This window comes from Amblyomma mixtum, chromosome 1, assembly GCF_055824585.1.
Source record: "Amblyomma mixtum isolate Tamu chromosome 1, ASM5582458v1, whole genome shotgun sequence".
Classification (NCBI taxonomy): domain Eukaryota; kingdom Metazoa; phylum Arthropoda; class Arachnida; order Ixodida; family Ixodidae; genus Amblyomma; species Amblyomma mixtum.
In genome coordinates, this window is record NC_143012.1 from 91,117,263 (window position 1) to 91,189,119 (window position 71,857).

At 50.0% G+C, this 71,857-nt stretch overlaps 1 protein-coding gene and 1 pseudogene across 2 annotated transcripts; both read right to left on the minus strand.

Annotated features, from left to right (window-relative positions):
- Positions 1-4,778: 4,778 nt before the first annotated feature.
- On the minus strand, positions 4,779-16,553 carry LOC149367190 (membrane metallo-endopeptidase-like 1; annotated as a pseudogene). Its single transcript, XR_016289016.1, has 5 exons — positions 16,543-16,553; positions 15,358-15,581; positions 11,674-11,743; positions 6,249-7,928; positions 4,779-5,246 (listed from the first exon to the last, which is right to left on the minus strand). The product of XR_016289016.1 is annotated as a membrane metallo-endopeptidase-like 1 (transcript).
- Positions 16,554-50,093: 33,540 nt separating this feature from the next.
- On the minus strand, positions 50,094-70,194 carry LOC149367191 (endothelin-converting enzyme 2-like). Its single transcript, XM_089573114.1, has 4 exons — positions 70,055-70,194; positions 67,829-68,042; positions 54,045-55,730; positions 50,094-50,561 (listed from the first exon to the last, which is right to left on the minus strand). Exons 1-4 carry the CDS (start codon positions 70,192-70,194, stop codon positions 50,094-50,096), a joined length of 2,508 nt encoding a protein of 835 aa, XP_089429240.1.
- Between the last annotated feature and the right edge of the window lie 1,663 nt (positions 70,195-71,857).

The window sequence follows — 71,857 nt, forward strand, 5'->3', positions numbered from 1 at the left end:
GATGTGCTCGTTACTGACAAAGGAACAACATTCACGGCGGAACTGGCGCAAGCCATCCTACATTACAGCCAAACCAGCCTCCGGAAAACAACTGCATACCACCCGTAGATCAACAGACTGACCGAGCGCCTCAACAAAAGCATCGCCGATATGCTCGCCATGTATGTCGATGCGGAACACTAGACCTGGCACGTCATCCTGCCTTACGTAGTCTTCGACTACAACACCGCAGTGCAGGAGACCACTCAGATGACGCCTTTTAGGCTCGTCCATGGCAGAGAGGCCACGACCACGCTAGACGCCATGCTGCCCAACGTTACTGAGGAAAATAACGTCGACGTCGCCGCCTACCTCCAACGCGCAGAAGAAGCCCGAAGACTTGCCCGATTAAGGATCAAAAGACCAGCAGCGGACCGACGCCAGACGCTACAACCTACGAAGACTCAACGCGGAATACAAGCCAGGAGACCGAGTCTGGGTTTGGACGCCCGTTTGCAGCCGAGGATTTACTGAAAAGCTTTTGCGCCGCTATTTCGGCCCGTACAAGGTTCTTCGTCGGCTAAGTGAACTGGACTATGGAGTCGTCCCTGAGGAAATGAGTGCATCCCAGTGACGCCGCGTACGACCAGAAGTAGTCCATGTCGTACGCCTAAAAGCCCTATCATGCACGCTAGAGGACGCCGTGTTTCCACATTCGGTGTTTGTTTTTGCAGAATCCGTTTTTGATTGTTATAGCCGCATTATGATCTACAACATCGAGTCGATGCTTTTTTGAGAGGCGAGTAATGCCGCGAATTTTTGTAGCGTTTGTTTGCTATCAGCATTAAAAAGACCACGGCCGACAGCGGCGGGCATTCTGTTCGACGACCGCCGAGCATGCTTGTTGCTACGCCGCCGCCGAGTGATTCAGTTCTTTGCGGGCGCAAGTGAGCCCAAATAAAGAGTTCCGTTTCGAAGCGACTCTCGCTGTCTTCCTGTTCACCGGACTGCAGTCATCGCTACGTGACAATATGAGTGTTTCCTGGCGCACTGTTTGCCTTTTATTTATTTTTTTATTTGTGCCGTGTGTGAAGTCACTCGGTTTCGCCCATGCGCAGCTGTGGCTAATCTTGGCACCGACGGCTCGCGCGAAGCGCGGCTGTGGTGCGGGTAGCGAAGCTTTTGGTTTCAAAAGTGAAGGTGACAGGACCGATCCCCGAGGTACACCACTACTCTAAGAAAACGTTTCGGACGTAAAGAAACCATCAGAACAGAATAAACATCTATATCTCTTAGGAATTCCAGTACCCATGCAAGAATGTAAAGAGGCGGCCGAAACTCCTCAAACTTGTTGAATAGTACTGGGTGATCTGCGTTGTCATATGCTTTGGCGATATCCAAAGCGACTAAAGCCGCGACCACTTTTCAATTGTAGCCCGAATTGTGCTTTCAAAACCTAAGCAGTCGAGATCGAGCACCATCGACGAAACCCTATCTGAGAAGCACTGAAGGCTTGTAAGTTTTACAAAAGTAGACAAGGAAATCGGCCGAGTGTTATGGATTAAAAAACTCTTCGTAGTATGTTTGAGAGGTAAGAATATTTCCGCAATTCTCCATTCGGTAGGAAGCCAAGCTGTCTCAAAGGACACGTTAACAATATGTAAAATAACGGAGGTAGTCTTCTGCAAGCAACTTCAACATCCCGATAGTGACCTTGTCGCATCCAGCCGCAAAAATTGGCGTATAACCTGGGATCCGGATAGACGGGGCAGAGCGCAGCGTTCATCAACTTCTAGCTGCTCCGTCCGGCGACATTGGCCGCTCATCGTCGTCTTCTGCACAAATCCACGCTTTCGCCCGACTCGAATGTAGTAAACATTCTTTGTAGTTCCAACATTTGGCCCCTCCCAACTCCAAAATTTGGACCATAACCATTGTCCAACCATAACTGAGCGTGCTCGACACAATGGAGATCTCAGAGCTTGGCCCGGGCCCTTTAAAAAATGCTATCTTTATACTTTTGGATATAGCCGTGATTAAGCAATGTCTCACCTCTTGATGCGGACTACTTCCGCAGTTTTCACCGCGTTGCACGCTATGTATGAAGCAGAGTATACTGTTGCCAAATATGTATGCGTACCGTATTTTCCGGTGTATAAGACGCGGCTTTTTTTCAAAAATCTTGCTGGTGCGTCCTATACAAGGGTGCGTCTTATATGCGAATTTTTTTTTTTTTGCGAGTTCAGAAATTACTCAGGTTCATGTTGAAGATTTTTTCACCAAAAAAATATTACTAAAAATAACGCGGTTGTAACATGGTTAATACTTTTAACCATACGGGGACCGCCGTGCGCAACTTTTTTAGGTGAACTTTATCATGAAACGGCGGGGTTGACTACTTCCGGGATCTTAAACACGCGGCCGATTCGGAGGCCCCAAGCAAAGGTAATGTGAAATACCAAAAAATGGCGACAGTCGCGCTTCTCGCCATTGTCAAGACAAGCCAAGAAAAGCCGATGTTTTTTTTTTTTAGTCACCCTTTGCAAGTACGTAGTGCGAAGAGAATGCTTCAGCCGCGTTGCCTTTTCGATAGCGCATCCGAATATGAAGACTTTGAAGGTTTTATGTAAAAATAAATTGTTATGGACATAAAGAGAGTTCTTTCGCTTTTTTTTCTTTTGTGCTAAAACGTGGGCGGGTATGGCGTGAGTGTTGCCTTTTTCGATCACATAGCGTTGCTTAAGAACTTCTCACACGTACGGTGAATTTTGCGATGGTCGCATAAGCATGTTTAATTAAGCCTCACTTGCCTAACTGGGTAAATTGGGGTGCGTCTTATACACGGGTGCGTCTTATATACCAATTTTTTCAATGACAGCCTGCATATATGGCGGGTGCGTCTTATACAAGGGTGCGTCTTGTACACCGGAAAATACGGTACCTTAACACTTTGTATGACCTTAATGGCAAAGGCGAAAAACAAGACTGAAAGGTTTGCAAAAGAGTGGATTCTTAACACAGTACTTTAAAAAACATGTTCGGCACCTCACGTCTATTACTGACAGACTTTTTGTTCGTTTAAATAGAACGCTAGAAATGCAATCTACGCTAGGCAACATCTCAGTGGTCACAGCGTTCGGCTCTCTATTCTCGTGGTTTGTGCATATTTGTCCCTTTTGCACGCCTCAAACCTTTGCCTGCGTCTAGAAAGATTTCGATGATACAACAGAAACCGCTTCTAGAATTTCAAACAGCAACACACACGCTGTGCTATTAGAACCAAAACGCGCTTCAGTATAGAGAAAAAATAGCCACGACACAGCTCCAGTGACTGATTAGCGTGGTTCACACAGCAGATTCGTCCATTGCATTCATTTCAGAATGTTCACTGTAGGCAGCGCACTGTGTGAGTATATACAAGCAACGTAACAGCAAATGCAGTTGACTGGGCGGGGCAGCCTGACTAATACCTACAAACGCACACACTTTTCATGGCGCACTTATAAGGCAGGAATACAGATCAGGAATGCCCCCATGAGCGTTTACAGTATCTCTCGCTTGCAGGCACAGTCTGCTGTTCTTCGCAGAGATTCGCGCACTGAGGCTCTTCTGTCACGCCGATTAATCGAACACGAATCCATTTCTTTCCTTGAAACCATAGCTCTTATGGCGTTGCGTCGCACGAACACATCTCCAGCGGCAAAGAGCCGTAGGGAGCACTCTAACTTTTAACGGAGTAACACCGGGTCATAAAGCAACAAGTACAAAACATCGTAATCTGCATCCCCGGAAACGTGCTCTAGGAATGCACTATACTCTAATATCAGCAATGCGGCAAAACATGCGCAAGAGGCATGCCAACGAAACGGCTATGCACTGTGCTCAACCAGTGCCTATGAAGCTCAAAGCTACGTGCTCATAAATCTTCGTGTGAGAGCCTGCAGTTCGTTGAAGCAAGGATAGGAAAAATACGCTCGCGACGTTGTTACGATTGCATCGGGCTGATGACGGCCATCTGGATCATTGCACTGGGTGTGGTCCTAGGCATACGGCGCTAATACTGCAGCTTACTCCTGCCGAACTCCTCGAGAAAACAAACGAAAAAAAACTTTTTGACAAAGTACATCCGGGCTATTAGTGCCGCCAGCATCATTAAAAGAGATTGTCTGCAATAAGGAGCCCACCAAGCTCCCTTAGTTCCGTTTCTCTCTCTCCACAGCGAAAGAACAATCTCCGAAGCACGGAGGTTGCTGAGCATTACATCGGGAGGATAGGAGGAGATTCAAAAAGCTTCAAAAGTAATCAGTTCTGAATAAGCGGCTAGAGTGGTGCCTGGTTCCTCTCCACGCTTAACCTCCGAAATATTAGTAGCACTACCACAAAAACAGCAAGACGATCGCCTTAAAAACGGGGAAAACAAGAGATTCACCATTGAACTGCGACCAAGAGAAACTGCTCTGTACAGAGAGAGCGCCTGCACTGCCTACATAGAAGGCAGCACACGCTGCAGGATACGCTCCATAGCCATAAAAAAAACATTACGAAGAAATGCAGCGTTTCAAGCATGGTCCTAATGAGAAAGTATACCGGAAGTAGCGGTTTTGTCCTCGAATAACCTAGTATTACCGACGGGCACCCAAAATAGGATAAAAGAAACGTGGTAAAGTGACACAGGCGCCCCGAGGGGATAAATAGGGTATAACAGAAAAAAAAAATTTGGTGCACGAACAACACATCGCATAATAACCCTTAGTACAAATGTCAGTGATATGCCTCATGAGACATCAACAGCCCCGCCCTCACAGGAAAGCGCATTTGTGCTCCGGGTTCATGGGTGACCCCGCGGGGCAGCCGAAGGCCTTGGCGAATGGCTCGAAGTTGCTCATGGCTTCGCTGCATTCGGGCGACACGCGGCGGTAGTCGCTTCCCTCCCAGCAGGTCACGTGACAGGCCGTGAGGAAGAAGACCTGTTCGGCGCTGTACTCCTCCAGGCCCGGCAGACGCAGGTCCCGATCTTCGCTGCGGAAGCGGAGGTAGGCCGCGTACGCGATCTTCAGCGCCGGAAGCAGAGGAAAGAGCGCCGTCACGTTTCCGCCGGAAGTGACGTCAGCCGAGCACCGGCCCAGCTCCCACAGGGCTCGCCCGGGTGAGCCGATGTTGTGGGTGCTCCCTTCGCCAGGGTCGACGGCGGACGACGCCGGATTCCACGGTGTCTGTGTCATGTCCTCGCTGAGCAGAACCGTGAGCGCGTTGATGGTGCGCGCGAGCTGCGAGAGCCGATGAGGCGTTCACTTCACTTACTGAAGTGAACAAGAAGCGCTCACAACTTTAGGCGCCTCTATCATTTTGAGTCGAAATAGGAGGTACCAGCGGCCACATTTTTTCTACGATGCGTTCCTTTGCCTATCTGCCGTAGTGCAGTTCTGCAAAGGATAATGAATGCGGCAAATCAAACTGCCTCCTTTCTCTATGCTGTCACTTAACAAGCAGTATTTCACAGTGGAATACGGTGAAAACAAAAATATCCACAATATTATCGTTACAAAATGTAGCTCCAAAATACCTAAAAAGCCCTCCTTGACTAGTATATTCAAGAAGTTTGCAGACTTGTTTTTCTTTTGGCGGGGTCGTAAAGAAAATTGCTTCGTTTAGTAACCGTATTAACGAGACCACTGTCCGAGGAAAAAATGATTTAGATTGAAAGCTTCGCCTGCCGGATTCGCACCGTCCTTTGGTGGCAGAAACGTTTGCTTCCAAGTCACTTCGCACATGTCTGCAACTGGGACGGATACGAAGAGCGGTGAGGACGAAGTTAAGTCGTCCTGTCTACTCATACCATCTCATACCCAACAATTGTGAACAGTACCATTTCTCGTGAGAAACCGCTCATGAGCGCACTCTTTCATGCAATGTAAGATTTTTCTTTAGCAATCAATGTATCCGTACATAACCCGATAGCAGCTTTCCATTTTTTTCTATTGAGGTTTTTTCTGTCATCAAAAGCGTACCCCATTGCTTTTCTACGGCAGTCTTAACTGTTCGATGAGATCGATGGAAACGCTTTAGAAGATAAATTTTTCTACATATCAGAGGAATGGATCATTACCTTCAATATTTCTATAAAAATATCTTACAATTTTCAAACTTTCAAAAATTTTTCCGAGAATACTGGACATGAGGTTCCTTCCGCTGGCAGTTTTGTTTGCCCGCCTTATGTCAAAGACATGGTGTTTTCTCAGTGTAGATAATGGCGCAAGGACGTATTTTACCTGTATGGCGTACATGAATCCGAGGCCCCCGTAGGCCATGGCGTCCGTGCCTTCGTCAGTGTAGTACGGAGCGGCGAGCGCTGCCACGGCGACGGAAATCACATTTGTCACGGGGCTGTACGCAGCCAGGTGGGCGGACTGCAAGCGAAACAACCGCAGGCTCGCCTGGTACTCTTCACTGCCCAGCGACTTTTGCAGCTGCTCACGACTCATGCGCCAGTGGCCGAAGAAGCTCTGCTCCATTTTGTAGTTGCGACCGTACAGGATTTCGAGGCTGCGGTTTGTCATGTACTCTTCCGGGGTCCATATCACGGTGCTGGTGTTCTGCAGCCGCGTGCCGACAGCACGGACCGCTTTGGTGTCCAGGGTGGACCAGGAACCAACCTCCGTTAGCGCCATCTTGTGCACATTGGTCAAGAGACCAGAAACGATGAGCCTTTGAGCTTTGGTCATTAGGCTGTCATCGGCGCCTGAAAAAAGAACCGTGTACACGAGGGCAGCGTATATACCGCAACCCATCGGGTACACGTACTCGGACAGCGGGTGTTTCATGAAGAGGGCTCGCACCGAGCTACTAGTGGTAGGGGCGAGGAACTGGATGAACCACCACGCCGTATGGAAGGTCACCTCTCGGGCCGAGTAAGAAGCGAAGATGATCCACATAGCATTCAGCAGGTTTCCGTTTGTGGCGATGAGTGTATCCTCTTCATTCAGACGTGGTTTTGCGTTGAAGGCGGATTGTAGGGCCTCGACCCAGTCACAAGCTCGGAGTTTAGGCACCAGAGGCGGTAACTGACGAATCAACAGAAAAGCAGGCCTCGGGTGTGCGGCGTCGAAAAAGTGGGACAGGTTTCCGATGATCGAGCTCTGGATGTCATTGCTAGTCTTTGCGAATTCAACAAATGCCGGCAAGGCAGCTCTTTCTCCAAAAACGCTGGATAAGAACCAGCCGGCGACTGTTTCATAGAAGCCTCTGTATTTATCAACCTCCGCATTGATCGTTTCCAAAATGTACGCCACACCCGATGGGCTCATGGATATCGACCGCCGATGGGCGGTGCCATGCCATGGCTCTATGAAGTCAACAAAGAACCACAACGGCATTGCCCACAGGACGGACAGGTTCACCAGAGTCCGCAAGAGTACTGAATAATCGTCGATGTCTCCAAGCCGAGCATCCGTGGGGTCCAGCAGCCAGGGGAACAACTCTTTGCTCATGAATTCGATGAGGCTTTTCGAGTCGTCCATGTCGGCTGCGGGGCCTTCCCGGAAAGACAGGCGTCCATCATCACCCTCACCCTTTTCGTTAGGGGCCGACTAGGGTCCTCGCGAAGCTGTGCTTGTCCCTGCAGCCAGTGCGCCAAGCGAAAGACTGGCGCGGACACACTAGGCCTGGTGTCGTCGCGCAGCCATCCGGAGCACACAAGCTGGCCGAAATCTTCGCAGGCTTCCGAGCTCCTCCCTGGTTTCAGGCCCAGCGCCTGCGCGTGATCCAGGCAAGCCCGTGTGGTGCAAACCGTGTGTTCTATACGAGGCCTGGGCGTGGTGTTTATAAAATGGAGGACAACCGTGACGACGACGGCGGCTACGAAGAGCACAAATATGATAGTTGCCGTCTTTTTGAGGATTTCTTTTGTTCCATGCGATTCGGCGGGCGGTGATGAAAACGGAGACCCCGCGCTGGCCTGCGGAAGAACATTCCATGTGTGAACTCTGCAGTGCCAGTAATGGATAAGCTTGAAGATATGCAGACATTGCTCACAGGCGATGTCATGCAGCTGCGATTGCATATCGGCAAAAACTCATCATCATCAACTTTACTACGCCCACTGCAGGGCAAAAGCCTCTCCCATGTACTTCATTTCTTTTTTTGCACCTCATAGTGCCCTATGTTTTATTATCCCGGCACCTCTTTGACCTTTTTGCCCTTAGAGACTGTTCATGCTTTTCCGTGTACATCTTCCCTTCGTTTAGCCATATCCCGAGATATTTGTTTACGGCCACTCTGGGTATTTAATTTCCTTGCATTGTAAGCATCTGATCTGTAGTATCGTTGAGAATCATCACATCTGACCTAGTTGCACTAAAACTGTAACCTAGAGAGCCTCCGTCTCCACAACGATTAACCAGACTTTGCAACCATTCCTGCCTATCTGATTATAGTACATTATCGTCCGCATACATTAAACCGGGAGCCGTTGCTCAAAGATATTTCCGCCCAACTTGTGCGACAGGTTAAAATCTAGATTACTTCCTTGTAGCCTTCATTCCATATTTATCACGTAAAGCATGAACAGCACCGGTGATAGAAGACAACCTTGCCTTAATCCTTTGTGTACCGCCACAGTTGTGGTACTTTTTATCCCTTCTAATGTAATTTCAACTTTATTATCCCGGTAGATTTCGTGTAGAAAATCAGTTGCCTCATGACCGATACCTTCATCTTTTAATATGTTCCACAGGAGTTCCCTGTTCATGCTGTCATATGCACCGCTTATTTCCAGAATGGTTAAATATCAGAGGTCTGTTTTCCGCCTTAGCTATTTCTATGCATTCGGTAAGCATGGACCAGCTATAATCTCAGCGCCTACCCCTTCAGAACCCGTTCTGAAGTTCGAGTATTGTACTACTTTCTACCCATGACTGCATATTTAATTTCACCACCTGTATAGCCAGCCTGTATATAAAAGATATCATATTAATGGGTTGGTTGGTTTATGGGATTTAACGTCCCAAAGCGACTAAGGCTATGAGAGACGCCGTAGTGGAGGTCTCCGGAAATTTCGACCACCTGGGGTTCTTTAACGTGCACTGACATCGCACAGTACATGGGCCTCTAGAAGTTCTTCTCCAAAGAAATTCAACCGTCGCAGCCAGGATCGAACCCGCGTCTTTCGGGTCAGCAGCCGAGCACCATAACCATTGCGCCACCGCGGCGGCTCATCTTAATCGGTCGGAAGGATTTTATGTTCATCTTACCTGCTTTCCCTTTATCAATAAAAAACATTTTCATTTTTCTCCAGCTGTGTGGAATTCGCTTAATTGTTATGACTGTCTCCAATGCTTTTATCAGCGTTTCATTGCTTCTTGGGCCAAGTTCATTTATCAGCTTAAACGGAATTACGTCTATGCCTGCGGATGTGGATTTTGGAATATTTGCTTCCGCCTATTTCCAGTTAAGACTAGTCAGTTCTAAGCTGTTCTTTGTGCTGTCCAGTGTTGCTCCCTCACTTGGGGAGATTACCCTATCGTCATTCCTTAATCACGCAGCTATAACCGACGTAATCTAGTTGACAGCGTCGTCTCTCTAAGCTTTTTCTCACAGCATCTTTAATCTGTTCCTGCTTTCTTTGGTTCGTATCATCCAGCCAGGTTATATGGTTCCAGAATTTTCTTGCCCCCCTTTATTTGCATTGCGAACTTCAGCCAGCCATTGATCACAGGACTGCTTTATTCTAGCCTGGACGAGGACCTGAACTTGCTGTTCAAATGGCGCACTAGCGTCTACTACCAGCCTGCGTATATTAAAGCTGCAAGTTTAAATTATATAACGCGTGAAAAGCGTTCGGATGAAATAGCCTGTTTTGTTCGTTTTTGCCGCTCCTGTACGTCGCAAGTTTTACCACTTTACAGCCCACGCAATTCCAGCTTCACGTCTGCATAAACACTGCAGAGCAAAACTAACAGGGACCCGTAAGGAAGCCTTAAACCGCTAGAAAACGTTTCGACAAGAAGGACAAGTTCCCTTACCGAAACGCTGTCTGCTCCCTCTCCCTCACCCGTTGTTCATTGAGGGCTGCCCAGATTGCACCTTCCCTGCCCTTCCTCTGCCTTTTATGAACAGGTGAGACGTTCATTGTGCAGTTCTTACCCAGTAGATAATAACGTTTTTGTTAGGTTAAGGAGACTGAAAGCGTTACGTTCAAATTAGTAATTAGAATGCCGTGTTCCCGTGAAACGTGCCACTTAACGATATTGTAGCAGCTGCTAGCTGCGACGTACTTCTCTGATATCTGCACCAGTGGTCTGTATAAAATTGCGGAATATTTCGGTAGTTTTCCAACGCAACACACGCAGCTTTCCGTTTCTACATGAATGCCAACGCCGTCGGCTCATCGAGACTAGAGCGGGTCCCCGGAGCGTATTTAAGGCCCACGTTAAGCGTATCCACTGACCTTGAAGCTTTTCATTTTTGCATATCTTGGTGTTCCAAGTGGTACGGGAAGCTAACCCAAAGGCTACCAATTAACAAAAAGGGGTCGTATATTGAATTGACTTATTGCGAGAAATTTCTGAACGAACGGGACCGAGACAGTGCGTCAGAGATTATTCAGGGTTGCCACAGACCCTAGACAGACCATACAGATGTATTCAAGGTGTTTACGGCTATCGCTGTCACATTTCGTCAGCTGACTGTTTAGCGCTTGCTGTGCGGAAATCACGTTGTTTGCACGAAAGACTTCGCCGTCACGTGAAGACCAGGTCTCGCATTTGTATTTATGAAAGTCCACCACATGACCGGCAAGATAACCTATGGGCGTTAAAGGCAACGAACAAGACACTAAGAGAAGGCAACCTCAGCATGAGCGGCCCAAAGTTAGGAGGGCGTGTAAGCTTTTGAACTTTGATGGTTTGGTTTGATTTATGGAAGTTTAACGTCCCAAAGCAACTCAGGCTATGAGAGACGCCGTAGTGAAGGGCTCCGAAAATTTCCACCACCTGAGGTTCTTTAACGAGGACTGACATCGCACAGTACACGGGACTCTAGAGCTTCGCCTCCATCGAAATCCAACCGCCGCGGCCGAGATGGAACCCGCGTCTTTCGGGTCAGCAGCCGAGCACCATAACCACTGAGCCACCACGGCGGTCCCTTTCGAAGTTTGAGGTCATAAGGTGGCCGCAGCTGGCACTGGACAGAGTTAATTGGAGGAATATGGGAGAGGCTCTTGTCTTGCAGTGGGCGTAGTCAGAACAATCATGACAACATGATTTATTTAAACCGTTGAAGTAATGTCCTGCGACGCATTAATTGGGGAACAGCCACGTGCTCAAATGACCCACTTAGGCAATACCATGATCCCCTAAGGGCACACAATCGCTATGACCCCATTACTCGACGTGATCCTTCCTTGGAATCAATACGACCCCCGTGACCCAATAAACGCTAACCCGCAAAACAACTGACGATGAATCGAATATCATTACGTGAACGACCTTTGTAACTCTTTGGTTGATTAGACTGAACATTGCCGGGGCGCTGGAAGGTCCGACACTTCTTAGCAGCACGAGCCGCTGCAAGCTGCTTTGTAATTTTTTCAACAGTGCTGCTTGAAAGCGCTGAGTTTGGCAACAATGAACCACCGTACATAGAGCATTCTGTACACACGCAGCGAGAAGGCCAGGAGGGCTACAGAAATGAAAAAGCCGTACCATTTCCTGGAGTCTGTTGAGGGCTTCCGCCGCATCAGCTGTGCTCTGCTTCGCCTTGAGTGATCCTAGTGGAATACATTATGGCACAAGATGGAAACGCCGTAAATGTTTTTTTTTCATTAATTTTTTTCATTAGCGTTATTAAGGTGTTATAGATTTTTGTTATGCAAGGGTAAATATACTTCTTCTTTTTATTCAAAAGAATTATGGCTGTGCAAAAAGTGGTGCGCTGCATTTTGCTCCCCTTTGTTGCACATCTCATAGCGTGTATGAATGCGAGGACACCCGAAATAGCGAGAGTTCTCTCCCTTTTTCTCCGAAAGCACCACACCAGCCGTACCAACCCCGAGCAGGAATCTTGTCTTGGGCACGAGAGCACCCTGCTATTGCCGCAGTTGATCATGCATCGTGTTAGACTGCAAAACACTCTCGCGCTGTGCGTTGCACACCGTCGTCTTGATCAAGTTCAATCTGCGGCGGAAACAGGTCAGATCAGCTGAACCTCGATCAGTGCTTAACATGAGTCTAATATATATACATACTTTCCATTTATTTTTTATTTCCAGAAAAAATTCTGGTGGGACACCTGAACTAAAAGCTGCTTTTATCAGCTTGACGAGGCCAAGGTCCCAGCGTATTACAAAACAGGGCAAGTCATACAAATATTGAAAACAGAAAAATAAAGGAACATAAAAATATCAATACTTCAACACAGAGCACAGATAGACGTGTACAATGTGGTTACAAGGAGAACTTGTATTCAATTTTTCGGTAATGTAAAACTGAAAATGATCATGCATACAGATGATTGAAAACATATTCAAAATCAATATAAATAACATAAGTCCAACACGATGTAGAATAACGGCGCAAAAGAAAATAACAAAAAGTTTTAGAATGTGGTTAGAATGGTAGTGGGATGAAAAAGTATATAAAAATACTTGGAACAATGGAAAACAGTTATTCACCAGAACAATATTCTTCGCCCGATGTGCGGACGACCCACCAAAGCGTAGTCAACGGCCAATCGGGCTAAACACATGCCTTCGTACGTCTGCTCGGTTTAACTATATTAAAACCCTACCATTTTCCATGATTTTCACCTTCGGGTATCCTAACGTAATTTTTCTCTCTTACTTTAATGGGTTTTTCAGTTGAGGATATTATTGTTCAATTGGACCTTAAACAGTATTCTGCCCGTAAGTGCCCATGTCAATTCGGAACTCGATCATAAGTCAGGAGTGTCCCATAGAATTTTGTTCGGCTGGAGCGAATTTAGGGCGGTCGAAATTAACCCCGAGGCATTGTGAAACAACAGCGCAGATAAGGACGGTGACGTGTTATTGTTGCGTTATTCAACACAGCAGTCGTGTCGAGAGGTGGCGAAATCATTCCATATCGCAAAACACCGGGGCACGTGCATCGGAAAGCCAGAACAGTTTTTACAGATAATGAGCTCGCATTCCTGGACACGGGCTGAGGGCTCAGCGGATTGCATGTCGTTTCTTATGTGTGAATGTGTTCTTTCTTCTTTTTGCCTACACGCAATTTTTAATGCGAAAGCCTTTATGCCTCTTCGTTGTCGACAGAAGGTTGTCAGCAGAGGTATCACGCGTTTCGGTTGGTCGAAATGGTTATGACGTCAGAGTGAGCAGATTCGAAGTATTAAGTCCACCCACTAAAGTCACTCGAACTCTGAAAGTAACGCAGCTGTTTTTTCTTTACCGCCGCGCCACCTATTGGCCAGTTGCGATCACGTGATTAGGCGCCGCCGTAGATGGTCCACTCGCTCTAGGAGCCGACCGGGCGCAGTGCTTCCGAGGTGGTTGGACGGCGTGTTTTACGAAGTAGCACGTTCAGTATCGCGTCTGTGTGTGTGTTTGTCTGTCTGTGTGCGTGCGTGTGTATGTGTGCGTGTGCGTGTGCGCGCGAGTGTCCATGCCTCTATCTGAGCGTGTGTATGTGTGCGTGTGCGCGCGCGTGTCCATGCCTCTATCTGAGCGTGAGTATGTCTGCGTGCGTATGCGTGTCTCTGCGCGCGCCTGTCTCTGTGTACGCGCATGTGTGCTGTGCGCGCGCGTGTCTCTGTGCGTGCGTGTGTCTGTGTATGCGTGTGTCTGTGCATGCGTGTGTCTGCTTGCGTATCTGGGTGCGCGCGTGTCTTTGTGCACAGCGTGTGTCTGTGTGCGTGCGTTGGCGTGTGTCTGTGCGTCGTGGGTCTGTGTTTGTGTGAGTGTGAGAGCTATAAATGTCTTCGGAGACGTTGCTTTACGAGATTTATTTTCCAGGTTGGTCATCAATATTGGCTAAAGAGTCTCAAATAAAAAATAATAAAATAAAGAGTCTCAATTAAAAAATAATAAGTTATGAGGGGTGCCAAAGTGGAGTGCAGTTGGGGAATTAATGCCACCTGGAGTTATTTAACGCGTACTTACATCGCACTGCACACGGGAGTTTTTGTATTTCGCCTCCATCGAAATACATCCACAGCGTGTCCGCATGCTATCTGGCTATCTGGCCGCACAGCTAGAGCGTTGGCCACCTCGTCGACTTTGGGGTCGCCCAACTACCTCCCACAAGCCTCCGACCGGCGACTGACCACACGGAGGGAAGAACAGGCGGCAGGAAGCAGCAAGCGTAAAGGGAACTTTTTATACGCATCACACATCCAAGTGAACCCATTTAATAAACGTTTTGCTATATCCCGCCGGGATGTAGGCAGCCTGCTGGCTTTAAAGTTTTCCGGGTCCCGAAAACATGCATTTGTGAGCCTCTCACGGAAGCGATAGGAGAAGCCTGCTTCTTGCGTTGTTAGCGCACACCCGTGGGCTCAAGAATACGAGAGGCTGCGCAGATGTCGTGCGACGCTTTCAAGGTTTTCGAAACCCTCACCTCATCTAAGCTCTCAATCATGAATACTTTCATTGATTAATTTTTGCGCAAAGCCGATGAACAAGGCGGCCGCAAGGGAGACTTCGCCTAGCAGACGACGCGCTCGCCGCGCTGGACCACCTCTGGCAACAACACCCCAATGTTGCCCGCGCGCCGCCCGCTGGTTGCGTTACTTTCAGAGTTCCAGTGACTTTATCACCCACGCATGCCTATGCCCCCTTTTGGAACAGACGACAATTAATAAAATAGTTATCTTCCGCATCGAAAGGGGGCGGAAGGCGTCCGTGGTTGACCACATTACATACCTCATCACTGCGAACAGAGCCATGGATACAACCGAACCCATCGAAGCAGAGAGAGACTCGTACTAAAGAAGAGTCAAAGTCGGCAGTCAAAGTGTGTAGTTGTAATGTGTAGTCAGATAAAGCACTAGTACAGCACAGTCTCGCAGTCACTACAAAACATTGTGCCAGGAAAGGCTTTCGCCTTGCAGCACTTTAGAGAGCCAAAGTGCCCCCTGAATTTTTTTCAGCAGCTCATGGGGATATTAACTTTCATTTCAAGTCGAATAAAGTTACTTGAGGCTCAGCGCTCGTTGTGCCGTCTTTACTTTCGTACCCGCTCTTATTAGCGCTGTTGTTTCATTTTGGACCGATACCAACTTGCCCAACTCACTCTTGTTCTATCACCCCGAGGCCTTCCACGACGCCGCCTCTCCTAGGCCATGTAAATCTTGGGGATGTTATAAACCCCACATATACCCTGCATTATCCTGACCACCACTCACTGGGACTGACGTGACCTGGTGGTGACCGTGCCTTGATCTTCGTGGCAGCCGGGGAGGAAGCGAGCTGATCCGGCATTGGCGGCACGGTGACCGCGACCTGTGGTGCTGGCGATGGCGCAGGCGAGACGGCCTTGCTGGAAATGTCCAGAGGGAGGGCGTCGGTGTCGTGCTCCTCGCTTTTACGGGCACACGGCAAGGGGTGCGATGCGTCGCTGGTGGGTGACCTGCCGAGCAAGAAATAATGAACAGGGATTACACCCTGCTCCGGCGGCTCAGTGGTTAAGGCGCTGGACTACTGAGCCGTAGTACCCAGGTTAGAACCCTACCGCGGCGGTCGTACTTCGATGGAGGCGATATGCAAAAGGCACCCGGGTGCTATGCGATATAAGTGCTCGTTAAAGGTTCCCAAGTGGTCGAAATTATTCCGGAGACCTCCACTACGGCACCTCTTACTCTTTCTTCTTTCACTCCCACCGTTATCCCTTCCCTTAAGTTGCGGTTCCGGTGTCCACCAAGATATATGTGAGACAGCTACTGGTTATTTCCTTTCCTCGAAACAAATTTTCACGGTTTTTCCGACCAAGCACTGTACTGCTCTGGAATACGGGATTTTGGTGCCTTCTGCTATTGTATGTCCGGTCAAGATTTTGAAGCGATAGCTTCACCACGCCAGCCACTTCTCCACACGCGATCAGGAACCCGATTTTAATCCGGTGTATACATTCAAAGATATTACAACCTACTATCAAAAAGTCATCGCCTTTACCCTAGCCCATGTAAAGGCCTGAAGAAGGCGGATGAGCGGCTCCTTCTCCGTCTTCTCACCAATACATTGCTGTGCCCGGCAGCGCTAAAACATTTTGACCCCTCCTTTAGCGGCAGCTGCCCACACTGTAGTGCAGTGTCTTCTGACACCTATCACATGGTGTGGGCCTGCCCATCCAATCCCGCTTTTCCCCCGATCCTCAACCCTACCCGGGAGGACTGGCAGGCGACCCTGTTTGGCTGCCACGACTTGCAGGCCCAACAAGCCTTAGTCGGGTGCGCCCGGGCGGCGGCCACCGCCACTGGGGTCCCATATTAGGGACCTCCACCTAGTACTTGTAAAGATTGGTCCCTTACAGGCTGATCCAAACACACCTCCTGTTCCTTCTTAATAAATATTTTCACCACCACCACCACCACCTGGTTGGCATGGTCGCACCTCGGCCGTATGCCCGTGGCTGCAGTGGACACCCGTCATCCGTTTGTAGAAGGATGTAGGAAGTGGGAGTGAAAGAAGGAACAGAAAAAGGGGCCGTAATGAAGATAATGAATTTGAGGAAACGAAATTACGCAGTAACTGAATCCACGTCCAGGGACGAATACGAAGAAGGAATGCCCAGCGAAACGCAGCAGCAAAAGATTGACTTTGCATTATGACTCGGCAAGTTCCACTCGGCCAGCTGTAGCTATCGCGTCACTCCAGGTCTAACCAGAGCTAAACAACAGCCAATTTTTTTCGCCCCTGCTTATCAGGTTGCCGCAGCTTGGTTTGTGCAGACGCTGAACGCATGTTTAATAGAAGAACTACTATTCCGTAGCTGCGAGCCTTTTCATAGCACCTTGATTCCCGCCGTAGGTAGCTAAATGAATATCTTTTGAAAAATACTGCCTGCAATACGGATGAAACAGATCACAGTGGAAGCAACTTTTCTTAATCGTAATGCCGATTTCATGTGACCTCAAATATTGCTCTCGCAAGACCTCGAGTTGCACGCTAAGAACTTTGTGCTCGCAACCACAGGCAACACTTAAACTGTTCGCGCTCCAAATGGTCGACTTGGTTTCCAAAAAAAAAAAAATGAATTTTGGCTGGTACGTTTTGACCCTGTCGTCTACAGCACACAGCGTGTGCAGTTTAAGACGTCAGTTCACACGTGTCACAGGATAGAATATGGTCTCGATACGGTCATCACCAGTCACCTAGCTATGAGGCCCATACCTAACTTACCCAGTAAGCGCCCATTACATTTCTAGTATCGCCAAGAACACCAGGCCGGTGTACGTGGGCCAGGGATGGTTTGCTGTTATTCCCAGTGTCTTGATTATCAGTCTGATTCGATTTCCTTTTTGCTACGAAGTGCAACTCAGCTTATAAGCTGTTCTGTTGCCCGTCTTCGTTCTGACTTACGCGACGCGTCATAAAAAGATCGCCTGAGGCAAGACCGTGGTCTCCGCCACAGTAAAAATCTGGTCAATCAATCGCTTCAGTATGCGTAAACAGCTCAACGCTCCATCAGTTTCTGCTCGATGGCTGCCGACTCAGGTGTCACCTTATTTGGCAGAGGTTCGATACCGAATTCGTTTTGTACTGATGAGTGAACAAAATAACTGATTCGGCTTTGATCAGCTCTCGCTCTAGGGTCTCTAGGACAGCCCTCTTAGTGAAAATTCTACTGCAGCAAATTTTTGCCTCGGAAAATGGCTTCACTGGTCGTGTTGTTGCTGTGAAGGTGAAGGTTGCGCAAACACGGGGCAAACCATAAAAGAGATACACAGAGGCACACACAGGTTCTTCTTTTTGCGTGTCCTATCTTTCTTCTTCCATCATCCACGTATGACTGATCCACACCATCCATGCTACGTGCAAAAAAAGCGCCTGTGTGTGTGTCTGTGTCACTTCTTTGTAGTGCGTGCTAACTAGGCCCAACCGAAGTTTTATTGGTCGTGTTGTGCCAGAACCAAAACTCTGGATTTAACCTCTTGGAAAACAATAATTTCAGGCAGGTCACCAGAAAAGTGCACTCGCGAGTTTATGTAATAACGCTGCTGGCCAGTTTCGTACGCATTGAGATCATGTAGAGAACGTACGAGTGAACATGAGCACGCAAACACAAGAACGGAGTCCAGGGCTACTTTGCGTCAATGGCCTCTCTCTCTCTCTCTCTCTCTCTCTCTCTCTGTGTGTGCGTCCTCGCGTTCGCTCGTACCTTCTTCACTATTCGAGAGTAATCTGTTTGCAGGTCAAGTGGTTTCGGGCGGCGTGGCCGATATGGGATGGCCCGTGGCATGCAGCGGCCAATGTCACTACCTCAGAACGGTGGAATAAATTGTCAGGTGGCCGTGAAAGATGTTGCGGATTTGGGCACTGTAGCTGTGGACGGTTGATAAGGGGGTTACACGGATTTGTTTCCGAGAGGACTTTTTGTTCGCCTGGACCATCGAAGCATTCTTTGAATACGCTGTCTGTGTTCAGGTTATCTAGGGAAACATACGAACAGCTGAAAATGGTCAGATTGTCCTACAAACTCCCTGGGACTTCCCCTAGGCACTCGTGATAACATGTTGATGAGTAGTCATGCGATCGATTGCTGTCCCATGTCAGAACAGGAAGTTAATTAGAGGGTGGTATTATGGCGCTAGGTCAGACCATCGCACCTGTGATATATAAAAGGGGGAGCGGTAGACAGGAACACCTGTGCTTATCGCAAAGCACAGCACACAGTCGCAAAGCGCCTGTGTACAGGTTTGCTCAAAAGTTCCCAGGCCACATGGTCTGCTTTGCTTCTGTATATCCTGGCACTTAAAATGCCGATAGAGCTATCAAGATTGTCAGAGGTTAGAACTATACCTCTGTTGCCGAGTACAGATATTTCGAGCTTCACGGGTGTAATAACTGCCTTACTATACTGCTAAAAAGCAGACCGTGTGGCCTTGAAAATTTTGACCACTACTGTATCTGCGCAGACGAGAAATATCCTGAAACCGATCCGACGTCCCCTATGCAGGTTGGCGCCGTAAGATATAAGACGTTCCTCCCTCAGAGGTTCAAGGCGTTCGTTTCTGGGAGCGATTCACTGCGTAATCAACCGCTTTGTCACGTGCTTCAAGGTAAGAAGATAGGGTTGGCTTGAGCAGAGACGCGCTGCTCACTTAGCCATTGGAAGCGCTGCAAAACCCAAGTCTGCTCTCTCCGGGCACAGCGGCATGCCCAGCGGCTTAGTGCATACGACAGCTACGGCCTCTTTCGCGAAATGAGAAATATTCACCTTTGAGGTCCGGTTGGTGCCGTCGCGACCGGTGTCGTGGACGGCGTCGTGCCGCGGTCCTGGCCGGATGGCTGGGCCTTGGCCTTCGGCGACTAGGGGCGAATGTGGCCAGGACGGCTGCCCGGCGCTGGGGAAGACATGGCGGCTGGAGGAGCTATTCGCGTTGCGTTGTTGTTGTTGTTGTTGTTGCCTTGGTGGCATGGCACATACCCACGACGGGGGATTGGCCAGGGTTCAGTGAGGAGAGCCCAAAGAAGGCAAATTGGTACCAAGCTAATGGATAACCTTTTGGGGCCAAGCTAATGATTAATATTGGGTACGTATGGCGAGGAATTAAAGATGGAATTATGGATAAAAAGAAATTACGGGAAGAAATGAATGAAAAAAAAAAACCGGTGCAGCCGGCTCTCGGGGAGGTCTTCTTCTGCCTTCGCTGTCGCGCGCAGACCAACCCACGCGCACGGAAATGGGATGCTTTCCTCCTCTTTCTTTATTTTAACAGTTCTGGCACCATGTGCTTTACTTCCGAAGGAATCTCAGCCGGCGCTGGAGTCGTATTTTCTCACAGATGAAATCCCTTGTTTAATCTCTTCACACGAGAGCAGAGGTTCTAGTTGTCAGCGCTAATAAAAATACATTTCTCAAGCCATGGTGCCCCCATGTACGTATAGAAAAAATTCGAAGGGCTGTTGCAAACAACGACAGGTAGAGCGCTCCTGCAGAGGCTCGGATACCGCGAGCAGATGCGAGAAATGTCGAGGACGGCAACGATCCCCGACGAGCTTCGCAAGACCCTCAAGGTAGCGCCAATACCAAAAAACATGGATCCCAACCTCCATCGAGGCAGAAGAGAAGCGAGGGCCGAATTCATCGAGAAAACATACGCTCCTCAAGCCACGACCGTGTATACAGACGCGTCTTGGAGAGGAGGAGATACCAAAATCGCTGTAGCGGCGGTGGTCGATTCGTCTTTACGCGAAATGACCAGCGCGTCTCTCCGAGGCTGCACAGCTGCAGAGTCCGAGGAAGTAGCCGTTGCTCTAGCGGTGGCGGAGGGCTATAGAACCGGGCGGTCACTAACAATACTTACGGACTCTCAAACAGCCTGCCGAAATTACATGAATGGCAGGATAGGTCGTCACGCGCTCCGTATACTCCTCGCAGCGAGTGACAGAATTAAAAACCGGGAAGAACAAAACGACAAGATCCTACACAAAATTGTGTGGGTACCGGGGCACACGGGGGTTGCAGGGAACCGAGAGGCCGACAGGATAGCTCGAGGATACATTACTTTCCGAGCTTCCGCCGAGACCGCGGAACTCGCGCCAGCACCCAGGGAATACTCGGCCATACTACAAAACTATAGAGGCAGAAGAATGCGATATCCCCCACCGCACAAATCTCTCAGCAGAGAGGAAGCTGTCACTTGGAGACAATTACAAACAGGCTCTTTCCCAAACCTACATATACTAAACAAAATGCACCCTACGATATACACGGACAAATGTCCCTGGTGCGACGAAAAACCTACACTATACCACATCACATGGGCCTGCCAAAACATAGACGTGGTCCCCAAAATACAAAACCCGAGTGCGGAGCAGTGGGAGACTCTGCTGTCCAGCGACCGCTGCGAAGACCAACAAGGTCTGGTACAGCGAGCTCAACGGACGGCAGTGGCCAGCGGAGCCCTGGACTGAGGGCAACCGACCACTGGTTAGAGGCGCACGACTTCGACAGAGAAGGCTCCTGGGGGTAGAACCAAGACGTCTCTGAAGAAGCCCCCAAACCGCAGAAGAACCATTACTGTAAATAAAGTTTTCCCTTCCTTCGAAGGGCACTTTGTTGACCTAAAGTGTGGTGAGGCGAAAGCCTTAAGCGCGGTGAGCAATTGCTGCTTGTCTCACTGAAGCGTTGTTAAGATGTTAGACTTTGCCTCTACGGGGACGAAGCAGAGAGAGGGACACGACAGCGTTAAGAGTGAAACGCGACAGCGTCTTGCAACGCTGCCAGGGAGTCCACCGAACGTCATCACCCGTTCGGCTGCACACCTTCCTCGACGGTAAACTGGTATTTGTGGAAAGGAAATGCATCTGTCTCGCGCATATCGGTGGACACCTGAACCTCGCCGTAAGGGAAGGGAGGAACATGGGAGTGAACTAAGCGCCTTTGTCCATCGAGCTGGCATGGCGGAGTGGTAGCGTGCTCGTCTCGCACTCTGGAGACCCAGGTTCGATTCCCCAACTCGAACAATTTCCTACTCGATTTTATTTATTTCTCTGGTCTGACTTGAAAGGTTAATTATGCTAATTGGTTATTTAATGAATTAACCAATGTCAGTACCATTTAAGGTGGGGACACATGTCAGGCGGGCGCTCCGAATCCGGTCCGGCTCGCCGCGTCCGGCGGCGCCGCTCCGGCCAGCCGGCGACCGCCGGACGCGTCAAACCGCGTAGACATGTCCGGTGCACCGCGTCCGGCGAATGTCCGGCACGCCGCTCCGGCGGGCAGTGGCAGCCAATGCGAGCGCGCAGAGCGCCAACGTCACAGGTGAGCACGACAGAGGTACAGTGCGCTAGGCGACTATCTGCAACGGGAGTCTCGGGGGTGGCGTGTAGCTTTTGCGTGAATGCCTGGACATACTGTTTCAGCTCTGTCATCCATGTGTGCAGGTTAAAGGGGGATTCTAATGTTTTGGCGTCTCTGTGCTTTCGAAGATTATCCCAGCTGGTAATCCGGACACGGTAGTTTTTAGCTTTTTTGGCGAAGTCAAGGTGTATAGTTATGATTTAATGATCACTGCCCAGGGCCTCATTTGAGTTCGTCCAGACCGGTGTGGGAAGGTTGCGACCAAAAGTGAGATCTGGGCTAGTGTCGGCAGTGACACTATTGCCGATTCTTGTAGGTGTGCTCGGATCATTATATATGGACAGGCCGTGCATCTGAAGGGTGTTGCGCAATTCCGGTCCTCTCTTGTTGGTGCGTGTGTACCCCCAGTCTACATGTGCGCAGTTGAAGTCACCTAATATAATGAGGGGGTCCATTTTTGGAGCGTTGGAGGCGGTTTTAATTAGAGATATCAAATCTGAGACCGGCTGCCGCGGAGGGAGGTAACAATTGAGGATGAAGAGGGGTTGAAATCTGAGTGGAGGGGATTAATTCTAGGAATGTGTCAGCTACCGGCGAAGTTAGTACATGGCAAGTGTATGGTACAAAATGTCGGAGGTACGTGGTAACCCTGGGGTGTGGAGTGGTGTCAGAGGGTACCAGAGCGTATCCTGGCAGCGATAAATTTGTGTCTGCATCCTGAAGTGATACTATATCAGGTGGTGTGAAGGAAGCAGAGAGGAGCTGCTGCAGGGGGTCTCGTTTGCGGCGAAACCCCCTGAAGTTCCATTGTAGGATGCTTAATTGGAGATTATTGCCCGTCAACTGGGCCACGCTGGAGGGTGGGGAGCGAAGGATGGGAGTAGCTATGGGGTTGCTAGCTGGGATATGTGAAGACATTCCAGCAATTATTTGTGGAATTTGTTGCAAAATGGCAGTGGTTACCTCACTGATAATCGTTTCTGGCGGCTTCATTGTAATTTTGAGTCTGAGCCAGAATACTGGCTTCTGAGCAAAGTTTTTCAATTTAGAGTCCATGTCTGGAATCTCGTCTGGTCTGTGTTTCTTTTGTAGAGGGGGTGTGGGGGGTTGGGGTGTTGGTGAAGGGGTTGGGGGTGTTGGTGAAGGAGTGGGTGGAGAAACGGTAGGAGGGATAGAAATGATGGCTGCCCTAAGGTGCCTCACCTCTTCACGCAGGAGAGCTATCTCTTCCTCCCGCTGTGAGGCTTGGGGTGTATTGGTGGGTGTGGTCCAGGCTCGCTGGCGATCCCGATGAGGCACTAGCGGTGGAAAGTCCTTTATCGTGGGCACTGGTTGCTTGGGTTTCGGCGCGGTCTGTCTACGGGGTGGAGGGGTCCTGGCTTTGCACGAGCCTGTGCCGGTAAGGTGGGAACCACCACACAGAATGCAGCTTGACGTGCATGGGGTATCTTGAGGGGTGTGCTTCTCGCCACACCGCGGGCAGAGTCCAGCCTTCGGGAGAGGGCACACGTCGTACCTGTGTCCAGGTTTCCTGCAGTTTGTGCAGGCGTCGGGGCTACCCTTGTATTTGCTGCAGCAGCGTACCACAAACATATATTTAATTGTGTGAGGCACGGGACCTGAGGCAAAGGTTATTATGATGGACGCTGTTTTTCCCATGCGTCGGGCTGTTGTCAAAGCCGTGGGAGGCGTTACGAGCGAGAGGAACGGGATGTGTTCTTCATAGGTGGTAACAAATTCCCGTTTCTCTTTATGTGTGCTTTAAAGTCCCCACCCACCCTGCCACCCTGGCAGGTGTCAGTTAATAGGTCTGTTCGATTCAGAACTGGTTCTCTGCACCAATTCTGAAAAAGTTCCGCTGGTGCCGGCGCGGTGCAATTCCAGTTTTATGGTGCAGGTGCAGCGCGTCAGCAGCACCACAAATCACTGGTGCGGAGATTTTCAATCGAGCGCGTGCACGCACAGGCCTTGTCGTCTGCTATCCGGTTCTCGTGGTGGTGGTGGTGGAAAACATTTGGCGTGATCACGGTACGTCGTGGTGTGTTGTGTTGCGGTGCCTCGTTTTTCGTGCCTCGTGGAGTCATGGACGACGACATCGCCGAATCCATTTTTATGGAATTTTTGTAGTCGTCCGACAGCGAAGATGAGGAAGCCGACGCGGTGCTTTCTTTTGCAGAAACACAGTTAGTTCGGACGGACCGCAACAGAATCCCCAACTACTACGAAAGCGTAGTAGCTAGGTATTTCAACTTCGAGTTCAAGAGGCTGTTCCGGCTATCGCGAGAAACGTTTGAAGAACTGTCGACACGCTTCGAAGCATCAGTGTACTTTCCGACACCTCGAGGAGGGCGCCCACAAATCCCCGCCGAGAAGACGTGCCTTATTGACCTCAGCTACCTGGGCACGCAGAACAGTATGTACAGAATCGCCGACACATTTGATGTGTCCGAGTCGTCGGTTTCTCTGTGTTTGAAAAGAATTCTGGGCTTCCTTTTTGAGATCAGTGAAGACGTTATCGTGTGGCCCACGGAGCAACAGCGAGAGAAAATAAAACAGGGATTTCTCTGCAGAAGCAACGGCAAGGGGCCAAGAAACACGATTGGGTGCATTGACGGCAGCCACGTTGAAATTCAAAGACCCAGCGAGTCGCCGAGGTCATATTATAACAGGAAGAAATACCCTTCCCTCATTATTCAGGGAATCTGTGATGATGAGGGCCGTTTTCTCGACGTGTTTGTCGGGTTCCCCGGGTCAGCGCATGACTCACGGGTGCTAAAGAAGAGCCCCTCTTTTAGCGGCGCCGAGCAGAAGTGCGGTACCGATGACATTCTAGGTGATTCGGCCTATACACTCCTGCCTTGGCTGATGGCACCGTACAAGTACAGCGGAGGCTCGTTTCCGAAATACAAAGAGCAGTTCAACCGCAAGCACAGCCAGCAACGCGTCGCTATTGAGCATGCGTTTGGCCTTCTCAAACAAAGATTCCGAAGGCTTTATTTAGTGGATGCGGAGACCATTGACAGGTCATGTTTAATTATCCTGGGGGCATGTGTGCTGAAAAATCTGTGCTGCGACAAGCGGGACATTCTCGACGATCCCACTGACCATTCCAGACGTGACGACATGGAAGAGGGTGAAGACACGAGTGAAGCTCAAAGCACTGCAGCCATCCGTGCAGGATGCGAGCAACGAAGGAAGGCAATCGCAGAAACTCAGTGCTGAGTTCAGACCCAGTATGTGAATGTGAACGGCTGGACTTGCTGCATGTCAGAAATTTCTTCATTAATTTATACATTGTCATCAATAAGCATTCATTTTCTGTCGTGTATGCCAATTATGTCAGTCTGTTATTTGTGGGAAATGGTCGTGCTGAACTTTGTGCGCTATAGAGAATTGCACACTGGGCAAATAGTATTGTGTTATCAGTCTCTCTAAAAAGCTGTTTTTACATCCTAGGAGCTAACATTTTTTGTCGTTATCATATAATTACCTACGCTTCTCGTGAAATTGTACCAGCTCTCAGTACACTTGATGTTTTGTGTACAGAAAGAATTCTTTGTAACCTACATGGATTTCATTGGTTTTGTAAGTTGCCCACATTGTTGGTGTTCACCTAAATTGCAATAGTTTTCCAAGTGGCTTAATACGTCTGTTGTTCAAATCCTATTTATGTCCCGATTTTAATCATTCCACCGCATATGGAGAAATATAGTTCGAATAAACCTTGAAAAGAAAGCCATAAGAATTACTCATGACCCGCCTTGGGACCATACCACCTTTTAATGTAGAAACATGCTGAAGAGTTCTTTAGGTAGAACTTATGGCTGGCACTTTGTTGCAAGCAGAAATTGCAAAAACTGTCCATGATTAGTCTTGCAAGATCCATTTGTCATGCTCTTTGTGTCGTACCAAACAGTTTTGCGTCAGTAGACCCTGAACTATTGTACAAAGGTGTTACGGCAGCCTCACCGCTCTTCTCACTGGTGTTATAGATGCTGGCTGGAGCGTTTCAATATCTAGTCAATCCAATTCATGTCATTGTCCTTTTTCAGAAATGTGTGTATGTGCAGTGTCAAATAGTTTATCTGACACAAGTTCTTTTCTTCACTATATTTAGCCAATTCTATATTGTGATAGATTTTCTTACTATGCATTATCATTCTGATCAAGTTCAATAATTCACATTTCAGTTAAGACAACATAAATCTTGTGTGTTCTCACATTCTGTATTTCCAATGTCCCTTCCGCACCGTATCTTTGATGCTTTTGTTATATAGTTTTGGGTGCTGCTGTTTTTTTTTATTCCAGGCTCGAGAGCCTGTCAAGTTCTCAGAAACTTTCTCTTCTCTCTGAAGAGAAAACCAACTCTTGTTCATGTTGTAAAACCATTTGTATCTTTTGTCACATTTATATGCTCCCAGCTAAAAAGCAAAATAAAAGTGCTAATATGATGCTGTACACATTTTACATATCCAGTCTCACACAGCTACTCCGTACTGTGGTCCTCGTCAGCCTTGCACACTGGCTTCAATTATTCTGCACAATGAGTAACACAAAGTTCAGTTCAACAGGTAGAGTCAGTTTTATTTCTTGACTCATACGCAGTAACAAACCTCTCTAGAAGCGCCATCTTCCGCTCATGTCGGGCAGCCCTCTTCTTGTCAAGGTCATCTAGCTTTTCTAGCAGTGCTTCTATCGGTGGCTTTTCACCCTTTCTTTTCCGGCCCGCCTGGCTCACGCTTGTAGACGGAGGCAGCGCCTCAGGTTCCGGCTCATTTTCTTGTGGTCTGGAAAAAATTTTTTGCAAATCTATATCTATCTCTACGCAAATCTATATCTATATCCATATCTATGTTAAAGATTAGGCCAAAGACATTTGAAAATAGTGCTTTTGCTCGCTTTCCTCCCACAAGACATCTGACAAGCCTACAATCACCACTATTGTGGTCACAAAATACAACTCACGGTTCTCCGCAGTCTTCTTGAGCAATCCTTTGCCCAGGAGCATACAGCACTGTCGGGGAGACATGGTGCTCCTTCTCCAGAACTTCTGCAAGCTCCCTAAATATCAAAAATATGCCACATTTGTAAAACACCAGCACTTGATGACATGAAGCTGCCAGTTATGCTAGTTTATGTATTGTGCACCTTCTGAAATTGTGCAGCAGGAGCCTTGCAACTCAAAACATCTATGAAAATATACAAAATGGAATGGAACAGCACCTCCTTAATGTAAGTTGGCTTAATAATGCTTGAGTAAATAGAGCTAGACACAATGACGGTATCTTAATCTATGATGAGGTATGAACGAGAAAAGTGATATGTGACAAAGTTAGGGCTTTTGAAAGGTCAATATCAACTAAGAAAAAATATTTGCTGCATATGCCCCATTCGTAAGACTAAATGAAGAAAGCAAGAATGTCTCCAGTTGTTTTAAACATTATAATGCCCAATTTCTTCAAAGCTAGGCTACAACACTGCCAAACGTGCATGTTTAAAAATCCTTTGACAGCAAAGCCTCAAAACGAGTAAAACCAAACTGAAAAACAAGGTACCAGGAAAACGTCGACAGTAGCTCTCATACAGTCAAGAATACTTAGATATTTGGCAATGGAACTGCAGAGGCTACCGCAAAAAGCACGCCCTCTTAAAACAATATATAAACACAACACTCACACCTCCTGATGTAATTGCGCTCCAAGAGACCGGAATCAAGCCGACCTTACAAGGGTACGAGGTTTACGAGAGTCAAAACGAAGGTAAAGCGGCCGTCCTAGTCAGCAAAACCATTACCGCCATCAGGCACGATACCATCGCCGACACCGACGTTGAACACGCGCTTGTTGAACTTATTCCGAAAAAGCGAAAGGGACGCAGCACGTTCTTACTGAACCTGTACAGCCCGCCGAGACAAAGAGAAGCCAAACTCTTCGAACTGTTTTATGGAGCGCACAAGCTGGCCAAAGAAAATGCACTCATCATCGTAGGAGATTTCAACGCCATGGACAGGAGTTGGGGATACCAGAAACAAGACATCAAGGGAAGAACATTAGTGGAAGTAGCGGAATACTTTGGCTGCAGTCTAATCACAGATCCTGCGACCCCCACGAGAATCGGGAATAGCGTGAGCACGGACACATGCCCGGACCTCACCTTCGTAAGGAACAGCAGGGAGTCACAGTGGGAAAACATGATGGAAAATCTAGGCAGCGATCACTTTATCCTCCGGACACGAATAGCATCCGACACCATAAGACGCCAGATTGGACAGGCGAAAATCACTGACTGGAACGCGTTTCGCGGGGCTTGCAACAAATCTGCAGGCGGTATCCAATCACTGGAGGAATGGAGCGGCATGCTGCGAGAAACGCGACAACGATGCACAAAAAGTCTAAGGAGAACGACAGCAAAGCCTGAAGTAGACGCCCACCTCCTCAGACTATGGGAAGCGAGACGCAGTCTCACCAAAAGATGGCGGAAGCAAAAACACAACAGGAAACTAAAACTAAAGATAGCAGAAATTACGGCAAAGGCGGAAGAATACGCGACGCAACTCGCGAAACAAAATTGGGACCAACTCAGCGACTCACTTAGGGGAACTCTAGGCACGGCCAGAACCTGGAATCTCTTAAGAGCACTAATCGATCCGACCAAAATAAAATCAGAAAACAATAAAGCCATCCACCGGTTCATCCACTCCTTCGAGGGATCAGACATCGCCCTACTGGAGAAGGCACGAGAAAAATGTTTCGGCGATCACAACCCCCCGCGATACCAAGGAACGTATCGAGGAGCCGAAAACGAGAAACTCGACCGCCCCATAACTGTGGAAGAGGTTTACGCGGCCATAAGAAACACCACCAGAAACACGGCAGCCGGAGCGGACAGAATCGACAACGCCCTAATCCGCAACCTGAGCGACGACCTCATACAAGAGCTCGTCACCTTTCTTAACAAACATTGGGAGGCGGAGACGGTTCCCGAAGATTGGAAACACGCCGAAGTAATAATGATACCTAAACCTGGTAAAAAGCTACAAATTGAAAACCTCACGCCTATATCACTCACATCGTGCCTTGGCAAGCTTTACGAACGGGTTGTGACTTTCAGACTGCAAAATTATATGGAAGACAACGACTGTGTACCACATACCATGTTCGGCTTCAGAGCGAAGCTCTCGACGCAGGACGTTCTCCTCCAAATACAAGAAGATGTCCTGCGAAACGTACCTCGGACGGGAGAAAATGTCATAATGGCCCTGGACATCAAGGGGGCATTTGATAACGTCAGCCACGAAGCGATCCTTACGGGCCTAGAGAACCTGGATTGCGGACGCAGAATCCACGGCTTCGTCAAAGCCTTCCTGTCCGATAGAACTGCCACCATCGGCATAGGAGACCTTCGATCGGAAAAAATTCGCACTCCAAACAAAGGAACACCCCAAGGGTCAGTTATCTCACCCCTACTCTTCAACATAGCTATGATAGGCCTAGCTCGAAAACTAGAGAACATCGAAGGCATCAGGCATGCAATGTATGCCGACGATATAACAGTCTGGACAAACACGGGCTGTCTCGGAGAGAAGGAAGAAAGGCTACAGCAAGCGGCCTCTTGTGTAGAGCAATACCTCGCAGAAAGAGGACTCTCATGCTCGACCGAGAAATCGGAACTGCGGAGAGTCTGGAGAGGAAAGCAAAACCGGACCGTCCCAACCAACGAGGACCTAAAACTCAACGTCTACATAGAAGGGACGCCCATACCCGAAAAGACAACAATAAGAATTTTGGGCATGTGTGTTCAATCCAACCAGCGCAGTACACACACTTTTACCCTACTGAAAGCAACAACGCTACAAGTCGCACGCATGGTCACCCGCATCACCAACAGGCGACATGGCATGCGTGAAGAAGACACACTAAAACTAGTCAGAAGCCTAGTAGTTAGTCGAATCACGTACAGCCTACCCTACCAGTGCCTCAACAAAAATGAAATACAACAAGCGGATGCCCTGCTACGCAAAGCGTATAAGACAGCGCTCCGACTACGACGCAACACGTCTACAGAAAAACTCATGGCCCTGGCATTACACAACACCTTTGAGGAGCTACGAGAGGCGCAGCTTGAGTCGCAAAAACTCAGGCTGTTGCAAACAACGACAGGAAGAGCGCTCCTGCAGAGGCTCGGATACCGCGAGCAGATGCGAGAAATGTCGAGGACGGCAACGATCCCCGACGAGCTTCGCAAGACTCTCAAGGTAGCGCCAATACCAAAAAACATGGATCCCAACCTCCATCGAGGCAGAAGAGAAGCGAGGGCCGAATTCATCGAGAAAACATACGCTCCTCACGCCACGACCGTGTATACAGACGCGTCTTGGAGAGGAGGAGATACCAAAATCGCTGTAGCGGCGGTGGTCGATTCGTCTTTACGCGAAATGACCAGCGCGTCTCTCCGAGGCTGCACAGCTGCAGAGTCCGAGGAAGTAGCCGTTGCTCTAGCGGTGGCGGAGGGCTATAGAACCGGGCGGTCACTAACAATACTTACGGACTCTCAAACAGCCTGCCGAAATTACATGAATGGCAGGATAGGTCGTCACGCGGTCCTAGGGACAGAATTAAAAACCGGGAAGAACAAAACGACAAGATCCGACACAAAATTGTGTGGGTACCGGGGCACACGGGGGTGGCAGGGAACCGAGAGGCCGACAGGATAGCTCGAGGATACATTACTTTCCGAGCTTCCGACGAGACCGCGGAACTCGCGCCAGCACCCAGGGAATACTCGGCCATACTACAAAACTATCGAGGCAGAAGAATGCGATATCCCCCACCGCACAAATCTCTCAGCAGAGAGGAAGCTGTCACTTGGCGACAATTACAAACAGGCTCTTTCCCAAACCTACATATACTAAACAAAATGCACCCTACGATATACACGAACAAATGTCCCTGGTGCGACGAAAAACCTACACTATACCACATCACATGGGCCTGCCAAAACATAGACGTGGTCCCCAAAATACAAAACCCGTGTGCGGAGCAGTGGGAGACTCTGCTGTCCAGCGACCGCTGCGAAGACCAACAAGGTCTGGTACAGCGAGCTCAACGGGCGGCAGTGGCCAGCGGAGCCCTGGACTGAGGGTAACCGACCACTGATTAGAGGCGGACGACTTCGACAGAGAAGGCTCCTGGGGGTAGAACCAAGACGTCTCTGAAGATGCCCCCAAACCGCAGGAAAAACCATTAGTGTAAATAAAGTTTTCCCTTCGAACTCGCACTTTGCCGACCCACGCCCAGACTTCTCATTATTTTCCTTCGCTCGCTTGTACCCTCGCTCAAGTGACTTCCATTTGTTCTGTACTTGCAGAACAGTCAGCTGGCAGCCAAATTCCTTTTTGAGAGCCTCTGTCATTCGCTCCCACAGCTCTTTTCTGAACCTACGAAAGAAAACACTGTGTAATACGTGCACATACAAATTGGGAGCAATTTTACCGTACCGAAACCCGCCTCGTTTGTTCAGCTCTTTGTACGTTGATATAAGGAAAAGTGTTCTCCGGCGGCTCCACAAAGGTACTTCGCTGCCTTGCGCTGATTCTGCAGTAGGACTAGACTCACTAGAGGGGCTAGAGAGCTGCAAAGATGCAGCGTTTGGCTGCATGCTGATCGCAGGGTGCGAGTCACCTTCCTCGCTGTCTCCTAACCTCACACAGACAGTTGTTGCACCGTCTGAAAAAAAGAAAAAGTTCATGACACCTCGCGCACGCACATGGGCACCCTGTCACAACTAGGCTTCGCGGATACGATACAAAAAATTACCTGCTGTTGAGTAGATTTCTCCCCCATTTTGTCGTAGAATGACGCCGGATCCGTCGATCACGGGGAAAACTTCTTTCAGTTGCCCATTGATGTTAATAAGCATTTCGTCGGCTGCGCGCGTCGTCTGCTCAGGCCGTCAAACACGTGCACCACTATCCTGCACCTCCGTCTCTGGCGGTGACGCGGTTCTCTGCACCGAAGTGGCACCACGACTGCACCAAAATCAATCGCGGACGGTGGTGCAGGGGGCGCTGTGAATCGAGCGCTTTGGTGCAGCGCACCGTGAACCGGTTCCGGCGGTGCAGAGAACCATGGCTGAATCGAATCCAGCTAATGGTTGATCGCGAAAGTTCGCTCACCGTTCTCAGCGCTAACGCATGCAGTCTACATCTCTCTCTAATCACCCCACCGCGATTCAGGCGTCCGCTGACCCATGGGGCCAGTTAAGCGCACTTACATTCCTTAAAGTGGTCCGAGTGTAAAACGCTGTGAACGCCAACGCCAATGAACACAACAAACGCCGACGGCCTATGGCTTCAGCGCCGCGTTTCTGGCCCAACGTTGTCAGTGCCAACGCATGCAGCGCACATGTGTCACTAACGCCACGTAGCTTAAAGCACTATTGAGGTGTCCACTATTCCAAGAGGGCAGTTATCCCTTTCATCTTTCACTCCCACCTCCTCCCTTCAATTACGGTGTGATTCAGGTGTCCACCAGGACATGTGAGGCAGACACCACGCCATTTCCTTTCCTGAAAAACCAATTTACAAATTTCTAGCGTTCCCTCTGGTTTTCAAGCTCCCACTGCATAGGTTGGTTTGGTTGGTTTATGGGGTTTAACGTCTCAAAGCGACTAAGGCTATGAGAGACGCCGTAGTGAAAAGCTCCGGAAATTTCGACCACCTGGGGTTCTTTAACGTGCACCGACATCGCACAGTACACGGGCCTTTAGAATTTATCCTCCGAAGAAATTCAACCGCCGCGGCCGGGATCGAACCCGCGTCTTTCGGGTGGTCGTGGTGGTGGTGAAAACATTTATTAAGAATGAACAGGAGGTATTTTTGGATGAGCCCGTAAGGGACCGATCCGTATAAACACTAGGTGGAGGTCCCTAGTATGGGACCCCAGTGGCGGTAGCGGGTCAGCAGCCGAGCACCATAACCACTGAGCCACCACGGCGGCAAAATAGGTTTCTCAGCTTAAAGCGCGATTAAGGTGTCCACTGCTGGTTACAACGACAACGGAGGGGGTGGCGGTGAAAACATTTATTAGGAAGGGTTTGGTTTGGTTTATTGGGGTTTAACGTCCCAAAGCGACTCAGGCCATGAGAGACGCCGTAGCGAAGGTCTCCGGAAATTTCGACCACCTGGGATTCTTTAACGCGCACTGACATCGCACAGTACACGGGCCTCGATAATTTCGCCCTCATCGAAATTCGCCTGCCACGGCCAAGACCGTACCCGCGTCTTTCGAGCCAGCAGCCGAGCGTCGTAACCACTGAGCCACCGCGGCGGGTATTTATTAAGAAGGGACAGGAGGTATGTTTGGATCAGCCCGTAAGGGGCCGATCCTTACAACCACTAGGTGGAGGTCCCTAGATTGGGACCCCGTGGCGGTGGCCGCCGCCCGGGCGCGCCCGACTAAGGCTTGGTGGGCCTGTAAGTGGTGGCAGCCGAACATGGTCGCCTGTTGTTGTTACGACTGAGAGAAGGATGAAATGAAATTGCACGGGCCTGCCAACTGACTCCAGAGCCATCACCGCTGCCACGTGCAGATAGAGGAGAGTTCAAAGATCAGAGGAAAGTGAAAAAGGAGAGCAAAGACGCGCGCCGCCGCAACAACCGCGTCCGCGTTAGCGGACGCTGGCTGAAAAAACAGATAAGCGGCCATAGCCGCGATTCGTCCCAGTTCTCCCGGGTTGGGTTGGGGATGGGGATAATAGCCGAGTTGCAGAGGCAGGCCCACACCATGTGATAGGTGTCAGAAGACACCGCACTACAGTGTCGGCAGCTGCCGGTAAAGGAGCCGCTCATCCGCCTTCTTCAGGCCTTTACATGGACGAGGGTAAGGGCGATGACTGTCTTGATAATAGGTTGTAATATCTTGAAAGGTATAGATTGGATTAGGATCGGGTTTCTGGTCGGGTGGGGAGGAGAAAACAGCTCGGTGAGAGAGCGCGCGGAGAGGGCGGCGTCGCGAAACGCAGAAAAGGGCGCCAAAGAGCTTCGCTCTGATACACAGGTCGACGTACCAGCACTGTTTTATGCGCCAGACAAGCTAGCCACCCTATGTAAACCGGTAAACGCTGACACGACTCAGAAGACGGTGTGCAACAAGAATCATCAGCAGCCATTGATTGCATGCAAGTCAACTGTAGTTTATGAGATTCCGGTTTCATGCGGCAGGCACTACATAGGACAAACCGGAAATTTGTTCACGCTGAGAGTTAAATGTAACTTACACAACCAAACTTCCAGGACATTGAGGTAGGTTTCCAATAACTGGTACAGTGAACGAATATTTTTAACAGATGCGAAAAAGGCTGCCATCCGCACCGTCGGACGGGACCCATTAGGGACGTATCCCGCACTTCAAAATTCAACCGTCTGATTATTGATTCGGACAATGAAGACAGCCGCCCCGCTCCTTCCGTCATCACCCCCTTGATGGCGCAAGTAGCTGGCTCTGAGGCAGCCAATCCCTCCTCCTCCCCCCCCAAGAATTTTAAATCATGGCGAGACACCTTAATCAAAGGAGTTCCGCCAACTCCAATTCGGCCATGTCAACTTCAATAACACAGTGGAACTGTAGAGGCTTTAAGGACCGGACTAAGCGGGCCAATTTCCGCCTCTACCTTGAAACTTTCGAGTGATTACCAGCCGTGGTTGCCCTCCAAGAGAGAGGCCTGGGCGCCACAATTTCAAATTACACGACGTTCCAACAGGATCCCGCGTCTTGTCTTCTCGTTCACAAAGACTACACAGCCAACCTAGTTGATCTCGACCTCAAACTAGAGTACTCTTATGTAATGGTGACCCTCCTACCAGTCCGCCGCAGTGACCCACTGTTGCATATACTCAACGTGTACTGCTCTCCCAAACTATAGCGGGTGACTTTTGCGGACCTCTTTAGCCGCGCTAGGAGTAGCGGGCCGCGATCCCCTGCTGACTGTGGGCGACTTTAACGCTCCCAGTTAGCAGTGGGGGTATCGCAAGGAGGAGTCGCGCGGGCGTAAGCTGGCGGAGCTTGCGTCCACGTTGGGCCTCACCCTCCACACGGACCCTGTCCACCCAACCCTGCTAGGAAATTCCGTGACACGGGATACGCGTCCGCCATATCCGCGCAAGGCTACACAGCATGGTCCCAACAGCTGCTGGCACACCTTTCCTCGCATGAAACACACATGCAGGTCTCAGAGGCGGTCACGGACGTGGATAACTACCTTCTACACCTCTGGGAAGCCCTTCGCAGCCTCGTCCGCCGTTGGCGACGCCAGAAACACAATAGAAAGCTTAAAGCTCGAATTGCCGAGCTTACCCAGAAAGCGGCAGAGTACGCGGCCCAACTCTCCAACTGGGTAGATAGATGCAACACGGCCGCGCGACAAATGTCCAGCCGAAACACGTGGCGTCTTTTTCGAGCGCTAATCGACCCAACCCAAACACGAACCGAAACACAAAAACATTTAGAGCGAGCCATGCACGCTTTTCCTGGTAACACGACTCAACTGGCACAGAAACTTCGGGACCAGTATCTGTGTACAGCCCAAGACCCCCGTGGATCTGCGTACTCTTATGCAGGCAGAGAGAACACGGAGCTGGATCAACCTTTCCAGCTCCATGATCTGCGGGCGGCTCTCGCCAAAATGAAACGGGGCACTGCGCCAGGACGGGATAAGGTCACCGTCAAGCTTTTGACGAACCTGCCCGACTTGGCATACCAGTCCCTCCTGGAATACGTCAATGCGATTTGGCGCGGGGACACCCCCCTGCCAATCGAATGGAAAACGGCTTTGGTCACTTTTATTCCTAAAGCTGGCAAACCAATTGACACAGATAACCTCCGCCCCATCTCTCTAACCTCATATGTGGGCAAACTAATGGAGACGATTGTGCGGGATCGGTTATCTACATATCTTGAACACAAACAAGTCTTTGCGAGCACCACGTTCGGATTCCGCCCACACAGATCCGCACAGGATGTCCTCCTGCAACTCAATCGGGAAGTCCATGACCCTCTCGAATGCCCCCATAATGACCGGGTAGAACTCGCCTTGGATCTTAAAGGGGCATTTGACAATGTAACACATGAGATCATACTCACTAACCTAAGTCACACCGACTGTGGCCTCAACACATTCCAATACATAAGCCAATATTTAATGGATCGTCAATCCTACATTCGAATTCAAGATAGAGACCATGGTCCTTACCTACTCGGCACGCGGGGAACCCCTCAAGGCGCGGTACTTTCCCCGCTGCTCTTCAATCTGGCCATGATGCACCTGCCGGCCCAGCTGAGTTGTCTCGCCGGCGTGCAGCACGCCCTGTACGCCGATGACATCACTCTGTGGCCCACGCAGGACAGCACAGGAGACATTGAAACCAGCCTGCAAACAGCGGCGGCGATAGTAGACCGCTGCGCCCGCCGCTGCGGTCTTCAACGTTGCCCTCAAAAATCGGAATTTGTGCACCTCCGCCCCTCACAGAAGTGCACAACTAAAATATCTCTCTTGAGAGTGGTCCCATACGCGAAACTGATGAGATACGGGTACTCGGACTCTACATCCACAAACACAGGCCGCCAGACACTACATTGGCCAAACTCCGTAAGGTGGGGGACCAGGTGGCCCGCATGATCCGCCGGGTTTCGAACAAACGCGGAGGGTTACGAAGTAAGGATGCCTTGCGGCTGGCAAACGCCTTCGTAACTAGTCGAATTCTCTATTCGACTCCTTATCTCCACCTACGGAAACAAGAGCAGGACGCCCTTGAGGTCATCCTTCGCAAAATTCTTAAACGTGCCCTTGACCTCCCCATAACTACTTCAAACAGCCGGCTTATGGCTCTTGGGGTGGTGAATACTTTCCGGGAGCTCCGGGAGGCGCACCTTACAAACCAGTACACGCGCTTGTCGCTAACGGAGTCGCGTCGCCGCCTTCTTGCTCGACTCCATATCCAACACACCTCTCCAATGGAAGACAGGTTTCGCATCCCGGAACTGTGGAGACGTGCCCTCCTCGTGCGGCCTCTTCCAGCAAACATGTCACATGAAGACCATAATGGTTGGCGCCTGGCACGAGCGGAAGCGCTAGCCCGATATTATGGCAACAAAACAGGTGTATACTACGTGGACGCCTCCGGCCCTCACCACGGGGGATGGTACACGGCCGCGGTAGTTCACAACAGCAACACAGTTAACGGCCGCACCTTCACAGCCCGTAGTGCAACACATGGAGAAGAGGTCGCGATTGCTCTCGCGGCCTCACATTCCAATTCAAAATACATAATCACCGACTCACGAGGGGCCTCTCGGAACGTCGAACAAGCCTGCACTCCCTTCCTAGCCTAACGAATATACCAAACTGCATACGTGATACGGACCCCGCACACCGTTACCTCATATGGGCCCCTGCTCATCAGGAGTTGGCAGGAAACGAGGCAGCAGACGCAGCCGCCCGCGCGCTCTCTCACCGGGATGTTTTATGCTAAGCATACTAAAATAGCCCAACCCAGCTCCTCGAGCGCGGCGGTGTCGTTACCATTGACCTTTCGTGACCTCCATGTCATACCACGTGATGCGTGACGTCACAGCAGATGAAAAACGGGGGCCCAGCTCGCGCCGTCGCGCGAGGCGTCGCGACCAAGGAGGACCACGTGATGCATGACGTAACGACATAGGAGAAACGGGGCCCCAGCTCGCGCCGTCGCGCGAGGCGTCGCGACCAATGTGTTTCCTGCTTCTGCCGCTAGGTGCGCTGTAGTGAACACGTGATTCTGGAGCGGCGGTATACAAGGGGGTGCGCCTGCCTGGGGCTATTACCCACAAGCAAAGAAGGAGTTGTTGCCGTATGACTCGGCGCACTCCAAGACTATCAAGAGAGGAATAGCGTCGCTATGCTTGGAATCTTCTCTCCAAAAATCGTGCCCACATCAGATGTTCCAGAGCTTTAATTATCAGATAAGCCGGCTTGTGGCTGCAGGGTTTCCCTGGTCGGTTCTGACAGCAGTCTCTGAGGCCATCCTTCAGAAGTTCAAACGTGGAACGACACAAAAAACGGCTGATGCTCTTCAAAAGGCCCCTAGGCCAGAAGTTGTGCCCTACCTCCACAAAATCTCGCACAACCTCAAAAAAGTTGCTGGCAGGCATGGAGTACCAGTCTTGTTCTCGGCTCCCAACAAGTTGGGAAAGCTCTGTCCGTGCATTTGCAGTGCAAAAAAGCGCGAGTGCCTGAAAAAGCATCAGAAGCCATTTGTAAGGTGTTCCACTGGAGTGGTTTATTCCATTCCCCTGTCTTGTGGAAAGTTTTATGTAGGCCAAACTGGACGTTGTGTCAACGACCGTCTAGGGGAACACGCCCTAAATTTAGAAAATAAAAGCGATAAATACAAGCATCTTGTTGCACATGTAAGTAAGTGTGGAGCATGCGTGGCCCGGTTTGAGGAGACAAAGGTTCTTGGCAAAAGTAAAGACAGGACAGCACGGATAAGCCTAGAAGCCTACCACATACAGAAACTTGGCATCGAGTGCATCAGCGAACCTTCTTTATCTCTGTTCCAGGCTGAGATTGACTATTTTAATGCAGCTACTTAGATGGAAGATAAACCGAAGTGTGATGCCCTTGTCAACCCGCGCATGCGCTCGCGATTTGATGGCTCTGACTCAACCCTTGTTTTTTTTTTTTTTTTTTTTTCTCTCACGATCCTTCGGCCTATAAAAAGGTGTGGCTTTCACCGAATAAATTCAGTTGACAATAGCGCTTGTGTGTGTATTTCCTCTCTTTTTTGTCCGTGTCTTTGTTTGCGCTGTAATATTTCTAATTCAATATGAACTACCAACTCGCCCAACAGGAAGTTTTAATGCCTCTGCTAGGCGTACACGGGATAGAGATGCCTCCTGGAGACAGGGCTGCTCGTTGGAATGAGAAGCAAAAGTTGCGGCGTGCTGCAGAGACTGATGAAGAGCTTGAAGAACGTCTAGCCAAGCGGCGTGCTCGATATGCAACTCGGCGACAATATGCCTCGCATCTGACTAGGCTTAACCTAAGCTAAGCCTCAGCCATTTTTCTCCTCCCCATCCGATCAGGAACCCGATTTTAATCCGGTCTATACATTCAAAGATATTACAACATATTATCAAAATTGTCATCGCCTTTACCCTAGCTCATGTAAAGGCCTGAAGAAGGCCGATGAGCGGCTCCTTCTTCGCCTTCTCACCAATACATTGCTGTGCCCGGCAGCGCTAAAACATTTTGACCCCTCCTTTAGCGGCAGCTGCCCACACTGTAGTGCAGTGTCTTCTGACACCTATCTCATGGTGCGAGCCTGCCCCTCCAACCCCGCTATCCCCCCATCCCCAACCCAACCCGGGGGGACTGGGAGGCGACCCTGCTCGGCTGCCACGACTTACATGCCCAACAAGCCTTAGTCGGGCGCGCCCGGGCGGCGGCAACCGCCACTGGGGTCCCATACTACGGACCTCCACCTAGTGTTTGTAAGGATCGGTCCCTTACGGGCTGATCCAAACATACCTTCTGTTCATTCGTAATAAATGTTTTCACCACCACCACCACCATGCACATGCAATTTGATGTCACCCTGAATAGGTATATTGCGCATGAGTATGTTAAAAAATAATGGCTTAGCTCTTGTTAAGCCTGGATATACAAGCGAAAAGCTGCAGTTGTGCTTGAAGTCATGGCTGTGGCAGTTGGCGCACAATGCACTGGGAGAAACACGATAACGGTGGTGGTGGTGGTTAAAACATTTATTAAGAATGGACAGGAGGTATGTTTGGATTAGTCCGTAAGGGACCGATCCTTACAAACATCAGGTGGAGGTCCCTAGTATGGTATCCCAGTGGCAGTGGCCGCCGCCTCGGCACGCCCGACTAAGGCTTGTTGGGCCTGTAAGTCGCGGCAGCCGAACAGGGTCGCCTGCCAGCCCTCCCGGGGAGGCGTTCGGCCGTCCCCACACTGCCTGTACGGAGGCGGAAGAGGTGGTGGTGGTGGTGAAAAACATTTATAAGGAATTAATTTTTTTACAGAAAGGTGATTGGGGTAGGACCCAATTGGCCCTTTCCCCTCAAAGTACTAGGTGGAGCCCCTATTCCGGGGCCCCATTGGCAAGCAACGCCGCCCGCGTCCGTTGAATCAAGGCCTTTTGGCTCTTCAGGTCTTGACAGCCGAGCAGGGCCGCCTCCCAGTCCTCTCTGGTGGGTTTGGGGTTGGGGGGATAGATGGGTTAGATTGACACGCCCAAACAATGCGGAAGGTGTCAGACACCTCCCCACAGAACTGGCACGTGCCATCAACGGATGTATTGAAATGTTTAAGCACCGGTCGGGCACAGTACAGTGTTAGTGAGAATTTTGATGAGGAGGCGCTCGTCAGCGCGATCCAGACCCTTACAAGGGGCCGGGTAGCGCCGGTGCTCCTCCTTGTAGTAATCGGTGATTTGTTTGAATGTAATGGCCAGATTGTCTGATTTGGAGTACCCTTCCAAGGACAGGGAGATAGCCCGGGGAGAGAGTGCGCGGGCGGCCTGATCGGCCTGTTCGTTTCCCTGGAGTCCCTGGTGATCGGGGGCCCAAATCAGGTTGCCTGGAGTTGGGTCTTCAGATCTACAGCTATATTCTAGTATACGCCAGGCAAGCGGGGGAGCCCAGCCCAACTCGTAGTTCCGACAAGCCCCTCGCGAGTCGGTGATGATGTGTTTGGACTTGGGATTCGTGAGACCCAGAGCAATGGCAATCTGCTCCGCGTGTGTTGCGCTGTAGGCTTTGAAAGTGAGCCCGTTAACTGTGTGTTGTGTACGACTGCGGCCGTGTACCACCCCCCGTGGTGTGGGCCGGCAACGTCTACGTAATACACATGTTCTTGGTTACCATAGTATCGCGCCAACGCTTCCGCGCGCGCCTGGCGACGACCGCTATGGTCTTCTCTGGACATGTTGCGGGGAAGGGGTCGGACCCGGAGGGCGCGTCTCCAGGGTTCTGGCACTCTCTCCCTTTCCTCAATGTGGTAGTCGTGTTTGATGTGTAGCCGGTCCGAGAGGCGGCGACCGGACGTGGTCTGTGCAAGACGCGTATATTGGTTGACTAAGTGGGCCTCTCGAAGCTCCCGAAATGTGTTCACCACGCCCAAGGCCAGAAGCCTCTGGTTGGACGTGGTGACCGGAAGATCGAGAGCCCGCTTGATGACTTTCCGCAGGATGACCTCCAGTTGGTCATCATCGTGTTTGCGCAGGAGCAAGTAGGGAGTTGAGTAGAGGATTCTACTCGTTACGAAAGCATGGGCAAGCCGCAGTGCATCCTTGCTTCGTAATCCGCCCCGCTTGTTGGAGACCCGGCGGACCATTCGGCCCACCTGGTCTCCCACCGTACGAAGTTTGGCTATGGTGGTGTCGACTCTGCGTTGGTGGTGTATGAAGAGGCCAAGGACGCGGATCTCCTTGGCCTCCCGGATCGGTCCCGAGGGGAGACTGATGCGAAGCGAAGTTGTGTCCCGAGGGGAGGGACGTAAGTGCACAAATTCTGATTTAGCTGGGGCGCACTGGAGTCCGCAGTAGGCCGCGTAGTCGTCGACTAGGGTCGCCGCTGCTTGCAGGCAGGATTCCATGTGGCCCAGGTTGCCTTGCGTGGCCCAGATTGTAATGTCATCCGCATAAAGAGCGTGATGTATCCCGGGCAGAGAAGACAATTTGGAGGGAAGGCGAAGCATTGCCAAATTGAAGAGCAGGGGAGACAGGACCGCGCCTTGAGGTGTTCCCCTCGAGCCGATTGTGTATGGCCCGTGTTCCGCATCTTGTATGCGTATATAGGCTTGACGGTCTGTAAGAAATTGACTTATGTAATGGAATGTTTTGTGGCCACAGTTGGTGTTACTGAGGTGGTCCAGGATTACTTCATGTTTGACGTTGTCGAATGCGCCTTTAAGATCCAAGGCCAGGACCACCTTGTCGTTGTGGGGACATTCGACAGGATCTAAAATGTCGTGGTGGAGCTGCAGAAGTATATCCTGTGCTGACTTGTGAGGACGAAAACCGAACATAGTGTCCGCGAAAATGTGCTGTGTTTCGAGATAATCGGAGAGTCTGTCGCGCACCATCGTCTCCATCAGCTTGCCGACACAAGACGTCAGAGAGATGGGGCGAAGGTTCTCCACATCGATAGGTTTGCCGGCCTTCGGAATGAAGGTCACGAGAGCCGATTTCCAATCGAGAGGGAGAGGAGTCTCTCCGTCCCAAATGCTATTGATGTATTTGAGGAGCGCGGCGTAGGCTGCATCGGGAAGGTTGGCCAAAAGCTTGACCGTAACCTTGTCGCGCCCAGGTGCAGTGCCCCGCTTCATCTTGCTTAAGGCCGCCCGGAGGTCGTGGAGCTGGAACGGCTTGTCCAGCTCCGTGTTCTCTTCGCCTGCATACGAGTACGCCGCCTGCCGGGGGTTTTTAGTGGTGCAAAGGTATCGATCCCTGAGCGTGTGCGCTAGTTGTTTTGTCGTTCCTGTAAAGTTGTGCAATGCCCTATGTAAGTGGCGTTGGGTTTCCGTGCGTGTTTGTATTGGATCGATGAGAGCGCGGAATAGGCGCCACGTGTTGCGGCCAGACATCTGGCGCGCAGCCGCGTTGCACCGGTCCACCCAGTTAGTGTCGGCTAGCTGAGTAGCATATTCCGCTGCTTGTTGTGTGAGTTTGAGGATGCGTTTCTTTAGGCGTCTGTTATGTTTCTGTTTCTTCCATCGTTTGGTGAGGCTACGGCGGGCCTTCCAAAGGTGGAGCAAGTGGTTGTCCACGTCTGTTTGTGTTTCTGTCAGCTGTATCTGCTTTTCGTGTTGCGTGAGTGTAGATTGAGCGATTTGGACCATGCGTCGTATCCCGACTGGAGAGGATCTACGATAGGTAGAGGTGTGCGGAAAGTCGTCCAGTCCGGTACACGAGGTTGTGTTAGTGGGCGTTTCAGGGGACGCATGTAAATGGTGGTGTTGATTATACAGTGATCACTACCCAGAGTGTCCTCTGTATTCAGCCAGTCGGCATGGCGTATGTTGCGTGTAAATGTGAGGTCCGGGCAAGTATCTCGTTGAATCGAATTGCCGACACGTGTTGGGTTGGCGGGATCAGTGTGTAAAGTAAGTCCAAGTGTGGAAAGAAGTTCCGCAAGCTTCCGCCCACGTCTGTCCTCCCAGGGGTACCCCCATAGCCTGCTCGGGGCGTTGAAGTCGCCGACGAACAGAAGCGGATCCCTTCCCGCCACCTGCATTGCTTGGGTGAAAATTTCATTGAACGTGACGTTCTTAAGTTTAGGTGGGCAGTAAATGTTTAGAATGTGTACAGGTGGGTCAGGCCGCTTTAGGGGCAGCACGGACACCATCGTGTATGGGAAAGGCGGTGTTGTGGGGAGCGTGACCTCCTGCGCAGTATACTGCTTGTGAACAAGTATACATGTCTGCGGGTTGTGTTGAAATGTAGTGTAGTTTGTGAGTTTGGCACCGGCGCCGGGTTCCTGAAGGGCAACCACGGCGACGAGAAACTCAAAGGTCTCAAGATAGAGGCGGAGATGAGTCCGCTTCGTGCGGTTCTTGAGACCTCGGCAGTTCCACTGCGTTATTGTAAGCGGCTGAGTTCGCGACTTAGGGTTGGGGGCCATGGTCGGAGGCAGAGGGTGGGGTTACGTTGTTAAGACTCCCCAGTCCGCTAGTGCCCGGCGCAGACGTGGAGGAGTCTTCTGAGAACTCAAACTCATCGGGAATAACTCTGTTGAATTTGGAGGGGCGGTTAGCGTCCCTGATGGGCCCTACGCGTTTAAGGACGAGCGGATTGTCTTTTATCCATTTTTGGATAATGTGGGTTACGGCTTGTGTCACCTGTGCGATGACGCTCTCCACCTGACGCGCAATGGTATCGTGGATAATTTTGGGGAGGTCAGCCAATTGTGTTTCAATTGCGGTCACCCGGCTCTCCAGGGCCGCGGCGCGACTCTCCACAGGAGTAGGAATCTCCCTGTCTGTGATATTTTCTTCCTCGTCGCTCGACGCAGGCGGAGTAGGGAATTTGGCTTTGAGCGAGTTAAGCTCGCTGGCTAGTTTTTCGTTTTGAGCTCGCAAGAGGGCGAGCTCGCGCTTGAGTTCCTGCGTCTCGGCGGTGCTGGTGGTGGAGGAGGGAGGAGGGGAAGGAGAGGAGGCGACCCTCGCCCAGCTGCCTACCTTGGGTTGGTTGCAGGCGGCGCCGCCAGGTGAAGCGCTGAGAGCTGGGAACTCCGCTGCTCCGGGTGGTGGCGTTACCGTTGCTGTCTTGCCTGGGGGAGGCATCACGCCACGTCGTGGCGTCTTGTGGTTGTTTTGCTGGAAGAGGAGACGCACGTGTAGAGAATACGGTGCTGTCTTAGAAGGTTGCTTTAGAGACATTACTGTGGTGTCCATTCCTTTCGGGTGTAGTAGACCAAGATATGAGAGACAGGCATTTACTTTCCTTAAAACCAATTTTCATTTCATTTCATTTTCCTTAAGGCCCTTACGGCGCAGTTAGGGTACCCACCGAGATATGAGAGAGACAGGCGTCGTTTCCTTTCCTTAAAACCATTTTTCTTTTCATTTTTCTTTCCTTACGGCGCGGATCGGGTGTCCACCGATATATGAGAATTTCCTGACGCCCTGTTCGTATTTTATTTAATTTTTATTTGTGCCGCGTGTGACGTTACTCGGTTTCGCGCATGCGCAGCTGTTCTCAAATCTTGGCTCCGACGGCTCACGCGAAGCGCGGCTGTGGTGCGGGTAGTGAAGCTTTTTGCTTCAAAAGTAAAGGTTACAGGACCGATCCCTGAGGCATACCACTAGTCTGAGAAAAGGTTTCGGAAGTAAAGGAACGATCGGAAGAGAAGAAACGTCTATCTCTTAGGAATTCCTGTACCCATGCAAGAATCTTAAAAGGCGGCCAAATCTCCTCAAGCTTGTTCAATGGTACTGAGTGCTCTGCGTTGTCGTATTGTCACGTTGTAGTGACGGCAGTCCAGCGGTCAGGAAGACACCAGAAATACTTGCAAAGGAAGCTCTTTATTTGGGCAGACTTGCGCCCGCAAAAGAATTGAATCACTCGGTGGAGGCGTAAGCAACAAGCGTGCTCGTCAATCGTCGAACTACGAAATCCCGCTGCTCGCGGCATCGTTCAATTTAAAGCCGGCAAGAAAACTTCGAGATAACAGGTCGAGACCATCTAGAGTAATCTAGAAACAAGTAGATGCAGCTGTACATGGCTATGAACAATCGTGATTAGTCCGGTCGCTTCTCGCGTCAGGAACAAAAATGATAACACCCCTTTTGTGCGACCTTGCGCGAACGAACGGACGCTACAAGGATGCGTGGCATTACCCCCCTCCCAAAGAAGCATCGTCTCGATGCTTTAAAATCAAAATAAACACGGAGAATGCAAACTTCGAGTCCTTTAGCGTGCATAATATGGTTTAAGGGCAGCCGTAAAAGCTTCAAGTCTGGCCGTGTTGTCGTCGTCGTCGTAGTTGTCGTCGTCGTCATAGTTGTCGTCGTAGTTCTCGTCGTGGTTGAAGCATAGTCTGGTGTTTTCGTCAATGGACGATGTTAGTTCTTGCCCTCAGAAGCAACCTCACCTCCAGAGGCTGCTTTATTTAGTTTAACCTTCGGGGGCTGGGGGAGCGTCCACGCACTGTGTGGCCTCAGCTAGGAGATACAAAGCGCGGTGACGATGGCGACGGGGAACGTGATAGGCGGCTGGGCGGTGAGCATTCTTCCCAACGCAAAAACTCTTCGATGTCGGCTGGTCGTTGGCCGGGTCGGGGTCGTGGGGCGTCGTAAGAAAACCCTCGAATACCCCTTCTCCTGTATGGGCAGTACCGGAGAATGTGACCGGCTTCGCCGCAGTGGAAGCATAGTGGACGGCGCTGGTCGGGAGTTCTCCACTCGTCGCATTTCCTCGTCTGTGTGCGGCGCTTGTAGGACGAGCGGGTTGAGGCGAGAGGGCGGCGGTCCAACGCAGCTGGCTGTGAGCGATAGGGGCTTGGGTCCCGTCGTCGAGGTGCAGGACGGCGCAGAGCTGCGGCGTAAGTCATGGCTGGGGGCTCCATAGGCTGCGTGGCGGTCGGCGTCACACCCAAGGCCTGTTGAACTTCATCCCGGATGGCGTCTGTGAGCGATGAAAGCTGCGGCTGCGTTCCCGTTGGCAGCAATCGGTGGAGCTCCTCTCGCACAACTTAACGGATAACCTCCCGCAGGTTATCGCTGTTAGCGGCGTCCAGGCAGTTTGCTGAGAAAATGCGCTGCTAGCGGTCATACTGGCGAGCTCGGGCATCAAGAGTTTTTTCCATAGTGGATGCCTCTTCTACGAATTCCGCGACGGTTTTCGTTGGGTTCCGTACGAGGCCCGCAAAGAGTTGCTCTTTAACTCTTCGCATAAGAAGCGTTACTTTTTCTTCTTTCATGTCTGCGTCGGCATGCCGGAAGAGACGCTTCATCTCCTGAGTGTACATTGCAACGGTCTCGTTTGGATGTTGTATGCGAGACTGTAGCAGCTGGTGGGCTATCTCCTTTCTTACGACGTTTGTGAAGGTCCTGAGAAGCTGCTCTTTAAAGGTTTCCCAATTCGCGAGGCTGGCTTCCTCATTCTGAAACCACACCCTTGCTGGTCCCTCCAGGGCAAAGAAGACGTACCTAAATTTCATCGCATCGTCCCAGTTGTTAAAGACAACCACACGGTCTAACTTCTCCAGCCATTCTTCGGGGTCAGCGCCAGGCGAAGCGCCGAAGGTTGGTGGCACCCGGAGCTGCTGCAGAATGATTGGAGTTGTCGTCTGGGGCAAGCTCATAGTGGACGTTGCTGCTGGCTTTCGCTTCCGGGCAGGGTCCAGCAGAGTCCCGAACTCAGATGCGTCCCCTAGCAGACGTCGGCTTGCGCGGTGGACTGTCCTCCGGTGAATGACTCAGAGGGCTGGCGTCACGACTTGCTGGGGGTGTCCCGTACATAGAAGGCTACCCCGCACCTCCACCAGATGTCACGTTGTAGTGACGGCACTCCAGCGGTCAGGAAGACACCAGAAATACTTGCAAACGAAGCTCTTTGTTTGGGCTGAATTGCGCCCGCAAAAGAACTGAATCACTCGGTGGCGGCGTAAGCAACAAGCCTGCTCGTCAATCGTCGAACTACGAAATCCCGCTGCTCGCGGCATCGTTAAATTTAAAGCCGGCAAGGAAACTTCGAGATAACAGGTCGAGATCATCTAGAGTAATCTAGAAACAAGTAGATGCAGCTGTTCATGGCTGTGAACAATCGAGATTAGTCCGGTCGCTTCTCGCGTCACGAACAAAAATGATAACACCCCTTTTGTGCGGCCGTGCGCGAACGAACGGACGCTACAATGATACGTGGCAATATGCTTTGGCGATATCCAAACGACTAAAGCCGCGTTCTTTCTTTTCCATTGCAGCCCGAATTCTGCTTTCCAAATCTAAGCAGTCCAGACCGAGCACCATCGACGAAACCCTATTTAAGAAGCACTGAAGGCTTGTAATGCGTTCACGTGATCTGTAAGACGGCTGTGAACAATGCGTTAAATAGATTTGCTAAAGTAGGCAAGATGAAAATCGGCCAAATGTTATGGGTTACAAAACTCTTCGTAGGATCTCTGAGAAGTAAGATTGTTTGCTGAATTCTCTATTCGGGATGGAGCAAAGGCGTCTCAAAGGACACGATAACAAGAAGTAAATTATGAAAGGTACATCAAAAGGTATATCAAAATATCAAAAGTCTTGTACAAGAAACTTCAACATCCCGATAGTGACCCCGTCGCATCCAGCCGCAAAAATTTGCATATAATCTGGCACCCGGATAGATGGGGCAGAGAGCAGTCTCCATAACTTCTCTATCTGCTCTGTCCAGCGGCATTGGCCCCGCATCGTCGTCGTCTGCACAAATCCACGTTTTCGCCCAGACTCAAATGTAGCAAACATTATCTCTAGTTCCAACATTTGGCCCGGCCCAACTCCAAAATTTGACCTTGGCCGATTAGGACCATAACATTTGGCCAACCATAACTAAGCGTGCTCGACACAATGGAGACCTCAGAGCTTGGCCCGGGCCATTGAAAAAATGCTATCTCTGGACTTTTGGATATAGCCGTGGTTAAGCAATGTCTCATCTCTTGATGCGGACTACTTCCGTAGTTTTCACCGCGTTGCACGCTATGTATGAAAAACAGTATACTGTTGCCGAATATATACTCGTACCTTAACACCTTGTATGACCTTAACGGCAAAGGCGAAAAACAAGACTGAAAGGTTTGGAAAAGAGTGGATTCTTCAAACAGTACTTTAAAAAAGATGTTCGGCTCATCAAGTTTATTACCGACACACTTTTTTTTCTTTTATATCGGGAGCTCGAAATGCAATCTACGCTAGGCAACATCTCAGTGGTCACAGCTTTCGGCTCTCAATTCTCGTGGTTTGTGCATATTTGTCCTTTTTGCACACATCAAACCTTTGCCTGCGTCTAGAAAGATTTCGGTGAGACCAACAAAAACCACTTCTAGCATTTCAAACAGCAAACACACGCTATGCTATTAGAACCAAAACGCGCTTCAGCATGGAGAAAAAATAGCCACGACAAAGTTCCAGCGACTATGATTAGCGTGGTTCGCACAGCAGATTCGTCCATTGCATTCATTGCAGAATGTTCACTGTAAGCAGCACACAGTGTCAGTATATACAAGCAACGTAACAGCAAATAGTTTACAGGGCGGGGCAAGTTGCTGATACCTTTTGGTGCACTTGAAAGGCACGAATACAGATTAGGAATGTCCGCATCAGCGTTTGCAGTATCTCTCGCTTGCAGGCAGTCTGCTGTTCTTGGCAGAGATTCGCGCACTGAGGCTCTTCTGTCACGCCGATTAATCGAACACGAATTCATTTCTTTCAGTGAAGCCAAAGCTCTTATGTCGTTGCGTAGCACGAACACATCTCCAGCGGCAAACAGCAGTAGGGAGCACTCTTAACTTTTAACTGTGTGACACCGGTTCATAAACCGAGAAGTACAAAGCATCCTTATCTGGATCCCCGGGTATGTGCTCTAGGAATGCACTATCCTCTAATATCAGCAGTACGGCAAAACATGCGCAACAGGCATGCCAAAGGAACGGCTATGCACTGCGCTCAAAAAGTGCCTCATGAAGCTCAGAGCTACATGCTCAAAAATCCTTGTGTGAGAGCCAGCAGTTCGCTGAAACAAGGAGAGGAAAGATGCGCACGCGACGTGGTTACAATTACATCGGGCTAATGAAGGCAATCTGAATCGTTGCACTGGGTGTGGTCCTAGGCATGGGCGCTAATACTGCAGCTGACTCGTGCCGAACTCCTCGAGAAAACGAACGAAAAAAAAAACCGTTTGACAAAGTACACTCGGGCTATTAGTGCCGCCAGCATCATTAAGAGATTCTCTCCAATAAGGAGCCAACAATATACCTTAGTTTCGTTTGTCTCTCTGCACAGCGACAAAACAATCTTCGAAGTACGCACGTGGGTAAGTAAGAATTACAACGGGCGGTTAGGAGGCGATTCACAAAGCTTCAAAAATAATCAGTTCTGAATAAGCACATAAAGTGATGCCTAGTTCCTCCACGTTTAACCTCCGAAGTATTAGTAGCACTACCACAAAAACAGCAAGGCGATCGCCTTAAAAACGGGGAAAACAAGAGATTCACCATCGAGCTGCGAAAAAGAGAAACTGCTATGTACATAGAGAGCGACTACAGTGCCTACAGATAGCAGCACACGCTGCAGGAAACGTTCCAAAGCCATAAAAGAAACAAAACATAACAAAAATGCAGCGTTTCAAGCATGTTCCTAACAAGAAAGTATACGGGAGGTAACGGATTGTCCTCGAATAACCTTGTATGACTGACTGGCACTCAAAATAGGATAAAAGAAAAGTGGTAAAGTGACGCAGGCGCCGCGAGTGTAAAAATATGGTACAACAGAAAAAAAATATGGTGCACGAACACACATCCCATGAAAACCCTTGGTACAAATGTCCCTGATAAGCCCCATGAGACATCAACAGCGCCGCCTTCACAGGAAGGCGCATTTGTGCTCCGGGTTCATGGGTGACCCCACGGGGCAGCTGAAGGCCATGGCGAACGGCTCGAAGTTTCGCATGGCTTCGGTGCATTCGGGCGACACGCGGCGGCGGTCGCTTCTCTCCCAGCAGGTCACGTGACAGGCCGTGAGGAAGAAGACCTGCTCGGCGCTGTACTCCTCCAGTCCCGGCAGACGCAGGTCCCGATCTTCGCTGCGGAAGCGGAGGTAGGCCGCGTGCGCGATCTTCAGCGCCGGAAGGAGAGGGAAGAGCGCCGTAACGTTGCCACCGGAAGTGACGTTAGCCGAGCACTGGCCCAGCTCCCACAGGGCTTGCCCGGGCGTGCTGATGTTATAGGTGTTCCCTTCGCCAGGGTCGACGGTGGACGACGTCGGATCCAAAGGTGTGTGTGTCATGTCGTCGCTGAGCAGAACCGTGAGGGCGTTGATGGTGCGCGCGAGCTGCGAGAAGCCATGCGGCGGAAGGAAAACACCGTGCTGTTACTGATGCCGCTGAGAAATACAAACATAACTCCAAGCTTGTAACTCTGGCACCGTAAGATACATCTTCGTAGAGAAATTTCCATATTGCATCGTTTTTTTTCTTTGGCCGTCCCTTTGCTCGCAGAAGTATGGGATGCTCACTGCACACTCATAGAGGCCACACAAATCCCAAAGCAACTCATGTTATGAGGGACGCCGTAAGGGAGGGCTCCGGATAATTTAAACCACGTGGGCTTCTTTAACGTCTACTTACGTCGCACAGTGCACAAGCCTTTAGCATTTCAACTCAGTCCAAATGTGACCGCGGCGGCCGGGATCGAACGCGCACCTTCCAGATCAGCAGCCGAGCATCATAACCACTGAGCCACAGTGGCGGTGGTTAATATTCCGTCTCGGGTGTCGATCTTGTTGGTAGCAGTTGCTACGCTCTGGAGCGGTCATCTCTAAAGTATATTTGGTGCAGAACATTAACAAGCCAAATGAAATACGGGGCGAACAAAATTACAGTTGTGCCCTTTCGATACGAAGCGGACATAATTTCATTGTCTAATGGCCGGGAACAAAGGTTGTCAACTGTTTTATCTCAGATTTCACCGCATAGGCTTGAATTTAAGGGTTGTTTGCACTCACTGTTGCATAAAAGAAACCATGTATTGGAAATATGAAGCTAATTTATAATTTCAGCAGTACAGTGCAGGCAAACATGTGCAAGAATTATAGAGATAAGCTGTCATTCAGGCTCCCATCGCTGGGCTGCAGGATGCGGGCGGCAAAGAACACACGGAAAATAAGCTTCTTTGGTTAAGCCTTCTCCCACTAAGAGAGTACGATTGCTCCTGAAGCTAGCCTAACACCATTCCACTCGGATACAAATCGACACTGCTTCATTCTCAGTCGCGAAGGCTGCGTTTCGGTGGAGGCGAAATGTAAGACGCCGATGTATTTGGAATATCACAGGACGTTAAGTAACTCTAGGTGGTAGAAATATATCCGGCCCTCTTCACTGCGGCGCTTCGTTCTCTGTTTTCTTTCCCTCGGTCGTTCACTTTGCATCTCAGCGCTGTTCAGCTCTTCACCGAGAATTTGACACGGGTACTCTGGCTTTGCTTTCCTCAAAACCAATATTCAAGAAACACTGGAGATCAGTTTATAGCAAGAAAAATATATAAAGTGGGCAAATTTATACAGAAGGAGGTCCCGTGGTCAGTGACCGTACTGGGACCTCGATACGTTCGATATAAAAGCATGCGCCAATGCCTATGCACGCTTATTCATGTTACCATGTGCGCAAAAACTGTCACGTCATTCTGTAGCTTACATTGTGGGGCTACCTTGGCTCATCTATTCGGTTCGACATTGAGATCAGGAAGCAGAAGGGGGCTCCACACGGTCTCATTTGATATTCTTGCATGCATCCAAACAAAGAGGCCAAAGTCCCTAGTTCGAGACCAAGGTCGGTAAACTGAAGCGATTCGTTCCTTACTGCATTCCATTTCTTGAGTTCCCGCCTTTCGTTATCGACTGAAGTGACGTCATGCCCTTGGCTTCAGCCAGTAAAGGAGGGAGAACGCGGGGAATGACGGCGCTCAAGGCAATGACAAATTTGGGAAATTAAAAAAAAAAATGGAATAGAATCAGTTTTAGAATCGCTGAACTAAACAGACAGAAATCGTTTTCATTATTCTTTCATATAAGACGCCTTGTTCATTGTTACTTACGGTATAATATATGCTGGAGAGAAAGCAAAATGGAGCAGAAACACATCACTCCGTCCACACTCGCCACGGTTCAAGAACTCGAGACCAACATATTGAAACAGGTCATGATGCGCGTCAATGCTCCGCGAACGTATACGACAGTGCTGAGTTTAAACTGCATGATGTTGGACACGCACTTAGAGAAGTGAAGAGCTGAGAACTTTCGGCGCCTCTATCATTTTGAGTCGAAATTGGAGATACCAGCGGCCACATTCGTTCTACGATGCATTCCGTTGCCTTCTTTGCTGTAGTGCAGTTCTGCAATCTATAACGAATCCGGTAATTCAAGCTGTTTGCCACCTCTATGCTATGACTTCACAGGTGCTATCTCACAAGGTATACGGTGAAAACAAAGAAATATTCTAGAAAATTATCTTTAGAAAATATAGCTCTAAAATGCCGAAGCGCCCTCCTGGACTGGTAAGTTCAAGAAGTGTGCAGACTTTCGTCTTTCTTTTGGCGGGGTCATAAAGAAAATTGCTTCATTTAGCAACCTTATTAACCAGACCACTGTCGAAAGACAAAATGATTCAGATTGAAAGCTTCCCGTGCCGGCTTCGCACCGTCCTATGGTTGCAGAAACGCTTGCTTCGAAGTAACTTCGCACACGCCTGCAACTGGGACGGATACGAAGAGCGGACAGGACGAAGTTGAGTCGTCCTGTCTACTCATACCATCTCACTTTTCGCGGGAAACCGCTTATGAACGCACTATTTCATGCAATGCAAGATTTTGCTTTAGCAATCAATATATCCGAAGATAATCCGACGGCAGTTTTGCATTTTTTTACCATTAACGTTTTTGCTATCATCAACAGCGTTCGCCATTGCTTTTCTCTGGCAGTCCTAAGGGTGCAGTGAAGAGGAATCTGAACTCGTCGCTCTGCCGCGGGGACTCAATCTACACGTTCCAAGCATTCTTAGAAGCTTGACTTACTGCCCTGTTTGGTCGGTTTCCCTAATTAAATCGGATTAACGTCCGGCTGCCACCTTTTTTGATTAATTCTCCCCGTACGGTGGGCAGAGTCGACCAACGCTTGGAGTGCCTTTCAGCCAGCTGCGTGGAGGCTTTCCGCTCTACCATACGCGGAGTAATACGTAGTAATACGCGAAAGCAAATAGATCGCGCGTATGTCTATTTCTGCGGGTTTGTTTTGTGGCTTTGTTATCTGAGAATGAAACTATTTATTCACGGAAACATAAAAAACAAAATAAAGCGAAAGCAAAGCCTACAAGGAGCTGGCTGAAAGGCACTCCACGCATACGTCGACTGCGCCCACCGTACGGGGAGAATTAAAAAAAAATGGCGGGAGCCGGACGTTAATCTGATTTAATTATGGAAATTGGCCGCACAGGGCAAAAAGTCGAAGTTTTAAGAACGCTTTGAACGTGTGCATCGAGTTCCCGCGGCAAAAAGACGAGTTCAGATTCCTCTCCACAGCACCTTTAACTCTCATATGTAACCTATGGAAACGGTTTAAACGATAGATTATTCTACATATCAGAGGCATGGACTGTTATCTTCAATATTTGTACACAAGTATCTTACAATTTTCGAATTTTCAAAAATTTTTCCCGACAATACTGGACATGAGGTTCCTTCCGCTGGCAGTTTTTTTTGCTTGTCTTGTGTCAAAGCTACGGTGTTTTCTCAGTGTAGATAATGGAGTAAGGAGTGTTTTTACCTGCATGGCGTACATGAATCCGAGGCCCCCGTAGGCCATGGCGTCCGTACCTTCGTCCGCGTAGTAGGGCGCGGCAAGCGCTGCCACGGCGACAGAAATCACGTTCGTCACGGGGCTGTACGCAGCGAGGTGGGCGGACTGCAAGCGGAACAACCGAAGGCTCGCCTGGTACTCTTCACTGCCTTGTGACTTCTGCAGCTGCTCGCGACTCAAGCGCCAGTGGCCGAAGAAGCTCTGCTCCATTTCGTAGTCGCGTCCGTACAGGATTTCCAGGCTCCCGCTTGTCATGTACTCTTCCGGGGTCCATATCACGGTGCTGGTGTTCTGCAGCCGCGTGCCGACAGCACGGACCGCTTTGGTGTCCAGGGTGGACCAGAAGGCGACCTCTCTCAGCGCCATCTTGTGCACATTGGTCAAGAGACCAGAAACGACGAGCCTTTGAGCTTTGGTCATTATGCTGTCATCGGTGCCTGAAAAAAGAACCGTGTACACGAGGGCAGCGTATATACCGCAAGCCATCGGGTACACGTACTCGGACAGCGGGTGTTTCATGAAGAGTTCTCGCACCGAGCTACTAGTGATAGGGGCGAGGAGTTGGATGAACCACCACGCCGTATGGAAGGTCACCTCTCGGGCCGAGTAAGAAGCGAAGATCACCCGCATGGCATCCAGCAGGTTTCCGTTTGTGGCGATGAGTGTGTCCTCTTCATTAAGGGGCGGTTTAGCATTGAAGGCAGATTGCAGGGCCTCGACCCAGTCACGAGCTCGGAGTTTAGGCACCAGATGTGGTAATTGTCGAATCAGCAGGAAACGAGGACTGGGGTGTGTGGCTTCGAAAAAGAGCGACAGGTTTCCCAGGATAGAACGCTGGATGTCATTGCTAGCCTTTGCGAATTCAAGAAATGCCGGCAAGGCGGCTCTTTCTCTAAAGACGCTGGATAAGAACCAGCCGGCGACTGTTTCATAGAAGCCTTTGTATTTAACAACCTCCCCATTGATCGTTTCCAAAATGTACGCCACACCCGATGGGCTCATGGATATCGACCGCTTGTGAGGGGTGCCATGCCATGGCTCTATGAGGTCAACATAGAACCACAACGGCATGGCCCACAGAACGGACAGGTTCACCAGAGTCCGCAAGGGTACTGAATAATCGTCGGTGTCTCCAAGACGAGCATCGGTGGGGTCTAGCAGCCAGGGGAACAACTCTTTGCTCATGAATTCGATGAGGCTTTTCGAGTCGTCCATTTCTGCAGCGGGGCCTTCGCGGCGAAGGCAGGCGTCCATCATCACCCTCACTCTTTTCCTTAGGGGCCGACGAGGGTCCTCGCGAAGCTGTGCTTGTCCCAGCAGCCAGTGCGCCAAGCGAAAAAGTGGCGCGGACACACTAGGCCGGGTGTCGTCGTGCAGCCATCCGGAGCACACAAATTGGCCGAAATCTTCGCAGGCTTCTGAGCTCCTCCCTGGTTTCAGGCCCAGCGCCTGCGCGTGAGCAAGGCAAGCCCGTGTGGTGCAGACCGCGTGTTCTATGCGAGGCCTGGGCGTGGTGTTTACAAAGTGGAAGACGACCGTGACGACGACGGCGGCTACGAAGAGCACAAATATGATAGTTGCCGTCTTCTTGAGGGTTTCTTTTCTTCCGTACGATTCGGCGGTCGGTGATGAAAACGGAGGCCCCACACTGGCCTGCGGAAGAACATTCGATGTGTGAACTCTGCAGGGCCCGTAGTGGATGAGTTTGAAGATATGCAGATATTGCTCAAAGGCGATGTCATGCAGCTGCGATTGCTTATCTGCAGAAACTCATCATCATCAACAGTCTGACTATATCCACTGCAGGGCAAAAGCCTCTCCCATGTACTTTATATTTGTTGCACCTCATAGTGCCCTATGTTTCACTGTCCCGGCATCTCTTCGCCCTTTTGCCTTAAGATACTGTTCAAGCTTTTCCGTTTACATCTGCCCTTCGTTCAGCCAAATATCCCGAGATATTTCTATTCCGCCACCTTGGGTATTTAATGGCCTTGTATTGTAAGCACCTGATCTGTTGTATCGTTGAGAATCATCACACCTGACTTAGCTGCACTAAAACTGTAACCTAGAGCGTCTTCTAGAGCGTAACCTAGAGCGAGTTTGCAATTCTTCCTGGCTATCTGATAACATTATTCGCATACATTAAACCAGAGAGCCGTGGCTACGCGACATTTCCGCCTAACCTGTGCGACAGATTATAACCTTGATTCCATATTTATCACATAAAACATGAACAGCAGCGGTGATAGAGGACAGCTTTGCCTTAATATTTTTGTACCTCCATAATTATCGTTCTTTTTATACCTTCCCAATGTAATTCCAACTTTATTATCTGGGTAAATTTCCTGCATAAAATCAGTTGCCTCATGACCGATACTTACATCTTTTAATATGTGAACCCGGAGTTCCCTGTTCACGTAGTCGTATGCACCGGTTATTTCAAGTAAGGCTAAATATCAGAGGTCTGTGTTCCGCCTTAGCTATTTCTATGCATTGGGTAAGCATGAACAAGCTATCATCTAAGCGCCTACCCCTTCTGAACCCGTTCTGAAGTTCTCCGAGTATGCTATTACTTTCTACCGGTGTCTGAATTTTTAATTTCACCGCCTACATTGTCAGCCTGTGTATATTGTGACGAAGACGAAGCTGGTAGTGGCGCGGGACGGAGCGCTCGCGCTAGGCCAGCGGTCATTAACTGTACATGAGTGCGTTTGTATTCGCTATGCACCCTGGCCAATCCCCCGCCGTGGGTATGTGCCATTCAGCCCGAGGACATCATCATCATCATCATCATTAAATCACCTCTTGTTCATGGTTCACCACGCCTCATTCTTCGGCTGGCCGCCACGTTACATTTGGTGTGAGGTGCGCGGGTCCCTTCATTGCCATCCTGGTCACGGAGCTTCGGTGTCCTGCGCCTGCCGTGGACATCGGCCGTGAGTACTTGGTTCGAGCCGCGCGGCCGTGCCCCAGCCCGCCCGACATGAACCGACCTCGCCGCTCACCGCAGCCCCATCCCCCACCCGGACCACAGGACACGATGCACTGACGACAGCGACCTTGATGACCCGACCGACCCAAGACCCACACGTGAAGACACCGCCCCCCTGCCCCTGCCGTCCGGTGCGTCCAAGTACCTTGGCCGTCAGCTCCTGGCACCCTCCGGCCCGGATGCTTCGTGGACCGGGACTCATCCTTCGATCACCTCATCCACTGTGGCGGCCAGCACTGCCCCATCTTCTACATACTGTTCAACCCTCCACTCAAGACCATCGCCATTTTGCCGTCTGTTCGTCACCGATCGGGACGATCGCTCGGTGGCCCCGGGTAGTGTGACGAAGACGAAGCTGGCAGTGGCGCGGGACGGAGCGCTCGCGCTAGGCCAGCGCTTATTAAATCACCTCTTGTTCATGGCTCACCACGCCTCATTCTTCGGCTGGCCGCCACGTTACACTATATACGATGTTATCTTAATCGGTGGGAAGGATTTTGTGTTTATCTGCTTTCCCTTCATCAATCAAATTCATTTTACTTTGCCCCTAGCTGTGTGGAATTTGCTTATTGTTATGACTGTCTCCAATGCTTTTATCACCGTTTCCTTGCTTCTTGGGCCAAGTTCATTAATCAGCTTGATTTAAATTTCTTCTATCCCTGCGGATGTGGTTTTAGGAATATTCGCTTCCGCCTTTTCCCAGTTGACTAGTCAGTTCTAAGCTGTTCGCTATTGTGCTGTCCTGTGTTGCTCCCTCACTTGGGGAGATTCCCTTATCGTCGTTCTTAAATGACTCAGTTATAACTGATTGAATGTAGGTCACAGCGTCGTCCCTCTCTAAACATTTTCCCTGAGCATCTTTAATCTATTCCTGCTTTCTTTGCTTCGTCTTACCCAGCCAGCTTATAGGGCACCATTGTGAGACATTCCAGCGGCTAAAAAAAGGCACAGACGAAGGTGGACAAGACAGGACGACCGCCGCCCTTCAACTGAGGTTTATTCCTCCAACAGGTATTATATGCAAAGGGGGGCGCAAAGAGAAGTAATCCGTGACACGATAAAGAGCCCATGTTGGGTTTGCATATAATACCTGTTTGCGGAATAAACCTCAGTTGAAGTCCGGTGTTCGTCCTGTCTCGTCTGCCTTCGTCTTGTCTTTTTTTTAGCCGCTGGAATGTCTCACAGTTGTACTAGCAGCCAACTAGCCCAGCTTTCAATGCTTAATAACAGCTTATAAGGTTCCAGAATTTTCTTGGCCCTCCTTTATTTGCATCGTGAACTTCAGCCAGCCAGTGATCAGAGGGCTGCTGTGTTTTAGTCTGGACGAAGACCTGAACTTGCTGTTTAGAACGTGCACTAGCGTCTACTACCAGCCTGGACATGCCAAAGCTGCAAGTTTAAATTATGTAGCGTGAGGAAAGCATTCGGATGAAATAGCGTGCTTTGTTTACTTTTGTCCGCGCCTGTATGTCGCAACTTTTCAAACTTGACAGCCCACGCAATTCCATCTTCACATGTGTACTAACACTGCAGAGCAAAACTAACAGGGACCCGTAAGGAAGCCTTAAACCGCTAGAAAACGTTTCGACAAGAAGGACAAGTTCCCTTACCGGAACGCTGTTTGCGCCTTCTCTCTTTCCTGTTGTTGATGGAGTCCTGTGCAGATTACATCTTTCTTGCCGTCCCCTTGCCTTTTATAAACAGGTGAGACGTTTATTGTGGAGTTCTTGCCTAGTAGGCAATAATGTTTTCATTAGATTAAAGAAACCGAAAACGTTGCGTTCAAATTAGCATTTGGAATGCCGAGTTCCCTCGAAGCGTGCCACTTTACGATATTGTAGCAGCTGCTAGCTGCGACGCACTTCTCTGACATCTACAACAGTGGTCTATATACCAAGAGCATAGACCTTTGGGCTAGTTGGTTCCTAGCAGACACGTACAATCGCAAAAAAACACGGACAGAGAAAGACTTGGACAACAGGAGCATTTCGTGCTGTCGACGTCTTTCTCTGACCGAGTTTTTTGCCCTTGTACGTGTCTGTATACCACTGTGGAATATTTAGGTAGTTTTCCAACACAGCACACACAGTGTTTCGTTCTTACTGAAATGACAACGAAGTCGGCGTCGGCTCATCGAGCCAAGTGTGGGACCCCGGAGCGTGTTTAAGGCCCACATTAAGCGCAGCCACTGACCTTGAGGCTTTTCATTTTTGCATATTTTCGTGCTCCCAGTGCCACAGGAGGCTAACCCAAATGGTACCAATTAACAAGAAGAGGTCGTATACTGAATTGACTTATTGTGAGAAATTTCTGAACAAACGGGAACGAGGCAGTGGATCAGAGAAATGAGCCTGAAGGTTGTCATAGAGCCTCGATAGAGTATACACCTGTATTCAAGGTAGCTGCGGCTATTATACAAGCCCACCACAAGGTCGGCAAGATAACCAATGGTCGTTAAGCGCAATGGGCGAGAGATCAAGAGAAAGCAAGCGCAGCAGAGGGCAACACAAAGTTAGGTGGGCGGATGAGATTAAGAAGTGTGCGGGGATACGGTGGCCAAGGATTAATAGGAGAGACATGGGAGAGACCTTTGTCCTGCAGTGAGTTTAGTCAGGCTGATGATGACCACATTATCTATTTAAACGGGCGAAGTAATGTCATGTGACGCATTAATTGGAGCCCCGCCGCGGTGGCTTAGTGGTTACGGCATCGGCTGCTGGCCCCAAAGACGCTGGTGCGATCACGGCCGCGGCGGCTCAATTTCAATGAACAAAAAATTCTAGAGCCCCGTCTACAGTGCGATGTCAATGTACGTTAAAGAACCCCGGGTGGTGGAAATTTCAGGAGCCCTTCACTACGGCGGTACTCATAGCCTGAGTTGCTTCGGGACGTTAAACCCCAATAAACCAAACCAAGCATTAATTTGTGAATAGCCACGTGTTCTAACAGCCTACTTACGCATGACCATGATCCTGTTAGGGCACATAATCCCCCTGGCCTCATTACTCGACATGATCTTTCCTTCGAATGAATACGACCCGCGTGACCCAATAAAACCGAACCCGCCAACAGCTGACGATGAATAGAATATCATTACGTGAACGGCCTTTGTAACTCTTTTCTGGATTGGACTGAAGGTTGCCGTTGCGCTGGAAGGTCCCACACTTCTTAGCAGCTCGTGCCGCTGGCAGCTGCCCCCACTGTGGTGCGGCGTCTTTTGACACCTATCACATGGTGTGGGCCTACCCCTCCAACCCGGGTGTTCCCCCCATCCCCAACCCAACCCGGGAGGACTGGGAGGCGACCCTGCTCGGCTGCCTCGACTTACAGGCCAAACAAGCCTTAGTCGGCCGCGCCCGAGCGGCGGCCACCGCCACTGGGGTCCCATACTGGGGACCTCCACCTAGTGCTTGTAAGGATCAGTCCCTTAAGGGCTGATCCAAACACACCTCTCCTCTCCGCTTGTAAGGATCAGTCCCTTAAGGGCTGATCCAAACACACCTCTCCTCTCCCTTTTTAATAAATGTTTTCACCACCACCCCGAAGCTGTCTTCTGAGTTTTAAGGCGAAAGCCTTTAATGGCTCATCGTTGTGAACTAAATGTGTCCCGCTTTTGACTGGTGTCCGCCGAGATATGCGAGACAGTTACTGCGTGATTTCCTTTCCTCAAATACAATTCTCATTTTCTTCATTACGGCCCCTCTTTCTCTTTCTGCTTTCACTCCCACTTCCTCCCTTCCTGTACAGTGCTGTTCGAGTGTCCACCGAGATGACAGAGAATTGCAACGCCATTTCCTTGCCTCAAAAAGGGTTGCGTTCAAAGGGCAAGGCATCGCGCGTGGTGGCGTTCCGCGGACTCCCTGGCAGCGCTACAACACGCTGTCGCGTACCACTCCCAAAGGCGAATATTAAGCGTGATTAATTGGCAGTTAATTATTGCTCCAACAGAATGTGAAAGTGTAGTCGCTCACTTTACTCGTGGCAGCATTCATCGCTACATGCGCAACAATCGCGTAGCACAATACAGCACTCAGGCTTTCGCCTTTCACCAGTTAGGTCGCTAAAGTTCCTCGCAATTTTGCTTCGGCCCGATCTTTTCTTCCCCGGAATCCTTCTACGTCCTCCCTTACTGATTCAGGCTCCTCTTCTCCATTAACAACATATTCAGAAATATTGCAACATTTGCGCCTTGAAAGGCAGAAACTCCCGAGGCCCGCTAAGGGTCTGAGTAAATCAGAGGAATGTCACCTTCGCAGGCTACAAACTATGTCTTTTAATTATCCAGCTATGCTTCACGCCATTGATGCCGAGTCCTTTTCGGCACAGTGCAAATTTTGTGGTCAGAATGCAAACCTATACCATACGGTATGGGCTTGTCAGAAGAATGACAGCATTGACATCATAAATCAGCCAACGCGGGAGGGCTGGGAGGCGGCCCTGTCCAGCTCGGATCTCGAGGGAGAACGAGCCCTCGTCGCCAGTGCACGGGCAGCGGCTTTTACCAACGGCGTTGTGGCTTTCAATAAATATTTTCATCATCATCTACACTTCGGCTTGAAAGCGCAGAGTTTCCGACAACACTGAACCACCATACATCGAGCACTCCGTTCATTTGCAGCGAGAATGCCAGGAGGGCTACAGAAATGAAAAGGCCGTACCATTTCCTGGAGTCTGTTCAGGGCTTCCGCCGCCTCAGCAGTACTATGCTTCTTCTTGAGTGATCCTAGTGGAATAAATGATAGCACAAGATGAAAACGCCGTAAATGTTCTTTTTTTTCATACTAGTTACGTTATCAGGGTGTTATGGACATTTTGTTATGCACGGGTAAATATACTTCTTCTTTTTACTTAATACTTTTTCTTTTTACTTAAAAAATAATTATGGCTATGTAAAGAGTGATGCCTTCATTTTTCTCCCCTTTGTTAAATAAATAGTGCGTTAAAATTTTAAAGGCAAGCAAAATGATACCTCTCGCATATGTGTGCCAACTTTCAGCCCCATCGCAAAGACGGCGCCGCTGTGTTAGTCAAGGAAAGGGCGTCGGCTGTAAACAGCGAACTGTAATTGAATTTCTTGTAGCTGCAAAGGAAAGTATCCGTAGTATAATGAACGTTTCTGCGCTGTCTATGGAAGCTCTGCACTCGATAGTAGCACCGTTGGGCGCCGAGTCAAGCGAGTCAAAGCTTCAGAAGGTACCGAAGCAGAACTGCACGACTGGGCGTGATCTGGGCGACCCGTCCCTGCAACCAGTCCCGAGACGACTGCAGCGAGGCGACATCATCATCCTGCTGAACGGCGCATTACGGCTCATCAGTTGGCTGAGGGGCAGACCGTAAGCACAGGAAAAAAAGTTCAAAAAGGTTGAGAATTGGGCAAGCTGGTACGAATTCATACTGCTATGGCACCACAAGGACAAGGAAGAAGACGGAGTGACGACAACACAAGTACTCGTGTGTGTTGTCTTGTGTTGTCGTCACGTACTCCGTCTTCGCCCTTGTCCTTGTGGTGCCACAGCAGCATGAAGCGCTTGAATTGCGGCTAGAATCGCTGAGACCCTTGGATCTCCATGATATGCTCTAGGTGGGTTCCACGAAGCCTCACGGCTGAGCTCCGAGAGTAAAGTCATCTGTTCCGAACTGCTGGACAGCTTCGATGCTGAACAAGAGACTATCTTTTCTCGGATAGTAACCAGTGGTCAAACATAGACTCATCATTCTGAGCCAGAAACAAGAACACAACCGATGGATTGGCGCCATCCATGTTCGCTAAGAACAAGACAGTTCAAGGTGGCGGAGTCGGCTGGAAAAGTCGTGATCAGTGTTCTTTGGATATTGATGAGGTTGTCCTTGTGTATGCGCTGCCTTAGAGCGAGACAGTAAATTCGCACACTTATATCAAAACCCTCCTGAAACTAAAGCAGCGTTACTAACGTCTCCGAAGTAACAAGAGTCCGCCACGACAACGCCCGCCCTCACACCAGCCTGAAAACAAAAGGAGTGACTGCCAAGTTTTGGTGGACTGTACCGCCTCCAAATTACTCACAGTCCTGACTTAGCACCATCTGATTTTCACCTTTTCGGGACGCTAAAAGACGTTTTTGGCAGATCCAGCTTTCTGGACGACGAGAGCGTCATTCACTTTGTGAAAACATGGCTGCACCAGAAGGAAAAAGCTTGTACAAAGCAAGCATGCATGGCCTTGATCACGGATGGCGCAATGTCGTGTAAGTTGACGGAGATTGCCTTGAAATATTATATCGATCCGGCATACATTGGGCTCTTACCTATTATTTGTGAATTATCGTAACTTTTATTGAGACTGTTTCAGAAAAAAAAAAGAGGGACACTCCTTTTTGGACAACCTTATACATTCAGTGTGGCCTCTCAGAGCAGTACATTAAGAGATATGCGATAAACTAATCATGGGTTATAGTGAATGAAACAAAGTTAAGGGTGGCTGAAGCTTCTTTGAGTACACTATTGTAAGGTTTCGTACACTGCAATGAAACGACTGGCGGAATGCTAGGTCCTAACAAAGGGGTGGTTCTTAATACCTACTTGCCAGCTGCATGATTGGGTACAGAACCATTACACGGCTGTCCAGATGCATGAAGCAGTACTGGCCGCTGTGGGTCAGCCAGCAGCCACAGCGGTAGGCTGCTGTGCTAGAGCTCATGGCTGTAGTCCCGGGATCGGCGGTAGGATTTAGGTGGAGGTAAAATGTTAAATTAGTTAATGACATCCTAGTTGAAATCAAAAAGAAATGTTCGTCGTGAGCAGGGCGTGTAACGCGAAGGCATTACAGACAAAAATTTTAAACGCAGAGAACAACAAAATGGCGCCGCTTGAATTGCAGCTTGGGTTACGACGAGGTACAATTTTGCGAGTATTACGGTTGCGTCGTGCAGCAATTACACCGACAAACAACGATTATCACACTAGTCGTTCAATTACAACCAAAGAATGTTATAACTGCACCGAGTCCTTACATAGAAGAAAGCCTCAGAATGCCGCGAACACACGACCATCAATGCTGTGACTGGCTTGCCAATCCCCATTTTCTGCACCCAAAGCTGCCTTGCCTACGAGCAAAGGTTAAGGAAAGGAACGATGCCTCCTGGATTTTCCATTTCGTCGGCGTAGAAAAAGGCACGCCGCAGTGTAGCCGAGCTTTGTTTTTTGCCACAAGATTCCGGTGACGTCATCCGAAAGGGCTCCGGCAGGTGACCAAACCGCCCACTGTGGGCAACCTGCAGGCGAGCTTAATGGCCACCAAAGCAAAGTGCGTTAGCAGGTACGTGCGTAAGCACTAAAGCCCGTAGTCAGCGAATTCGATGATCTTTGCCTGAAGCCCGCCTGACCTTGAAGCAACCTAGGTGACGTGACTTCGTGACGTCATCAGCAACTGCCACCGGATTGCAGTAAGCAAACAGCCCACCATGACCAGTGGCACTTCAAATAACGTCTGGTCGCGAGAGGTTTCACGGGAAGAGCAAAGTGGATGGCACAAGCCCCACCGGCGGCAGCACCTGACATCGCAGAGCAGTGGCGCATCCCTTAGCCGCTGCACGACTGGGCCACGCGTGTTGTGAGGACTGCCACTTATAAAAATGATCTATAGACTGTCTATAGACTTCTTACTGACTCTGTTGACTTCCTCTAGATATTGATTTTTGTCTATGAATAATCTGTAGACTGTTTATATACAAAAGTCTACTAAAAGTATGTGGTCATAAATCTACACATTGTCTTTAGACTGTCTAGTTCATTTGTATTGCCTATAGACTGTTCTCTAGTATTTTTCTATAGACAGCCTATAGAAGTCTATAGACACTCGAAGAGGCTGATTGCACGGTCTTTGAATAATGCATAGGGGTGAAATATCAGGACCTGACGGTTACCGCTCACGCGGGACAGACTAGGAGCAGGCGCGCGTCCTCCTTTCGCGTGAACGACGGAAACAGCGGCGGAGCGGTGGGGCACTGGCGACCTCACCGCGGTGCGGTGCGAGGCGGAAACAGACCCCATTGCGAAGGCCGTAAGGAAAAAGATGACCACGCTTACCTTGGTTAAGCCAAGAATGCGTTGCATATTGCGCGGTCTCTTGCGCGAGATGTTGCTTGGCGGCACTGATTTTCTCAGCAGCTTTTCCTCCGTGACGTATGGATGGATTGGAGCGCCCCCTTTGAAACGGGGCGGTGGCAACCGCCACCATGCTCAGCCGTCCTTTTTTTCCTTTTTTTTTCTTTCTCTTCCTTTTTTTTCTTTTTTTTTTCACGTGGTTTGGTGACGTCACGACACCAAAGCACGTGACTTCACGTCACGTGGTTTGGTGGCTGCCCGGCCGCGCCCAAGGGCTGAACTGAGTGATTGCAATATGCTACGCATAAAAGATCGAGCGCGCCGCTCTCGAGACTGGCCGTTCAGCCACCACGCGCGGCCTCGCTAGCCTCGCCTCGCGACGGCACAAGTTGGAGCCCTGCTCTTGCAGCTGTGACGTCACACCGCTAGGCGCGCCGCGCGCGGCGGGCGCACGAGTTAGGCAGCAGCCACTCTAGAGAAGGGACTGGTAGTAGGTCCGCCGGTGGCGGCGCCTTTTTGCAGCTCCATAAAATGTGGTCATATCCGGCTATCTCGCCGCATTGTTTGCAAGTAGCGTTGTATTGTGTTGGATACATGTGTGCTAGTCTCGACGGGCTAAAGAAGGCTCGCGTCTGGAGCCGACGCCACGTTACCTCCTGGCTTTTGTCGAGCTTTTTGCCTGGTGGCGGATAGATCCTTCTTTTCAGTTTAAACTGATTGGTGTATTCGTGAAATGATATGAATGCATCTCTCGTGACATTTGGGGACTCAACCCGGCTCACTGCTCGGCTGACATAACCTCGAGCTATCTGTGAGCCAACTCGTTTCCCCTGTTCCCCGAGTGTGCCGGCACCCATATTAGTTCCACCTCTCTTTGGTCCCAGTCTTTATCTCTTCTCTAGAGCGGTGGGAGGCTATACTGGCCAGCTCAGACCCGTTGACGCAAGTCCGGGCGACTGAGTGGGCTCACAAGGTCGCCAAGAGCCATGGGCTCGAAGCCACCTAGTATAATGCCCACTAGGGCTCAGTGCTGACAATAAACGTTTTCCAATCCAATAGGCAGCAGCCACCACGCGCGGCCACGCCTCGCGACGGCACAAGTTGGAGCCGTGGTCTTGCCGCTGTGACGTCACACCGCTAGGCGCACCACTAGGCGCGCCGGGCGCAGGAGTTAGGCAGCAGCTACCAAGCGCGGCCTCGCCTCGCGACGGCACAAGTTGGGCCCCTGGTTTTTGCGGCAGATAGTATGACGTCATAGCAGAGGTCAAGCTAAAGGTCAATGGCAGCTACCGCGGCCTCGCCACGCGAGGAGCTGAAAGTGAAAGTAGTATTGCTTTCGCAATAAAAACCGGGACACGTGCATCAGCAAGGCCACAATAGTTCTTGCAGATATTGAACTCGCATTCCTGGACACGCGTGGTGAAGACTCAGTGGATTGTACTCGTATGTTATTTCTTATGTGTGAACATTGTTACGAAGACGAAGAAGAGGGCAGTGGCGCGCGACGGAGAGCTCGCGCTAGGCCCACGGCCATTAAACCATATTATCATCTGTCATCATGTTCTCCTTTTCCTAGGCTTGCTACCTCGTAACATTTGGTGGAGGTGCGGGTTCCTCCTCGTCATGCTGGTCCCTGGAGCATCGCCGCCTTCTGCTCGCCTTCTTCGTTGGCCGAGGGGACCTGGACTCCTCCGCCGGCTCAACCCGAGCCCGAACTGACCAGAACCGACCAGCCGCTATCCCCAGCCCCGTCCCCAGCCCCGACCACAAGACACGACGACCAGGACCAGACGAAGTATGACCCTACGACGACTTGAATCAAGACGGCACTCCTGCGCAAGCTGTCCGGAGAGTCCTTAAACCCTGATCTTCGGCTGTGGACGACCGATCGCTGGACCTGAAGCTCCAGGGACTACCGTTCACAAGATCATCTCGTTCATCTTGGTGGCAAGCCATTCATCTTCGTCTATCCTTTGTGATCATGGTCATCGCCACCTCATCATTGAGAATTTAAGCAATCGATCGGGACGATCGCTCGGAGGACCCGGGTCATGACGAAGAAGAGGGCAGTGGCGCGCGACGGAGAACTCGCGCTAGGCCCACGGCCATTGAACCATATTATCATGTCACCATGTCGTCCTTTTCCTAGGCTTGCTACCTCGTAGCAATATACTGCTTCTTTTTCCTTACACGCAATTTTTTCCAGACACTCATGCGTCTATAAACTTTCATTTCAAGTCGATTAACCTTCCTTGAGACTTAGAGCTCGTTGTGTCTTCATTACTTTCGTATCCGTCGTTATTAGCGCTCTTGTTTCATAATGGACCGATACCAACTCGCCCAACTATTCTTCCATCACAGCGAGGACTTCCACGACGCCACCTCTCCTAGACCATGTAAACCTTGGGGACTATGTAAACCCCACATATACCCTGCCATATCCTAACCTTAAGGGTAACAGAGTGGATACCAAGAGAAGGCAAGCGTATCAGGGGGCGGCAGAAAGTTAGTGGGCGGATGAGATTAAGAAATTTGCTGGAATACGGTGGCCGCAACTGGCGAAGGACAGGGTTAATTGGAGAGACATGGGAAAGGCCTTTGCCCTGCAGTGGGTGTAGTCAGGCTGATGATGATGATGATGATCCTAACCACCAGCGCAGCACTCACTGGAACTGACGTGACCTGGTGGGGGCCGTGCCTTGAGCTTCGTGGGAGCCGGGGAGGAAGCGGGCTGATCCGGCACTGACGGCAAGGTGTCCGCGACCTGTGGTGCTGGCGATGGCGCAGGCGAGACGGCCTTGCTGGCAATATACCGAAGGAGGGCGTCAGTGTCGTGCTCCTCGCTCTTACCGGCGCATGGCAAGGGGTGCGATGCGTCGCTGGTGGGAGCCCTGCCGAGGAAGAAGTAATGAACAGATGTTCTACCCTGCCGCAGTGGCTCAGTGGTTAAGGCGCTCGTCTACGAAGCCGGAGTACCCGGGTTCGAACCCGACCGCGGCGGCCGCACTTCGATGGAGGCGAAACGCAAAAGGCGCCCGTGTACTGTGCGATGTCAGTGCACGTTAAAGATCCCCAGGTAGTAGAAGTTATCCCGGAGACCTCCACTCCTACCTTCCTCCCTTCCCTTACGGCACGGTTCAGGTCTCCCCCGAGGTATGTGAGACAGATATTGAGCCATTTCCTTTCCTCAAAAACCAATTTACCATGTGCTATGCGAAGTAAATGCTCGTTGAAGATCATCAAGTGGTCGATATTATTTCGGAGACCCACTACAGCACCTCTTTCGTCCTTTCTTCTTTCACTCGCTCCTTTATCGTTTCTCTTACAGCGCGGCTCGGGTGCCCACCAAGATATGTGAGGCGTTATTACCTTTCCTCAAAACCAATTTTCAAGCCCAATTTTCAGGGTTTCTCCGACCAAACACTGTACTGCTCTGGAATACGGAATTTCCGCGCCTTGTGCTATCGTAGGCGGTCAAGATTTTTTTCGCCCCTGTTTATCAGGTTCCCGCAGCTTTGTTTGTGCAGACGCTGAACGCATTATTAGTAAAAAAATACTAATCTGTAGTTGCGAGCCTTACCATAGAACCTTGATTGCTGCTGTAGGCAGCTAAAAGAATATGTTTTGAAATATACGGCCATTAACGGGATGAAACAGATCCCAGTAGAACTTACTTTTCTTAATCGTAACACTGACGTCACGTGACCTCAGATATCCCTTTCGTCTGACCTCGAGTCGCACGCAAGAAACTTTTGGTTCGCAACAACAGGTCCCATGCAAACTGTTCACACTTAAAATGGCTCACTTGGAGAAAAAAAAAGAATTTTGGCTGATGCCTTTTGCCCCTGTTTTCTTGAGCACGCAGCGTATGCTGTTTAAGACGTCAATTCATATATGTCTTTTAATCCAACTAGAATATAGCCTCCATAAACGGACATCATCAGTCACCTAGCTGCGAGTCCCGTACCTACACGCTACGTAGTAAGCGCCCATTTCATTTATGAGCATCTCCAGGAAACCTCGTCGATCTGCGTGGACCAGGGATCGTTTGCTGTTATTAACAGTGTCTTGATTATCGGGCTGATTTGATCTCCTTTTTTGCTACGAAGTGCCAAATGAGCTGATAGGCTTTTTTGTTGCCCGCCTTCGTTTTGGTTTACGTGAAGCGTCATGAAAACAGCTTCACCAGCGCTGCGACGAGGAACAAAGACAGAGAAGGAAGGACAGGGACAAGCGCTTGTCCCTGTCCTTCCTTCTCTGTCTTTGTTCCTCGTCGCAGTGCTGGTGACGTTGTGAATATGTACCAACTAGCTCAAACCACGATTTCGAAAACATAGCGTGAGGCAAGATCCTTGGTCTCCGCCACTGTAAATCTTGTCAAGTTATCGCTTTGCTATGTGCAAACAGCTCACGCACTCGTATACATGGAATAACGTTGCTTGCCCATTTGGTGCGCACTGAGATCCTATAGAGAACGTATGAGCGAACATGAGGACGCAAACGCGAGAAAGGAATATAGGGCTACTAGCTGCTTGATTATACTGCTAAAAAGCAAACCCTGTAACCTGGGCACTTTTGACCGACCCTGTACCTGCGCAGATGAGAAATATCGCGAAACCCACCGGACGCCCCCTGTGCAAGTTGACGCCGTGAGATCTGAGACGTTCTTCTCTCTGAGGTTCGAGGCGTTCATTTCTAACCTGGATTCGCTGCGTAGTCATCCGCTTTGTCACGTGCTTGGGGGTAACATGATCAGGGTTGAGGTGAGCAGAGACGCGCTGGTCACTTAGCCACTGGAAGCGCTGAAAACTCCACAAGTCTGCTCTCTCCGGGCGCAGCGGCATGCCCAGCCCCTTGAGTAAACGACAGCTACGGCCTCTTTCGCGAGATGCGCAATATTCACCCTTGAGGTGCGGTTGGTGCCGTCGCGACCGGTGTCGTGGATGGCGTCGTGCCGCGGTCCTGGTCAGGTAGCTGGGCCTTGGCCTTCGACGGCTTGCGGCAAAAGTGTCCAGGACGGCTGCCGGGCCCCTTTGAAGACATGGTGGCTGGACGAGCTATTCGCGTTGCGTGCAACCGGTTCTCGGGGAGGTCTTGTTCTTCTGCCTTCTCTGGCGCGTGCAGTCCAACCCACGCGCACGGAAATGAGATGCTTTCCTCCACTTTCTTTATTTTAACAGTTCTAGCAGCATATGCTGCTTCCGAAGGAAGCGGAGCCGGCGCTGCAATCCTATTTTCTCACAGGTGAAATCCCCTTTTTAATCTCTTCACAGGAGGGCAGAAGTTCGAGTTTTTAGCGCTAATAAAAATACATTTCGCAAGCCATGGTGACTCCATGAACGTATAGAAAATATTTTGCGGCCATAGCAGTAGCAGTTCTTTCTTTGTGATTCGTGCTACGGATCTCTATAACAACAGAAGGAAGTTGCGGTATTTTGCGGTGCAAAGTTAGTTCCATACATACGCATTAGAACTATCATCATCATCAGCGTGACTACCCTTACTGCAGGACAAAGGCCTCTCCCACATTTCAACAGTAGACTGATTTCAGCAGCAATTGCGCTACGCCAAACGCCGCCGCGATGCACTGTGGGAGTTGTGGTACTCCGGCCGACGGCCGCGTCGGCGCGGTGCGTGGCGCACCCGCGAGAAGCAGTCCTGTTTGCGTTGCCATACGATGTTTCTCTACATGAATGCTTGATTTGTGAGAGAAGTTGGTTCGCCTGAGAGGGTGTCATGAGCTCCGACAATTGCGCAACACAGAGGACCTCGGATTTTTCGTTTTCTCGAAAAGGTCCCTGAGATACAGCGTAGAAGCCAGGCATGGGAGGCAGCTGAAGAAGCCCTGTTCTGCACATTTAGCCGTATTGCCCGTGTTGATCAGTGGATATTGACAAATGGTAAATTTTTGAGGTCCGAAGCTTTGATATGCCTTTTACTCGACGCTCAGCTTTGAGGCAGTCCATTGAAATTGCCAACAAGGAGGGCATCGCATTCACCTTCACGCTGCTGCGAAATTTTATTGTAACATTAAGGATTAACCCGCGGTTCTTATGTGGAGCCAGAAGTCCTCTTTTATCGGACTGATTCACTACCTGTCATATTAAGGAATCCACTAATGCGCATATTCACTTCTGATACCTTAAGCGGCCATAGTAGCGATAGTGCTTTCCCTATTTCATGGAATAAGAAGCCTTGACAATGTGGATTAATTCCTGACGTTTTCTTGCACACCGGCCTTTGACCATACGTAATTTATAAAATTCAGGAACATGCCATTTATGCCGGAATACAATTGCCATTTTACTCAGTATTTCAAAAAAAAAACGGCCATCTAATATTTATTTACCATTCAATGTAACCATACTCCAACTCAGAAAATAGCTAGAGTCTGGCGCGGGAGGCGCTTTTGGCAGCAAAGATCTCATTACCCTAACTCTAAAAGAAATCATGCTGCCAGCAATCCGCTCAATAATCAAGTTGTCTGTGTTCAATTAAAAACCATTCAGCCTCAAAACCTCCCAGATGGGCTTCTCCCTTGCTTATTGTGCACGGAGCACGCGCATTTGTCACAACAATATTTAGGAAAATGGCATGGCTCGCCCGTACTGCTCCGCCTACCTGCCGGTAACCCGCTCAGCATATCCTGAATATATGTATATGTTTATATAAAAAAAACTACCACATGACCAATTTTAGACAAGAA

Excerpts from the sequence above, each read along its gene's own strand:
- LOC149367191 (XM_089573114.1), bottom strand. The coding sequence starts at position 70,194 with ATGTCTTCAAAGGGGCCCGGCAGCCGTCCTGGACACTTTTGCCGCAAG. Across the intron at positions 68,043-70,054 it reads GCACCAACCGCACCTCAAGG|GGCTCCCACCAGCGACGCAT; the intron begins GTGAATATTGCG and ends CTTCCTCGGCAG. Across the intron at positions 55,731-67,828 it reads CACGGCCCCCACCAGGTCAC|GCCAGTGTGGGGCCTCCGTT; the intron begins GTCAGTTCCAGT and ends GTTCTTCCGCAG.